The sequence below is a fragment of the Trichosurus vulpecula genome, chromosome 5 (genome assembly GCF_011100635.1).
Source record: "Trichosurus vulpecula isolate mTriVul1 chromosome 5, mTriVul1.pri, whole genome shotgun sequence".
NCBI classification, from domain to species: Eukaryota; Metazoa; Chordata; class Mammalia; order Diprotodontia; family Phalangeridae; genus Trichosurus; species Trichosurus vulpecula.
Genome location: NC_050577.1, coordinates 295,980,659 through 296,041,606, shown reverse-complemented (window position 1 = coordinate 296,041,606; position 60,948 = coordinate 295,980,659). Strand labels below are relative to the sequence as shown.

General features: G+C 46.2%; 1 protein-coding gene across 1 annotated transcript; it reads left to right on the top strand.

Moving 5' to 3' along the window:
• Positions 1–8,407: 8,407 nt before the first annotated feature.
• On the top strand, positions 8,408–30,995 carry MFNG (MFNG O-fucosylpeptide 3-beta-N-acetylglucosaminyltransferase). Its single transcript, XM_036760972.1, has 8 exons — positions 8,408–8,803; positions 16,463–16,511; positions 18,557–18,659; positions 23,245–23,398; positions 27,162–27,247; positions 28,031–28,196; positions 29,832–29,917; positions 30,852–30,995. The coding sequence occupies exons 1-8, from the start codon at positions 8,564–8,566 to the stop codon at positions 30,916–30,918; spliced, it is 951 nt and encodes a 316-aa protein (XP_036616867.1). The 5' UTR covers positions 8,408–8,563; the 3' UTR covers positions 30,919–30,995.
• The last annotated feature ends 29,953 nt before the right edge of the window (positions 30,996–60,948 follow it).

Below are 60,948 nucleotides of genomic sequence, written 5' to 3'. Positions count from 1 at the left end.
GCACAAACAAAACCAATGCAACCAAAATTATAAGGAAAGCAGAGAACTGGGATTTTTTTTTTTTGCAACAAGTATCTCTGATAAAGGCTTGCTTTCTCAAACACATAGAGAACTGAGTCAAATTTATAAAAATGTATCATCCTCCAATTGATAAATAGTCAGAGAATATGAACAGGCAGTTTTCAGACAAAGAAATCAAAGCTATCTATAGTCATATGAAAAAATGCTCTAAATCAGTATTGATCAGAGAAATGCAAATTAAAACAACTCTGAGGTATCACTTCGTACCCATCAGAGTGTCTAATATGACAAAAAAGAAAATATATATTGGAGGGGATGTGTGGAAAATGAGACATTCATCTACTGTTGGTGGAGTTGTGAATTGATCCAATCATTCTGGAAAGCAATTTGGAACTATGTCCAAAGGGCTATAGAACTGTGCATACCCTTTAATCCAGCAATACCACTGCTATGTCTATATCCAAAAGGCATCCATAAAAAGAGAAAGAACCTATTTGTACAAAATTATTTATAGTAGCTCTTTTTGTGGTGGCAAGGAATTGGAAAACAAAGAGATGCCCATAAATTGGGAATGGCTAAACAAGCTGTGGTATATAATTCTAATGGAATCCTATTGTATTGTAAGAAATGGCAAGCAGGATGGTTTCAGAGAAACTTGGAAAGGCTTACACAAACTGATGCAAAGTGAAGTGAACAGGACCAGGAGAGGTTGTACACAGTAACAGCAATATTGTACAATGATCAGCTGTGAATAACTTAGCTATTCTCAGCAATACAATGATCCAAGACAAGCCCAAAGGACTAATGATGAAGCATACTATCTGCCTTCAGATTTCTCTTTCGAACTAGTATTGACTGAATATAGACTGAAACATGGTACTTTTCCCTTTCTTTCTTTCACTCGTCTTCTTGTACAAAATGACTAATATGGAAATGTTTTACATAACTGCACATATATAACCTAGATCTAATTACTTACCATCTCAGGGAAGGGAGAGGAGAAGGAATGAAGGAGGGGTAGAATTTGGAACTCAAAACTTTAAGCAAAAATGTTTAAAAATGGGAAAAAGAAGGGATTCATGAGTTTCCCCAGAATAATGGCCAAAGGGATCCATGATAAATAAAAAAGGTTAAGAACCCTAAGGTTTAGGGAAAGGTGAGGTAAGATTGGGAGTGTAGTGGGTAGAGTAGTGAACTTGAAATCAGAGAAACTAGTTCAAATACTAATTCTTTTACACACACACACACACACACACACACACATATATATATATATATATTTGGAGGGGGGAAGGCAGGGCAATTGGGGTTAAGTGACTTACTCAGGTCCTCCTGACTCCAGGGCCTGTGCTCTACTCACTGTGCCACCTAGCTGCCTCCCTCAAATACTAATTCTGACAATTACTTCTTATGGACAAGAATTTGCTACCTAGAATAGCTAGCATTTCTATAGTGCATTAAGGTTTGCAAAGTGTTTTACAAATATTATCTCATTTGGTCCTCGAAACAACTCTGAGGGGTAGGTGTGTTCTACTCCTATTTTATTACCCCCATTTTACAGATGAGGCAGGCAGAGGTTAAGGAACTTGCCCAGGGTCATCCAGCTAGTAGATTTGAGCTGGTCTTCCTTTGGGCCACCTAGCTGACTAACACGTCGCTTGCCATTCTCAGGATCTTAGTTTCCTCATCTGTAAAATGGGAAGGTTGGATTAGATGATCTCTGAGGTCTCTTACAATTCTAGGTCTAGGATCTGATGATTCCACACATTAAAATTCTATAAAGAATTGGAAGCTTTCAGGAATGAAATTCTGAAGACAAAGAGAAATAATTCTGATCAGGAAAGAGGAGAGTTTCCCGAAGAGACAAGAGATCAAATGGGAAAATATACATAAAGCACTCTGCAAACCTTAAGTTAGTAAGCTAATGTGGATACGTATGTAATTCATTGAGTAACTTAGGCTTTAAAAAGACACTGTTCACCAAGACATGTAATACCAATGGATACAAAAGCCTGGAACACTCCTGTTTATGAGTGTTAGCAATGTGGGAGCTTAGAATGATCTGAGTCCTGAGGAATAGTAAGAATGGCATAAAGGGCTTTAAAAAATCCCATATTGTGGTGAAAAGAGGAGGCTCAAATAAAGGATAAGATCCCTGCTTGGGTGTGTGGGATGATAATAACTGATGTTGGAGAGAAGGCAGAACTACTCAACTCCTCGACAGAACACTTCTGTTTTCTCTGCCAAGGAGAACAATGTTTGGACTGGACAGGATGGACAAATGGCTAATAGGGAGTTGAAACAAGATAATTAGGGAAATATTAAGGTAGCACAGATATGCTTTCAATTCATTCAAGTCTCCAGGCTCAGACAAACTATAGCCCATAATACTGAAAGAACTGGTCAATGTGATTGCCAAGCTGTTTGAAAGATCACAGGGCACAGGAGAGGCGCCCCAGACCTCAACAAGGATTATTTGCCTCTGTTTTATTTTCTAAAAGGAGATTGGAGACTGGAAACTCTAGGCTAGAGGTGTCAAATAGCACCCTTTGGGTTTTATGTGGCCCACAAATGCAGTCAGATCCAGAGTAAAATGTAATTAGGAAATATTTAACAAAATAAATAAAAATACAATAAAATATAGATAATAATTACATTTTAAAACCAAGTTAATATACAGCTGCAGGAATCCTTTTGTATGGATCAGTGGCCACCATTTATTTTTGCATTAACACCACTTCTAGGCTATTTGAGCTTAATTTTGCTTCCAGGCAAAATTTTAGGATGGTCTATTAATAGAAGGACTGGAATTTAAGAATACCTCAAGGGTCTAAGCTGCCTCAATTGAGACAGTGCCTTTTTTTAATCTCTGAGGCAAAGAAAATAGAGATAGAGGGATGAAAAATTTTGTCTCAAAATAAAATTCTAACATCGACTTGTGATTATTTGTATTTTAAGTGTATTTGCACAGATAGAAGTTATAGAAATTATAGTAAAATTCATTTTTAAAATGTGTGCATCAATTGGCTGCTTGACCCTTAGTGAATTACTGAATCTAGAGAAGGAATCAGGGGCTGCAGAGCCCTTGTGACTTCATCATGAACACACCACATCAGATGAACTTAATCTCTTTTGACAAGTTTCCCAGAGGGTTAGATCAAGGGACGGGGAAGGTAGAGTTGACTTAGCTTTTGGCAAAGCACTTGACAAAGTTTGTTAGGTTGCTCTTGGGCCCCAGTTGGAGAGAGTGGAGACTGTTAGGAGCCTTCAAAATTGGGTGAATGATGAGACCCAGAGCAATCCTTACTGGATCAAGGTCTGCTTGGAGGGGTAGCATCACTGTAGTCCCCTACAGAGCTGTCCTTGGGCTGGGTGGCTGAACATTTGTTATCAGTGTCTGGGTAAGCTTATCATATTTCCACATGACAGAAAGCAGCCAAGGACAGCCAAACTAGATCAGGGAAAAACATCTTGAAAATCTGGAGTGATGGGAGTAAATTTAATATTATGAAATTAGTGTTATGGCACATTTATTTATTTACACAGAGCTTTAAAGCCTGCAAAATATTTTGTACTCATTATCTCACTAGAGATACAATCCTTACAACAATCCTTTGAGGTAGGCTGTATCAGGATTATTATCTCAACTTACAGAAAAGGGGACTGAGGTTGAGGGAGGTCAATGGTGGCTAGCTAGGGTGCAGTGGATAGAGTGCTGGGCCCAAAGTCAGGGAGACCTGAGTTTACACCCTGTCTCGGATGCTAGCTACGTGACCCTGGACAAGTTAAAAAAAACCCTCCCTGTCTCAGTTTTCTCAACTGTAAAATGTTGATAATAACAGCACCTACCTCACATGTGTTCACTTAGCACTGTCCCTGGTGCAAAGTAATAAATGCTAGTTCCCTTCCCCATCCCAATCACAAAATGGTGTTGCAAGTAGTAAGTGTTGGAATTGGGATTTGAATCTACATCTTCCTCATTCCAAGTTTAATGCTTAGTCCATGGCACCAGGCTAAGTAAAGCCCTATACTTGGTTCAAAAGAGCAACTGCTCAGGTATAGCACAATTGATTAAATAAAAAGGATCTGGGAGTCTTAGTGGACTGCAACAGTATTATGACTCAACAGTGTGATAGCCAAAGAAAAAAATCAAATGGAGTCTCAGGCTGTATTAATAATAAAACTAGAGGGTTGAGAATGAGGGAGGCAATTATCCCACTGCGCTCTGCCTCAGTCATTTGACATCCATAGTATTTTGTTCATTTTGCGATGAGTCATTTTAGGAAGGATATTGATATGGTGGAGCATGACCAGGTGGACAAAGGGACTCAAGGTCTTGTTGTAGGATGACTGATTGGAAGGATTTGGGATGTTTAGCCTGTAAAAAGAAGATTAGGGTGGGGGTGATAGTGGTGGGGTGGGCCTGATGACTGCCTTCCAGTGTTTCAAGGGCTGTCAAGTGGCAGAGGGATTACATTTGTTCTGCTCGCCTCTTGAGGTTGGAACTGGGAGTAAGGAATGGGTGCAAGGTGCAGACTTTGTCACAATATAAGAAGAAACATCATGATTTAAAGGAGTTTGGCAGTGGAAAGGAAAGGTCTGCTGTGGGAGGAGTGAGCTCCTCTTCACCAGAGCTCATAGGGTCTGAGATCTCAAGCCAGAGGGGGCTTCCAAGGGATCTGGTCCAACCTCCTCAATTAACAGGATACTGAGAGCTGGAAGGGCCCTAGCTGTCATCTAGTCCTGCCTTTTCTCTGTCCTTTTACATATGAAACAGCTGAGGCCCAGAGAGAGACAATGACTTACTTTAGATCATGCAGAGAATCTGTAGCAGGGTCAGGATTTGAACTTAGGTCTTCTGAGCCCAAATCCAGTGTACTGCTTCTCATTACACAAGTACTGTTATTTCTATTTTACAGTTGGGGAAATTGAGGCATGGACGGAAGTGACTTGAGGAAGACCACATGGTAAGTTGTGTAATACTCAATCCCAGGTCACCAGAGTTCCAGTCCAGGGGTTTCTTTTCAAGAAATCCTCCTGGGGACAGTGGGGAAGGAGTCTTACTTGTTGCCTCTCATGTTCCCTGTGCCTGAGTCTTTTCATTTCAAACAATTCGGTACCATGGAAAGTGCCGATTGATTCTTGATCGATCCACTAATTGGCTTTGGAGTCAGAAGCCTTGGGTTTGAATCTCAGCCCTGTCACTACCTGTAAACACCTGGGCAAGGTATGTAACATCTCTGGGCCTCATCTATAAACTCGAGGGTGGTCAGTAGTACTGGATGGCAGCTATTCCCATGAATAGCACCAGATCTAGGCCAGGGTGTGAAGCAGACCTCAGTCCAGGCCTCACTTGCTGGTACACACCTGCCCCTGTACCCCCAGTAAACATTAACCAAGGAATGTTCCTTGCCTGAGGGCTGGGGGTTCAGTGAGGGAGCCCTGGCACACGCCATGTCCAGCCCACCTCCAGCCCTCTTTGTCTCCAGGGGAGAAGGGCAGGAGGGAAGGACATGGAATGGGGAGCAGGTGGAATGTGGCAAGCCTCAGGGGGTGGCAATTACCCAGGTTAACACGTGTTGAGACATTTAGAGGTAATAATGTCTCTGTTCTAAGGCTCCTCCCAGCCCTGACATTCTCTGTCCTAAGGTCTTTCTCAGCTCTGACATTCCATGTTCTAAGGTCCCTCCCAGATCCAAATCCTATGACACCAATAAACACTACTTTCCCATCCAAGACTGAGATGCTCAAGAGCAGAAGAGGCTGCCCCAGGAGGTCATGAGTTCCCCACCCCTGGAGGATAAACAACCACAGGGGTCTGCTCAGTTGACCTTTATGAAATGTTTGTTGAAAGGAGTGTAATTTCTGTTCTGGGAGGGGTTGGCCCAGATCCCTCGAGTCTGTGACTCTGTGGCAGGCTTCTGGTGGGAGGCCAGGTAGGCAGGTGATGGCCATGAGTATGGACATCATAATAGATCCAGGGGGGTCAGGGAGGAAGGTGGGTGTTTGGGAACCATGAGCTCATTCTTTGGCCCTCAATCTTTCATTTATCCAGTTTTTTGTAATGACTCATATTTATATAGTGCATTAAGGTTTACAAAGCATGTTTTCTCACAACTTCATGAGGTCTGAAGTGCAACAATTAATAACCCCATAACTGAAGGCCAGAGAGGGCCAGAGACTTGCCCAAGGTCACACAGGCAATGGTGATCAACCTGAGGGTGACAATGATAAGGATCAGAAAAGCAGAATTCAGAGCAGAGGGAGAGAGCTTTTGGTTGAGAGGCCATGGAAAGCTTCCTGAAGGAAAGGACATTTCAGCTGGTCTTGTGAGGATGGAGAAGATGTTTATAGTTGGTAAAAAGGGTGGGGGGAGGAGATGATAGTTATTCTAGACAGAAAGGAAAGTCATATCCGGGGGAATGTTTGGGAATGGGGACCAGGTCACAGAGAGGGAGTGCAGAGTGGTAGCGGGAGGTAATGCTTGAAAGGGAGTTGGGGGATCATGGAGGGCATTGAATGCCAGGCAGAAGAGTCTGGATATCATCTCATAGGCAACAGGAAGCTAATGAAGTATCTTGAGCTAGGGTGGGGGTGTGGGGAAGACAGTCATGATATGAATTTGACTTTAAGGCAATTACTCCCAAATCACATACAGGATTGAGTGCTAATAGTGCACATGCTGCCTCTATCCTCAGATGCCTTACCACCTAGTGGAGAGAAGAGGGGATCCTCTCAATCCTGACAGCAAGGAATAAGCCTTAAAGGTAGCTAGGTGGTGAAGTGAATAGAGAACTGGAGTCAGGAAGACCTGAGTTCAAATCTAGCCTCAGCCACTTACTACCTGGCCAAGTCATTTAGCTTTTTTTTTTTTAGCTTAGTTTCCCCTTTTGGAAAATGAGGATAAGAATAGTAACTATCTCACAGGGTGGTTGTTCTAAGGTTCAAGGGGGATAATATTTGTAAAGTAAGTAGCACAGTGCTTGGCACATCATAGGTGTTTGAATGCTTCCTCCTAAAGCTGATCTTCTTAGCCCAAAGGAAAAGGATGTCAACAAAGTTAGGGGGCAGTCTGGTATTATCTGGGAGTGTGAAAGTCCTGGGGATCTTGTAAGCTGGGCCCTGGAGAATCTTAGGAGGAGCAGAGTAGGCGCCAGGATACTTTGGTCAGGGGAGGTGGCAGAGCTTTGTGGAATTCGATCTCAAGGTGGGGGGGGGGTTGGGTCTAAGATAGGAGTCTAGTGGAATCTCTTCAGAGAGCTGTTCTGCAGGGAGGTAATGTGAAAGTCTCGTACTCAACTAAGCATCCCCCTCCCCTCAATATCCTCTGGGCCCAACATTTTTCCCATGGGATAGTCATCTTAATATTGTATTTTGTCATTATCTTGTATTGTTCCCTAAATGTTTCTTGCTCCTTTAAGGGATGGACCTCTGCCCTCTCTGGGTGTGGTGGACAGGGCACTTGTTGGACCAGGAGCTAAGAGATCTAGGATCTTGTTTTGGTTCAGAAGTTACCTTTCTGTGTGATCTCAAGTCATCTCCCTCTCTCCCTGGGCCTCAGTCTCCAAGTAGATAAAATGATGTTCAGGACTAGGTAATTTCTAAAATCCCTCCAAGCTCTGACATTTCATGTTCTAAAGTCCCTTGTAGCTTTGACATTTCATGTTCTAGGTTCTCTTGCCACTCTGATCTCTGTTTTCAAGTTCTCTTCCAGCCCATGTTCCAACATTGTACATTCTAAGATCCCTTCCTGGGCCAGCATTCTGTGGACCTAGCCTTTTGCTTCAGGGCTGGGTGTGCTGTGGGTTTGAGGAAGACTTAGTAAATTTGACAGAGTTGAATTGGGAGCCCTCGGCCACTCAGGAAACCTGGAGAGCTCCCTGCTGTCTCTGGTTTCCCTTCCTCCCTCCTCCCTCTGCCTCCCCCTCCCCCTGCCCAAGGGCAGCAGCTGCCAGGGCTCCCTGGAAGGCCGAGGAACACCGCCCCAGCACATAAAAGGAGGGGGCGGGGCTCAGGCTGGCCCTGGCAGCCTCGGCTGCCCACAGATCCACGGGCTGCAGATCGAGCAGGTGGAGGTCAAGAGCTGCTGGTTGGGTGTCAGAACGAGGACCCCAGTGCTCTCTTCTCCTCTCCTTTTCTCCCCTCTCCTCTCCTTTCCTGTCCTCCCTTATCCTGTCCTCTCCCCTCCCCTCCTCTCCTCTCCTCTCCTCTCCTCTCCTCTCCTCTCCTCTCCTCTCCTCTCCTCTCCTCTCCTCTCCTCTCTTCTCTGCTTTGGAGCTGATACACATCAGGACTCTCTGGGTTGGGGGTTTTCAGGGTTCCCCATCTGTTTCTCCTTGTCTTCTCCTCTCTAACCTCCAAGCTATTTCTTCCCCCTTCTGTTTCCAGACAATTCCTTCATCAGACCCTTGGCCCTCATACCTGCTGGACTTGGGAGTCTGACTGGTTATTCATCTCTGTTCTTTTGGGAAGAGGGGGTTGATTTGGGACTTTGGGGTACACAGAGACGGAGGGGCTCCCCCATCCTTCCACCTAGCATCCGATGCGGCCTCATCTCCTGCATGGACTCTCTGGGGTCTCTGTCACCCTAATCTGTGTGGCACTCCTCTCAGTGAGACACAGGACTCCAGGGCTCAGTGGGACAGGCCCTGGGGAGAACAGCTCCAGGCCAGGGGCCCTGGCACTCACAGAGATCTACATTGCTGTCAAGACGACCCAGAGCTTCCATAGGTCCCGACTACAGCTGCTGCTGGACACTTGGATCTCAAGGGCAAGGAAGCAGGTGACTTGAGGGGGTGGAGAGGCTTGGGGCAGATCTGCCTGGGGCCTCAGGGTCTCTCCTGAGCTAGATCTCTGCACCTGAGGGGCAGCCTGATGGGGCTGCCATGGGCAGGGGCTGCAAAGGGGCAGAAACCCCTTGACAGGAATTAGAGCCATCCCAAAGTGAAATGGGCTGCCCTTCAAGAGAGAGGCCTCTCCCTGGAGGCTTTCAAGGAGATGCTGCAGAAGTGCTTGTTGGGGATGAGTGAAGGTTGAGGAGGCAGCCTGGAGCAGCCTTGGCTTGGGAATAAGAGGAGTTGACTTCCAATCCCTCTTCCGAGGCTGTCTGGGTGACCTTGGACATGTCACCTCCTCAAGAATTGACTTTCCTCATCCAGGGTTGGACTAGATGGCTTCGAGGTCCCTTCGAGCTTGGGATCTGTGGTCCTCTGAGATTCTGTGATTTTCTGGGCAAAGCTATCTCTGCCAGGGACCATCCCAGGCAAAGGTTTTCCTCCTCTAGTGCCTGGCACCAAGTGACTGAGGGGTTGGGGGGAAAGGGGAGTGAGGCCCCTGAAGGGGTTCCTATTTATCAGAGGAGACCAAGGAGGGGCAGAATCCCGAATCTCCTAGCTGGAAGAGGCCTGAGGAGTGTCCTTCTGTCCACGCTCCACATCATCCCTGATAAATATTCCTTCAGCCTCTGTTGGACACCTTGAGAATTGGGGGGTGTCCACAGCCCTCCTGAGATGACTATCCCACTCCTGGATGGCTCTAATTGTCTTGGCTAAACCCATGACAGGAATCTACCCTGAGACCCAATTGATCTTTTTTCTTTAGAAGTCAATGACTCAAAAAAAAGTCAATGACTCGGTGTCACTATCAACAATTCCACATTCAGATATGATGGCTCAGCAAGCTGGGGTAATCTGGGGTGGCGTTAATTGAGGCAAAGTTTCCAGAAATCAGGAAGTGTTGCTCTGCTTTGAGGGTCATAGGACCACAGGTCTAGAGCTGGAAAGGACCTCAGAGGCTAGCTGGTCCAATACTCTCATTTTTACAGATGGGGAAACTAAGGCACAGTGACTTGCTCAAGGTCACACAAACTGAAGAGCGCTCAGAAGAGGGCAACCAGAATGATGAAGGGTGTGAAGTTCATCTCTTCTGAGGATGGGTGGAAAGAACAGGATGTTTAGCCTGGAGGCAGCATAGTGCTGGCTCTGACCTCAGAAATCCTGGGTTCAAATCTAGGTTCTAATACTTATCATCTGTACAGCCTTGGGCAAGTCACATCAGCTCTGGGCCTCAGCTGCCTCCCTTGTTGCATGAGGTAGTTTGACAAGAGGGTTTCAAAGGGTCCTTCCAGTGTCTATCTCTGATCCTGTAAAGTCACTTCTCCTCCTCAGGTGACAGCTTCCTCATGTGTAGAAGTAATAGTAAAGCTAATATTTATAGAGCCACATGTATGCCTATTACAGATGAGGAAGCTAAGACTGAGACAGTTTAAGTGACATGACAGCAGTTATGGCCAGCCTTTGCAGGACACTCTAATGATGGCAGAATGTTTTACAAATATCTCATTTGACCCTCACAACAATCTTGGGAGGTAGGTGCTATTTTTATCGCCATCTTATAGTTGAGGAAACTGAGGCAAATGGAGGTTAAGTGACTTTCTCAGGGTCATACAGCTAGTAGATGTCTAAGGCCAGATTTGAACCCAGGTCTTCTTGACTCCAAGCTGAGGAGTTTGGGCTGCCTGGCCTCTGAGATTCCATCTTGCAGTGGGATCCTTCTTCCTCTTTGAGTCTCTCCCTGTCTCTGGCCTGAGAGCAGTTGTGCAGACCGCTGCAGGGCGGGGGAATGGTTTCTGACTTCTCATAGGCTTGGAGCTATTTCCTTCTAGGGGGTCCACCCCCATCGGGGACTCTTCCTCGGCTCCCTGCGGGCTCAGCCCTGCTCCTCCTTGTCCCTCTGTTCCCACCAAACTCCGACCTTTCTTTACTCTGTTCTTTTTTCTCCCCCTTAGGTTCTTGGTGCTTCTCTTTCTCTCTGGTTAGGTTTCTCTCTCTGTCACTTTCCTTCTCTATATATCTCTATCTTTGTCTTTCTCTCTTCCTCTCTTTCCCTCCCTCCCTCTTCCTCTCCCTCCCCCCTCTCTCTTTCCCTCCCTCCCTCTCTCTCTCACCCTCTCTCTTCCTCCCCACCCTCCCCCTTTCTCTTGCTCTGGGACGACCCCTGTCTTCCCCCATTTCTCTGGTCCCATAGCATAATAATCCTGTGAATAATTCAAAAATGCTTTCCTACACTAGTAATAACCAACCCTCACTTGGACGTTTTGTAGATCAAGAGGGAGCTGGATGGAGGGGAAAGAGGCCAGGACCTGGAATTGGGAGAATGGGCTCAAACCCTGCTTCTGAAATGTCCAGGCTGTGTGAATGTGGATCAGCCACTTAAGCTCTCCTTGCCTCAGTTTCCTCTCCTTGCCAATGGCTCTAGACAAGCCACCTGGGGTCATCTCTGGTTCCCACAGTGCTTTGCTGCATACAATCTCATCTGATCTGTGTCGAAGGCTGCCTCCCTCCCTCCATCTATTGTTCTTTGCTGGTCTCTGTCTCCATCTCCATCTCTGGTCATCCCAGGCAGTCCTAATCACCTCCCTGGCCCTGCGTGACTCTCCATCTCTCTCTGGCCCATTCTGTCGGTCTTCCTGACCCTATATTTATTTGTCTTTCCTGCTGTGCCCACTCTCAGGGCCAGGGCTCACATCACATCACTTTTGCTTGGCAAGGTCCGGCTTATTTCCTGTTCTTAGGAGCCCTAGCTTTTCCGGAGGCCCAGAACGGGCCAGGCTCCCCCCACTCCAACCCTGACCTTTCATCCCTGCATTCCCCCCTTGCCTACCCAGCTGGGCCCAAGGCCTCAGACAGTTTCCTGCAGGGACAGAGTTGGGGGCTGGGCTCCAGGCAAGGGAGTTGCTAGGGCTGGCTCACAGCTGGAGGGGGCAGGAAGGATCCAGGGGTTCTGACCATCCTGCTTCCCTGGGACCCCAACTCCTTGTCTCCCCCTTCCCCCCTCTCTGTAAGTGTTGGAGTGGGGGTAGGGAAAGCTCTGGAGGAGAATGAGCCTTGTAGGGAGGAGCCCCTCCCCCATTCCTTCCCCCTGCCCCTCCTGGTATTTCCGGATGCTGTCCCAGGGTGGACCGGAGAGAGGCATGCTGTCACCTCCGGTGTGAGCTTCCTGTGGGGGCTGTTTCCACAGGGACACTGTAGGGTAGACACTCTGTCATACTGAAAGGGGTGGGATCAGGAGGTGTCTGGCTTGTGAGTGTGGTAGGCGTGCGTGTACGTGTGTATGTAATGGCGAAGGGGCAGTGAAGACACTCCTAGATTGGGATCCAGAGGAGCTGGGTTCAGATTTGGCCTCTGATACGACCTGAGTGACCTTGGGTCACTCAGTCTTTCCCGGCTTCAGTTTAGTTTAGATGACCCCTGTGACTCCTCCTCCATCTAAAGGTCTTGATTTTAAGTATGTGCATCAATGGATGAGGGGGCAGAGGATGAGGCTTACTAAGGAAGGAGCTGGAAGGATAATGGCATCATAATAGGATTAGGAAGTCTGAGCTGGAGGAGGCTCATGAGCTTCTCCTGGCTCATTTTACAGATGAAGAAACTGAGACTCAAGTCACACCGCCCATTTCACAGAGGAGGCCTCAGAGGTTGAGTGAGAGGGGGGATTTAAACTCATGTCCTCCAGCTCCAGAGCTAGGGCTCCTTCCACTATACCAAGCACCAAGATAATGCATGTAAAATGTTCTGCAAACTTGGAAATGCCCTAAAAGTGTTAGCTATTAAGGTTGGCCTCAATACTCTTTGAGGGCCCTTCAAACCCTGAGTTTCTGTGATCTTTGGGGCATGGTAAGCATTTGACAAATACTTTCTAATTCCTTAATTCATCAATCTTGTGGTCTCCTGGCTCAGGAGAAGTGGCCCCCGGGACATCCTGGACCCTGGAAGCCTCTTGAGTCTGGCCTGTATGAGCATTTGGCCCCTTCCAGCCCATTCCCTGGGCAGGGTTGGGAGGAGGAGGCGTCGGGGGAGGGGAAGAGGGGATGTTGTGGTTAATTCCTCTAAGCTGGTCCTCCCCCGGCCCTAGTCTTGTGTGTTAAGTGGGCAGAGCAGCAGGTGGGGCCATTGTGTGGCAGCCTCTCCATTGTGGCTGGGGGACGGGGGTGGCTCCCATCCCTGGTTATTTGCCCTGCTGATCCCATCCCCCTCCTCTCCCTTGTGGTGGTGGATAGAGTTGGGCGGGGGGGGGGGGGGCAGCCCCAGTGGGCGGGGAGCCCCACGATCCCTTTCTTTGGAACAGATGTGCTTCTTTTCAATCTATTGAACCATGGGTGGCAGCTTTCCACTCACTATTCCGGCGGCCGTTGGGCATTTTTACAAAGTCTCGTCTGGCCCGGCCCCTCCTCACCCAGAGACAAGGAGAACTCACAAAGATCACACAAGTGAGGGGCTTGAAGGGACCCCAGAGGGCATCGAGCCCAATCATAAGCTGTTTTGAGTTAGAGTCTGCAGAATGCTTTCCTCATGGCAACCCTCGGAAGCGTGTGCCTCTGGTAGATAAAGAAATTGAGATTCACTAAGGGGCAGGGGCAGTGTCAGAACTCAGGTCCCCTGTCCCCAGCTCCTGGGTTCTCTCCCAGGCATTACTGGTTATAGGTTTAGAGCAGGAAGAGACCTTAGGGGCCCTTTCTCATTTTACAAATGGGGACACTGAGGCCCAGAGAGATTAAGTGCCTTGCCCCTGGTCACAGAGCCAGGATTCCAGGTTCTCCTACTCTATATCCAACTCTTTCTATCAGTTTATAGATTTAAAGTGGGAAGGGGCCTTGGGGGTCATGTAACCCAAGGCCTTTATTACACAAATCTTTCTGTCCGGAAAGATAGAAGGATTTGCAGTCCATGGTTGCCCCAATAATAAGCATCAGAGATAGGACTGGAACCCAGGTCCAATGGCTCTCCTCCAAAGTCTCCCTTCCTAATTCAGCCCACTTGGGGGTGGAAGCTGGCAGTGCTGCCCCTGTGCCCACGGCTGAGCATTAGGCAGCTTTCAGGGCTTAGGATGATGGGAGTTAGATCTGGAAGGGAAGAAAAGGCTAATCCCATTTCCAGAAGATAGACCTTCAAATACTTGAACACGGTAGTCTGCCTCTCCACAGAATGAGATAACGTATGTAAAGTGCTTGGAATGCCTTAAAGTCTTTCATGAATGGGAGCTATTATGGTTAAGTGTATGATTCTATGATCCTGCACCCCGGGGGAAAATGAGGCACAGGGTGGATGAGCTGCTGTTCCAAGGGTTACAGAGACCCTCAAGAAAGGAGAGAACAAAGGACTGAAGGGGTGGGCAACATGCTTCTTTGTGTGATAGTGGGGAGGGGGCTGAGGCAGAGTGGAGTGTGAGTGTGTGTGTGTGTGTGTGTGTGTGTGTCTGTTCGTGTGTGCATGAAACTGGAGCCAAATCCATTTCCCAGGGGGCCAGACTCACACAGAATGAATTAACCAGGAAATCAGCAGGAAGGAGGAGAAATGGGGTGGGGGGATCAAATGCAAAGCTGTGGAAGAGAAAAGGAGAGGAGACGATCCTACTGGAAAGCAGCCTGCTGAGAACCCTCAAAGCCCAGCTGGATGGCCCTGAAGGATGCAGGGAGCTGGGCTTAGGTGTCTGCACCTGTGTGTCAGGGGATGTGTGTGATACTGAGAAAGTTGTGACTGTAAAGGGTGTGTCTGCATGGGAGACTGGACACAAAATGTGTGTGTGTGTGTGACAGAGAGAGAGGAGAGAGACGGAGAAGGAAAGAGGGACAGAGACAGAGACAGACAGAGATAGACAGAGACAGACAGAGACACGCAATGGGGGGGGGAAGACAGAGAGACAGAGAGAGACAGAGAGACAGAGACAGACCGAGACAGAGAAACAGAGACAGAGAGACAGAAAGACACACACAGGGGGAGAAACAGAGAGAAAGACAGACAGAGAGAGAGGCAGAGAGAGGCAGAGAGAGAGAGACAGAGAAACAGAGAAAGACAGAGAGAGACAGACAGACAGACAGAGAGACAGAAACAGAGACAGAAACAGAGACATAGAGGGAGACAGAGAGAGACACAGAGACAGAGAGAGAGAGACACAGAGACAGAGAGAGGGAGGGAGGGGGGAGAGAGGAGAAAAAGGGGGTGGAGGGATACAGAGACAGAGAGACAGAGACACACAGAGAGGCAGAGACAGAAAGACAGGGAGAGACAGAGAGAGAGAAAGGGAAGGAAGGAGAGGGAGGGATAAGGGAGGGAGGGAGAGAGAGGGAGTGAGAGAGACAGAGAGAGATGGGGGAGAGGAGGAGGAAGGGACTTCTGGGGCTACATCTCTCCGTAAGGGTAGCAGGGTGCTGTAGCTGACAGAGAACTAAGAAGACTTGGCTTCAAGTGCTGTTCTGACCCATATGAAATATGGGCAATAGGTAATACCCATATGTGATAACACTTAGCACTTGTTATGATGCTTCACGGTTTTCAAAGCACTTTATAAATAACATCTCATTTGATTCTCACAACAAGCTATTATTACCCCCAAGTTAGAAATGAGGAAACTGAGACAAACAGGGTTAAGTGACTTGCCCAGGGTCACACAGCCAGTGCGTGTCTGAGGCAGGGTTTGAACTCAGATCTTCCTGATTCCAGTCCAGTGCTGTTTTTGCTCCACCGGCTGTGTGACTCTGGGCCCAGGCACAGCCTCTCTGTGCTAGATGGCTCTCTAAATCTATTGATTGCGGATAAGATCCTAGCCTTCATTGACAGAGGGAGTTCGTTCACCTGGACATTATCTGTTTCAAGAAAACCACAGGTCCAGTTCCTGTTTTTCTGTAAAGTGTGAGTGTGTTAACGTAAATAACAGCTGTCTGAGGCAGCTAGGTGGTATAGGGGGTAGGGTGCTGGCCCTGGAGTCAGGAAGACCTGGGTTGAAACCCAGTCTTAGATACTGTGTGACCCTGGGCAAGTCAGTTATTTGGTTTTTGCCTCAGTTTCCTCAACTGAAAATGGGGATCATACAGTTCTCAAGGACTTATGATCAAAAATGCTCCCTCCCTCCAGAGAAGGAACTGATGGAGTCTGAATGCAGAGGGAAACTGACTATTTTCACTTTATTTTTTCGTGTTTTTTTTCTTTTGGTCTGTTTCTTCTTTCACAACATGACTAATATGGAAATATGTTTTACATGATTGTACATATATAACCTATATCAAATTGCTCACTGTCTTAGGGAGGGATGATGTGAGGGAAAGGGGGAGAAAATTTGAAACTCAAAATAAAAAAATAATGTTAACATTTGTCTTTACATGTAATTGGAGAAAACTGAAAAGAAAATGAGGATCATAACATCCCCTACCTCCTGGAGCTGTTGAGAGGATCACATGAGACAATGTCTGTAAAGCCCTTAGCGCACAGTAGGCACTATCTAAATGCTTACCCCTTTTCTTTCTTCTGTCTCTGTGTAAAAGAACATAGAAGTATTTAGCTAGAGAAGCTGCAATGAGTCTGTAATGGTCATGCTGGCCCCTCACTTGGGGAAGGGTCTGTGACCAGCTCCCAGTAACCCCTTGGTTCTCTCTGGTTTTATCCTATAGACTTACATCTTCACGGATGGAGAAGACCAGGGCCTCCAGGAGAAACTAGGTAACACATCCCCTTTCCTTCCCAGGGCTGGGTCACCCCTACCATGGGACTGAGAGCTGCAATGGCACTGTAGTTTATCTAGTGCAATGATGAGGGAGACCTAAGGACCCACGCTGTGTAGGTAATAAGTAGCAGAGTCAGGATTGGAATCCAGGACTTTAGATGAGCTGACTGCTTCTTCCTCTCTGTTTTGCTGCCTCCTGGCCCTGGGGTCCCTGAGATAGATACGTGTGAATTCTTGAAGTGATCTGAGATGCAGTACTTGGGGAAGAGCAGGTGGTGGGATGTCTCCTTTCCTCCCCTGACTCAGTTTCCTCAACTGTAAAATGGGATCATAATAACACCTGCTTCCCTGAGTTGTGAGGATCAAATGAGATAATATTTTAGAGCCCTGAGTGCCGTGACTAGCACATAGTAGGTGCGGTGTAAATATTTATCGTTTTCCCTTTCCCCGTCTCCATGTAAAAGGACATAGATTTATGTAGAAAGCAGGTCAGGATGTGCCTTTAATGGTCATAAGTGAGGAGATGTCACTTGGGAGATCTCCTTTTCTCCCTGAAGTCAGAGTCATTAGCTTCTGCCCTGGGACTGTTCTGAGGGGTGGATGCCCACTGAAGGAAAGAGGATGACTTTCCTTTGGTACCTGAATTTCCCTTCAACACAGGAGGGGGCCGACCTTTCTGAGGGGCAGCTTCAAGTAGGAAGGATGATGACCTAGGGAGCAGAGGGGTAGTGGGCAGAGGCAGCGGGGGTGGGGGGGTATAAAGATGAAAATATCAATCAGAAAGTCTGGAAGTGAGTCTCAGCTCTGTTACCTAATAAGACAGAGGATCTGGGGAAAGTCAATTTCTAAGCCTCAGTCCTGCTGATGTGGAAAAGGAGAGAATTGCACTAGACAATTTCTAATGTCCCTCCCAGCTCTGACCTCTGTTCTAAGGCTCCTCCCAGCTCTGACATCCCCTGTTCTGAAGCTTCTCCTAGGTTTTACATTCCCTGTTCTAATGTTCCTCCCAGCTCAGACATTCCCCGTTCTAAAGTCCCTCCCAGCTCTGACATCTCTTGTTCTAATGTCCCTCCCACTCTGATGTCCTCTGTTCAAAAGCTTCTTCTAGATTTTACATTCCCTGTTCTAAAGTCTGTCCCAGCTCTGACATCTCTTGTTCTAAGGTCCGTCCCGCTCTGACATTCCCTGTTCTAAAATCCCTCTCTAAGGCTGCTCCCAACCCTGACATTCCATGTTCTAAGCTCTCCCCCAGCTCTGACATCCCCTTGTTTTTTTTTTGGCAGGGCAATTGGGGTTAAGTGACTTGTCCAAGGTCACACAGCTAGTACATGTGTCAAGTGTCTGAGGCTGGATTTGAATTCGGGTCCTCCTGACTCCAGGGCTGGTGCTCTACTCACTGCACCACCTAGCTGCCCTGACATCCCCTGTTTTAAGGCCCCTCCTAGCTCTGATATTCCCTGCTCTAAGACCCCTCCCAGCCCTAACATCCCCTGTTCTAAAGTCCCTCTCTAAGGCTCCTCCCAGCCCTATATTCCATGTTCTAAAGACCACCCAGTTCTGACATTCCGTATTCTGTGGTCCTCCTATTTCTGACATTCCATATTTTAAGGCCCTACATATCTTCGATGTTCCCTGTTCTAAAGCCCCTTCCTTAAAAGACTGGCCTTGGAGTCAAGAAGACCTTGGTTCGTATTTTTCTGCCTTAAACTGTCTGGCCAGAGAAAAGTCACCTTACTTCTTGGTATCCCAGTAAAATAGAAGTTGTTGAGCTCCACAGGTGGAGGGAGTTTTCCCACCAGGAGTTCCCCAGGCTGATGAATTCATGGATCCCAGCCTCAGACCAAGCTCCCTCTACATTCTGTCTTTCTCTGAGTCAGAATATTATTCCACCCCCTGATCAGAGGAGTGAACCCCATTCTCTTAGCCCCTGAGCTCTAAATTTCGAGGGAGGCTAGACTGTTGAAACACAGACCTGGCAAAGGGGAAGAGAGCAAAAGGATGGCGAGCCCCCATTTCACTGATTCTCCTGTCTTCTCTCCAGGGCCTCACCTCGTGGTCACAAACTGCTCTGCTGAGCACAGTCATCCAGCCTTGTCCTGTAAGATGGCAGCAGAGTTTGACGCTTTCCTGGCCAGTGGACTGAGGTCAGTGGGTTTGAGTGGTATCAGGCAGGGCGTTGCTCCAAGTGAGGTGGGTATGGTCATGGACCCAGACTAAGAACCCTAGGGATGCTTAGAAGATAGTAGTCATAGCTATGGCTGAATGGTTTTAGCTTCCATCGGAAAAATGGGAGCTTCTTGAGATTAGGGACCCTATATATCCTCACTCTTGTCTCTTAGCCAGTGTGAGTACATGGATGGATGCATGGTAGATAGCTTACTATCAATCAACAAGCATTTATTAGATCCCAATGTGTACCAGGCATTGGGCTACCAAGACAAAGAATGAAACAGACCTTGCCCTTAAGAAGCTTACATTTTGTTAGGGGAGAAAACCTGCAAATAAATAAACACATACAACATGTGGATGAGATGCAAACACAGTGCTTCTGAGGGGTAGAGTAAAGGCATGAGCTGTTGGGAGGGGATCAAGAAAGGCTTCTCTTTGAAGGAGAAGATGGTACTGGACCAGTTTTGAGGGACACAAGGGCTTCTAGGAGGTGAATGTGAGCTGAGAGTGTAGAGAAGTCTCCGTGAATTGGTCTTTGGTGCTCCCCCTCCTCAGTCTTTGAGCCCTTCTTCATCTGCCTTTGTGTCACTCCTCCCCTGATGACACAGGTCACCTTTTCTTGGTGTTATATTTCTTTGTGGACACTTAGATAATTGGATTGTAGATTTAGATCCAGAACGGATGTTAGAGGCCATCAGATCCAACCCCCTCTTTTTTATAAGTTAAATTTTATTTTTTTCAATGAACAAAGATTTATTGTCTCTCCACCTCCCCTTTCCTGAAAAAAAGAAAAAGAAAAAAACAAAACCCTTGTGATAAATATTCCCAGTCAAGCGAAACAAAGTCTCATGTTGTTGTTGTTGTTCAGTTGTGTCCAACTCTTCGTGACTTTGTTTGGGGTTTTTGGGCAGAAATATTGGAGTGGTTTGGCATTTCTTCCTCCAGTTCATTTTACAGGTAAGGACACTGAGGCAAACAGGGTGAAGTGACTTGCCCAGGGTCACACAACTACTAAGTGTCTGAGGCTGGATTTGAACTCAGGAAGATGAGTCTTCCTAACTCCAGGGCCTGCACTCTATCCACTATACCCCCTACTTGGCCCCACATTGGCTATGCCCCAAATGTGTCTCATTGTATATCTGGAGTCCATTACCTCTCTGTCAGAAGATGGGTCGAAGGCTTTGTTCTTGGTCCTCTGGAATCATAGTTGGTCATTGAGTTGATCAGAGCTCTTAAGGCTTTGAGAGCTGTTCATCCTGACCATAAGATTTGTAGGAACTGATGGAAAGTGAAGTGAGCAGAAACAGAAGAACAATTTAGCCAACAGCAGCAATATTATAAAGATAATCAACTTTGAAAGACTCAACACCTCTGATTGACAGAATGACCCACCACAATTCCAAAGGACTCATGATGAAATATGGTTTTCACCTCCAGATGGAAAGTTGATAGATTTAGAGATTCAGAGTTCAGACTGAAGCATATATTCTTCTTCTCTCTCTCTTCCTTTCTTTCTTCCTTTCTTCCTTTCTTCCTCCCTCCCTCCCTTCCTTCCTTCCTTCCTTTCTTTCTTTCTTTCTTTCTTTCTTTCTTTCTTTCTTTCTTTCTTTCTTTCTTTCTTTCTTTCTTTCTTTCTTTCTTTCTTTCTTCCTTTCTTTCCTTCCTTCCTTCCTTCCCTTCTTCCCTTCCTTTCCTCCCTCCCTCTCTTACTCCTCCTCCTCCTTCTACTCTTCTCTCTCTCTCTCTCTCTCTCTCTCTCTCTCTCTCTCTCTCTCTCTCTCTCTCTCTTTCTCTCTCTCTCTCTCTCTCTCTCTCTCTCTCTCTCTCTCATTCCATGCTTAATCCAGGCATTTATTTTGCATGACTACACATATTTTTAATGGGTTTGTTTTTCTTCCCTTCTCAATGGGTGGGGAAGGAGAAGGAAGAAGGGAGATAATTTGGAATTGAAAATAAAATAAAACCGAATTTAAAAAAAATGTAGTTCCACCCCCCCCCCCCATTTTATAGATGAGGAAATTGAGACTGAGAATGGTCAAATGACTTGCCCAGGGTTATATAGTTAGTAACTGCCATTTCAACTCAGGTCTTCCTGACTCCCAGCTTTGCACTCTATCCACTGATTAGAAGCTTCTCAAGCTCTGTGGAAGCTATGTCCTTGGATTCTGAGGGGGAAGATTTGAAATTTTGGCCCTGGCTTGCTGGGGAAGCAGTTAAGTAGTGCAGTGGCTGGAATTCTGGACTTAGAGTCAGGAAGATCTGAGTTTGAATCCTGCCTCAGACATTTACTAGCTGTATAACCCTGAGCGAGTCACTTAATCACTATTTGCCTCAGTTTCCTCAACTGTAAAATAAGGATAATAACAGCACCTGTGTCTCAGGGTCATTGTGAGGATCAAATGAGATGATGTTTGTAAAGTGTTTAGCACAATACCTGACACGTAGTAGGTGCTTGATGAATGAATGCTGGCTAATTCTTACTAAGACACATGACCTCCTCTCTGGGCTACACTTCCTTCATCTATAACCTGTTGGGTTAACGACTAGGTTGCCTGGATGCTTCCTTTCTGCTTGGACATTCCAGCATTCTGTGCTTCTGGTCTGATAAGCAAAATGGACCATACATACATTAGCATTCCATACAAAGGGGAAATCCAAGTGGATTGGGGTGGTCAGGGAGGGCTTCTCCGGGGAGGGGGCTCCTAAGCTGGGTCACCAAGGATGAATAGAATTTCTTTTAAAAGGAAGATGGTCTTGGGGAGGGAAGACTCCTTCTTCTATTTCTAATTTCTAGCTGTTATCCATTGTTCACAGCTTAGTGTGAACTCACTTAATTACATGGATTTCCCCTTGACTGTTGGCTGGGAGCCTCCACACTGAAGGAATGGAATGAATTAGCATGGAAAAGCATTTATGAGGTCCTTACCTTGTGCCAAGCCCTGTGTGAAGTGACAGGACTATGAATAAGAAAGGGAGACAGCCCCTGATCTCAGAGAGCTTATACTCTAATTAGGAGAAATGACACACTCACGACAGGGAGATTTGGGAAAGGTAATATTGCTGATTCACTTTAAAAATAGTACTTTCCTTGAAACAGCCCTGGGGTACAGTTAATGCCATTACTTCCATTTGGCCTGGGGGGAACTGAGGCAGAGTGCAGTCACTTTCCTAAGTTCGCAACCAAAAAGTATCAGATGCTGAATTCAAACCCAGATCTTCTCATACCTCAGCCCTCCCCTTTGCCTTCCTATTTGCCGAGATCTTCTAGAATTCTCCCTTGCTTCCCACCCCTTCTCTGTCTTTTTGGTCAAAACCCTCAAGTTTATTTCTCTCATCACATCCTAGTTAGGTCTCAAAGCCAATCTAATCCTAGCCAATAAACATGATTTGGCTCCTATTGTTTGCTAATCTATTGGAGATACAATTAGTTAAAAGAAAGTCAGTCCCTGCTCTCAAGGAATTTACAATCTAATCTTGGAAGACAACTCACAAAAGGAAGCAGGAAAGCTGGGAAGAGGAGAGACCAGAGGGTACCCGGCATGAGGACATCTTGTTGAAACCAGGCAAAGCAGCAAATGGAGTGGAGAGCCCCAAAGTCCAGCTTCCCCCCCTATAAAGGAAGGCATTGGGAGGAATTTGATACCCTACCCTCAGAAGGGACAGGCTTAAGTTAGCAGCTCGATGAGGAGATCAGAGGTGAGGACCTTAACCTGGGAGGAGTATCTTGTTCCTGGTGGAGTTGAAACCAGACACAGAAACTGAGGCAGAGTGGAAAGGCTTCTCCAGAAAGTCAGAAAGGAGGATGCTCACACAGAAATCGCCAAACCCAGAACTCAGAGCCTAGCTAGTCCAGCCCTTATCTGAAAAGAAAGTCCCTCTAAGATATCATTAAACCTCTTCTTGAAAGCAGAACCCACTGCCTCCAGAAGGCTAGTCTCCCCAACTAAAGCACTCTTAGCACGTTCAAGTCTTTCTAACACACAGGGAGGCTGAATTTGCTTGTCTGTGTGATCTCTCCTAATTTAGAACGGGAATACCTTGAAAGCTGGGACTATCTCATTGCACACAGTAAGTGCTAAATAAAGGCTTTTCCATTCATTTGAGATGCCCCTCACCATTCTGGTTGCCTCCTTTGTGACTCTTCAGTTTATCAGTGAGGACTGACCATCATCCTCCAGATGTAGCTTGACAGGGGCAGAGACTGGTGGGATTCATACCTCTCTAGTCCTTCACACAAAGCCTCACTTAGTGCAGATCCAAATCAAATTAGCTTTTACTTTCTTTCTTTTTCTTTTTTTTTGCTACCACATCACCCTGCTGGCTCATGTGAAGCTTTTGGTCCACTAAGTTGCCCAGCTCTTTTTCAGATAAACTGCTGTCTAGCCAGTTAACACCTTCCCTGAATTTTCAATTATCATCCCCTCTATCTCATCTAAGAGGTTCTATCACTACCCTGGTGGCTTTTCCTGTTGTGTTTCTGTGAGGCTAGAGGGATGTGGGACTCCAGATTCTGCCCCAAGAGGCTGCCTGAGAGATTACTGTATCTGTCTGTTTCCCTAGTTGGTTCTGCCACTTGGATGATGACAATTACCTGAACCCAGAGGCCCTGCTGACGCTCCTGTCCTCCTTCTCACCCACCTGGGATGTATACGTTGGGAAACCTAGTCTGAACAGGCCCATCAAGGCTTCAGAGCCAATGCCCAACAACCAGATGGTTAGTGCTGCCTCCCTACTGGCTTTGTTGTCTGGGAGTTCTCAGGGGAAGGGAGAGGGAGGAGAGGGAGACAGAGATGACTTTGAATGGGGACTTAGAGACCATAAGCATTGTACAGTAGAATGAGCATTGTCTCTGGGATTGGGGACCTGAGTTCAAATGTTGCTTCTGGTCCATGTTGCCTTGTGACTTTGGGCAAGTCACTTAACCTCTGTGGACTTCAGTTTCTTATTCGTATCTATACACTGAAGAGGATCTCCATTTTAGCTTCAGAGCTCTGATCCCTCATATTACACATGAAGAAGAAAGAGGAAGTGATTTACTCACCATGGAACAACGAGTGGAATGACAGATCTGACCCAGGGAAAGTCCCTTTCCAGGGCAGCTGGTAGTAAGGTGGATAGAATGCTGGGCCTGGAGTCCGTAAGTCCTGAGTTCAGATCTGGCCGCAGAGACCTACTAGCTGTATGACCCTGGGCAAGTCACTTAACCTCTGTTTGCCTCAGTTTTCTCATCTGTAAAATGGGGATAATAATAGGACCTACCTCAAAGGTTGTTGTGAGGAGTAAATGAGACGTTCGTAAAGTGCTTAGCACAGAGCAGGCGCTGCTGTTGCCTTGTTGGTCAGTCATGTCCAGCTCTTCACGACCCCATTCGGGGTTTTCTTGGCAGACATACTGGAGTGGTTTTGCCATTTCCTTCTCCACATCATTTGACAGATGAGGAAACTGAGGCAAACAGGGTTAAGTCACCTACTCCAGGGCATGGAGCTCGTAAGTGTCTGAGGTCAGATTTGAGCTCAAGCCCTCTTGATTCCAGGGCTAACCCTTTATCCACTTCGACACCTAGCTGTCCAGAAGATGCTATATAAATGCCTATTCCTTTCCCTTGCCTTAACTATGCCTTCCTTCTCTGAGTCTCAGTTTCCTCACCTGTAAAAGGTGAGGACTACATCACATGGTTATTGTGAAGATTAAATGAGGCAGTGTGTGTATGCGTGTGTGCATATGTGTGTAGGTGTATGTTTGCATGTGTGTGCCTATGTGTATGTTTGTATGTGTGTATGTACGTGTGCGCATGTGTGCATGTGTATATATGCATGTGCATGCACGTGTATGTTTGTATGTATGTGAGTGTATGTGTGCATGTGTGCATGTGTGTATATGTGTATGCATGTGTATACGTGTGTATGTGTGCATGTATGTGAGTGCATGTGTATGTGTGTGAGCATGTGTGTGTATGTGAGCGTATGTGTTTGTATGTGTGTATGTGTATATGTGTATGTGTGTGCATGCGTGTGTATGTGAGTGTATATGTGTGTGTATGTGCATGTGTGTGTATGTGTGTATGTGTGTGTGTGAGTGTGTGCATGTAAAAGGCTTTGTAAACATCAAAATGTTATAATCATGCAGGCTACTCCCATTATTATCACCTCATTCTCATGTTTTTGATGAAGTTCAAGTACAAATTATCTTGGGACAAGCTGATACCCTCCTCTGTTTAATGTTTAATGCAGCCTGGTAGATAAAGAGCTGACTGAGAAGCCAGGAAGATCTAGGTTTCAGTTTCATCTCTGATTCATGGTGGTTGTGTAACCCTGGGCAAATCACTTAGCCACTGAGTGCTCTAAGACTTTAGGTGGCAGAGAAGGTGCCAACCTGCATTGGTAGAGAGATTTTCCTCATCTGGGAGTTCCCCATATCATTGAAATCACAGGTTCAGTTTCTATCCCCATTAAATATTTTGTGGATGCTGGTAGAGAAAATGGTTGATTTTTATAAATGTGTTCAAGTGTTGGTGTGTAAGCTTATCTTTTGTTGGCTCCCTATGGGACATCCTTGGGACAGCTCTGCTCCCAGATACTTAAGATTTCTCTACTAGGTCTCTATATTTTGAAAGCTTTTCATTCCATGTAGGCTGGAGACTGTGAGTCTTTGGTATGTGACATCTATGAAAATCATTGTTCTTAAAGTTTTATGAATCACTGTTATTTCTGGGCAACTGGGGCCAACAGTTCTGTCCATCATGATGCTCTGGGTTCAGTGTAGTTTAGACTTGAATTCTCAAGGATAGGTAGGGGGAGAAGTGTATCTGCTATTATTATTATCCAAGGTCTTATAGCAATGTAGAGCCAAAGTGGCAAGGCTAAAAGGCAAAGAAAATAGAATCAGAAGAAGAGTTTGGCAAATGGAGTGTCAAGAAACCAAGAGAGAAGAGATCGAGAGCGTCAGATGCCTTAGGCAAATCATGTGAGGTCAAGGCAGATGAAAAGGGTCATTAGATTTGTCAGTAAGGAAGTCACCACTGATTTTGGAGAAAGCAGTTGCAGTTGATTGGTGGGGATGGAAGCCAGATTGTGAAGATTTGAGGAATGAGTGGGTGGTGGGGAAGGCAATGGAAGCAGCTCGTGTTGACGGCTCTTTCTAGGATTTTGGCAAGGAAGGGGAGGAGAGAATGAAGGAATGACAAAGCATTTATTAAGCAGATGGTCAAGGTCAAGGAAGCTTAATTTTTTTCTTTTTTTTTTTTAAGTTTGGGGAAGCCCTGAATATATTTATAGGCTTTGGGGAATGGAGCCAAGAAGAAGAAGAGATTAAAGAAGCCTGAGAGGAGGAGATGATTGATGGAGGCAGGGCAAGGAGGAGAATTGGAGCAGATGATTAGAGAGTCAGAGCTGGAAGAGACTTTGAAGGTCTTCTAGGCTAACTCTCTCATTTTACAGAACAGGAAACTGAGACTCAGAGATGTTGAGTAACCTGCCTCAAATCGCAAAGGTGGTTAGTGTCAGAACCAGGATTTGAGATGGCAGGTTGGAGGGTCCAAGTGGAATCATTAGCCTTGGCCAAAGGGATGGTCACCTCATTTTCTTAAAACTTGTGGGAAGGAGGAAAGGATGAATGAGAAGAGGGAGAGTTTTAGGGACCTTGAGGGGAGAGTTAGATCAATTTCCCACCAGATGGCCACAGTCTTCTCAGCAAAAAGGTAGATGAGGTCATCTGTTATGAGGGAATGGGGTCAGTGTATATAGCAAGGGCTTGTTGGGGAAGGCAATAGAAGACTGGGAAGAATTATTGTGGGAAATGTAATAGGGAATCACCAAGAAATGTCTAAAAGGAAGGCTATATTAGCAATGGTGGCCCAGTTGAGATGAGAGTACGCGACTTGGTGGTGTCCATCCTCTTTTGGCCAATCTGGAGGAGAAAGGGTAGATTGCAGAAAATGGAAGTTGCCCACTGATGGGAGTTTCTTGGGTGGAGAAACATAGGAAGCCCAAAGGGGCAAGGGATTCAAGGGTGAAGGGAAGGGCATCTACATACAGTGACTGGGTAGGGAAGCTGGAGGTGTCAGGAAAGGCTTCATGGAGGAGAAGGGACTTCATAGAAGCTGAGTTCTCAGAGCTGGAAAAGACCTTCCTAGGCTCATAGAATATCTGAGCTGGAAGATACCTTTGAGATCATCTAGTTAAATCCTGTTATGCACAGATGAGGAAACTGAGGCCCAGAGAGGGGCAGTAATTTGCCCAAGGTCACACACAGTTAGTATCAGAGGTGAGATTTGAATCCAAGGCATCTGATACCAGATCCAATGTTCTTTCCACTGTATCATCCCACCATTTTGGGGGAGACTGGGATCCTGGCCATCAGGATACTTCTCATGTTGAGCCACACTCCTTCTCTGGTTGGGGGGATTTGAAGGATCTGGCAATTTCCTAGTGCCCAGAGGGTCCCCAGCCAACCCCAGTCTTTGCTCTTCTCTCCCTCAGAGGCCAGTACAATTCTGGTTTGCTACAGGTGGAGCTGGCTTCTGTATCAACCGAAAGTTGGCCAGGAAGATGGTACCATGGGCCAGGTGAGCAGGACTCCGAGGGGGTGGTGGGTGGCCTGAGAGTGCTCAGATAGCTGCGATCTTTGGACCCTGGGGCCATGGGGAAGTTTCTTCTGCAGCAGGAGGTGTTTGAGAGGGAACTCTCATAGTATCTGGGTTCAAATTCCACTTCTAACACATTGTGGCTGTGTGACCCTGGGAAAGTAACTTTTTCTAGTTTTCTCATCTGTAAAATGAAGCTATTGGATATAAAATGAAGCTATATGGATGACTTCCAAATGACCTTCCAACTCTGGATCTATGAGCCTACCTGTATGACCTTGTGTTTCATCTCTCTGGGCCTCAATTTTCTCTTCTCAAAATGGAGCAAGACAACAAGTTCTTTCAATTTGTTTTTTATTATTCCAGTGTTTAGCACATAGCCTGACACATAGTAAGCACTTTATAAATGCTTGTTGCCTTGCCTATTATTATGAGACTTCCTACTAATGAATGTTGGGGATTGTCATATTGGACCATGGAAGGAAAGGTAGGATAGTACAATGGAGAGTCTTGGACCTGGAATCAGGAAACTCCATGCCTTCTATCTGAGTGACCTCGGACAAGTCACAACCTTCCCAGGTCTCAGTCTATTGATGCTGTGAAGATTAAATGGGATAAGGGATGCCTGATGTGAAGGAGTGGAGGTGACCAGGGAAGACTTCAAGAAGGAGGTGGTTTTGGAAGGACAGTAATGAGCCAAGGCTAGTTAAGCCTACTTTGGGTCTTGTCCCAAGTGGCTCAGCAAGAGGCTTCTTCTTCTCCCAGTGGCCCCAATTTCCTGAGCACCTCCACCAGGATCCGACTACCTGATGACTGCACTGTGGGTTACATCGTTGAGTGCAAGCTGGGGCGCCGCCTGCTCCCCAGCCCTCTATTCCACTCCCATCTGGAGAACCTGCAGATTCTTGGGGCTTCCCAGCTCCCAAATCAGGTGAGTTGGGAGAGGTGGGGAATAAAAAATGGGCTGGCAGTTGGTTGGAATTACAGGTGGGCCAAGAACTATCCCTGCGGTGGGGGTATCAAATCTTCTTATTCCTCTGTCCCATTGGGGAGCCTCTTCTTCTAACTCACTGTATGACTTTGAGCAAGTCACTTCTGTCTCAGCCTCAGTTTCTAGTTCTATAAAAAGAGAGTTCTGGAATAGAAGAGCTCTAAGGTTCCTCCCAGCTTTAACGTTTGATGTTCTGAGGTCTTAGACTCTTCGAAGTAGAGCTGGAAGGAACCTCAGAGGCCATCTAGTCCAGCCTCTCATTTTACAAAGGATGACATTGATGCACTGAGTCACAAAGGTAGGAAGTGGAAGATCTGACCCCAGCTCCTCTTTCTAATGAATTAGTCTTTCCCAGCTCTGATATTCCACGTTCCAAGATGGTCCCTCATTTGTGTGGGTGTTTCATCCTTCCTCATGAGCTGCTTTTCCCACATCTTTCAATAGTCGCATAAAGAGGAGCCACTCAGTATCCAGGGAGTCTATTGCTGATTCTTTTGATACTCCAGAATATAAATATATTGAGTGTAGAGATGGTTTCATTCTTTGTGTATCCACAGCTCCTAGTATATGGTAGGCACTTAATAAATGTTCATGAATTTCTTGATTGATATGTACATGTCTCGCCCAAGAGAACATAAGTTCCTTGAGGGCAGGGATTGACTCATTTTTGTCCTTTTATCCCTCATCTCTGGCAGATAGTGGGCTTTTAATGTGTGCCAGTTGGCTGATGTACTGAAGCTGTCCATCTTTTGCTTCTCATTTTCACTGTAAAACCAGCTCACCTCAAGCCCATCATACATTTCTTCCACAAAGTTTTTTAACTTAGAGAGTTACCACGGGTCTTATGATATGGCCTATTCCCACTATACATCAATTTGTTGTTCTTTGGGTTACTTGTCTTCGTGATTTTCCAAAGATCGTGTTTACAGTTCATACCCCAAGATCCCATGTTGTATGATAAAGAACCTTACTTGTCCTATTGACATGGGACCTTTGAATCACATCATGGGGTGAGTAAATGAAAAACCATTTGCTAAGCACTTACTTGGTGCCAGGCGCTGTGCTAGATGCTTGGGATATAAGCAGAGAAAGCAAGACCGTGGCTCCTCCACAGAAGCTCAACCTCTCCCAGAGGGAGACAACACGTATAGTAGATTCCTGCTGCACGTCACGTGGAAAGGCCCCAGAATCCTTAGGATGCATGTACAGAGGTGCTCAGGGTATGAGGCAGAGGGAAATGCATCTTCTTTAGTGTCATTTCTGTGGAATAAAATCCTGTGAGTTTTCCGTGTCGAACCCTTTGACAGCCCTGGGGCTTCAGCAGCTATCGCCATGTGATCAGAGACTTAGACCTGTACCTCCCTGGTCATCTAGCCAAACCCTCTCACTTTACAGATGAGGAGACTGTGGCCTGGAGAGATTCAGCAGCTTGTTCAGGGTTGTACAGGCTGTAATTGAGAAAGGCAAGATTTGAACCCATGACCTTTGAGTCCATTGTTCTTTGCACTTATCTCTGACCCTACTCCCATGTCCCTCCCCTCCCCCAAACCCTTCTCTCTGATTCTGTCCACCCAGGTCACTCTCAGTTATGGAGTCTTTGAGAAGAAACTCAATGCCATTGACCTGGAGGGTCCCTTCTCTCCACAAGAAGATCCCTCCAGGTGTGTCCTCCTCTGATGGATCCAGAGGGAATGAGATTGTGGTTGGGGGGGGTGGGGCAGAGATGAGAAGGGTAGATGTATGGGCAGGGCTGGGATTGTCTTACTCTTAGTGGATTCTGGTCTGTTACCTAGCCACCAAGGTGCTAAAGGGTAGGGATTATATTTTTAGAGGGGAGGAATGATCGGGAAAAGAGATTTAAGTCAGAGGACTTCTCCAGATTGATCAGTAGAGCTTACAGTGGAGATAACCTAGAGTAGTAACCAGGACTGGGAGAATGGGAACCTCAGGATCAAAGAGTTGGAAGGGACCTTTGGGGTTATCCTGGGAAGCTCTTAGAGTAGCAATGACACCCCCCCCCCACCCAATATGCCCTACATACAAGTGGCCATCCCATTTCCACTCAAACACCTCCAGTGACAGAGAACCCAATACCTATCAAGGTAGGCCCTTTGATTGTTGGCCAGCTCTGATGACTAGAATGTTTGTCATATTGAAACCTGAATTCTCCCCTCTCTGCCTTAAACACAGTGTTCCTTATTCTTCCCCTTGGGGCCTTATGGAAGATGATGTGGAAGAAGTTTACATGGCTGTGTGCGTTGATTTTTGGTGCCTCTAACATCATATTTCCGTCTATTCCAAGGGTGGATAGAAACACCATTCCTGCTTCCTCTTTCCCCTCAATTTCAATAGGATATGACAGTCCCTCAGTCTGCCACCCTTGAACCATAGGAATTTACCCCCCTGCCATTCCTGCCCGCCCCCCCAGCAGTGTGGTTCCCCTGGCGCAGGTCATCCAAGGGAGTGTCTCAGGCATTCAGCTAGTAGAGGGAGGAGTGAGGGCCTGGGCTTTGGGCAGTTGGACAGTGACTCAGAGAGGAAGTTGGAGGATGGGACAGAGTTTCATTCTTTTCTTTTGTTGGTTTCTCTTGGCAGATTCCGATCCCTCCATTGTCTCCTCTATCCCGACACCACCTGGTGCCCACAGCAGGCCACTCAGTGACTCGTGACACCTCCTTCTTGGGACAAAGGCCAAGAGAGGCCTTTGGTTACTGTCACTTACAGAGTATCCGAGGGTCGCCTCCAACCCAAGCTTTCCTTCTGCAGTAGACCTCACAGGGAAGAGCAAGGGTATTGCCAATGGTGGAATATCGGTTTCCTGACCTCCTTCAGGATGAGGTCTGGGTTTGGACGGTGGTTATCATCCAAGGGATCTACTTATTTCTCCCATTCATGGGACTCCATCTGTCTCAGGTGACCTAGTAAAGTGTTGGGTAGCTAAGGAAGCTGAGAAGACTGAGTTGGGAGGGGGAAAGGACTGAGCTCTAAGCAGGCCTAGGAAAGATGAGTCAAACAGAGGGTTAGGGATGGTCCTTTGGGAAAAAGGGGCCCGGAAGTTTCTCTACCTTCCTGGGGTGGGAGGTCCTGTCTACAAAGGGCAAAGCAAAATTCCCAGGTAGATCTTGGGGCAGGATTGTCCTTGTTTGGACCTCAGTTTCCTTACCTAAAAAATGAAGGAGTCAGATTTGATGGTTTCTAAAGTGTCATCCCATGTTCTAAGAGCTCTTAGCTCTGACTATATTTTCGAGTCCCTCCCACTTCTGTTTTCTAAGTGCCCTCCAGTTGCTGACATCCCATATTTTGAGGTCCCTTCTAGCTTTGACGTTCTATAACTCCCTCCCTACTGACCCAGATTCTTGTTGGGGCTCTATCCTACTGAGGCTGGCTGGAAATACCTATGAACTGGGCACATCTCCAGTAGAGTAAAGTCAGACATCAGGACTCAGTCACAGACTGGATTCTTTTCTAAAAGCCAATGTATATGTACTGGGGCCCATCTTGGAGTACTTGTACTGATCCCCCTAAGACTCTTAAGTGACAGAGGAGTTGCTAATTTGTATTAGTAAATGGAGTTTCCTCATTTGGGAGTTCCTTACACCAATGAAACCACAAGTCCCCTGCCCCCAAATCACCTTGCTACAGGGCCATAGAGCAGGAGAGCCCATTGGGGAGCATTCCTGCTACTTTAGCCTTTCGACTTGCCCTAGACATCCTTCTCCAGTGATCAGTCCTAGAATTTTGAGCCAGCAAAGGACCTTAGAGATGATATGACTTAAGTCTCCTAGTTTGCAGAGGAGAAGGCTTAGGGAAATGAATTTGCCCAGATCACACAGGTAGATCATATCAGGCACATCATCTGACTCCAAATCCAAAGCCCTTTCCACCTGGACTTCAAGCCTCCTCCTGGCTGCCGCATGGTGTGATGATTGCAACAAAGTATGTGGTCTGGTGGTAAGGGAAGAGCAGAGTGTCAAGAGGCAGGGACCCTTTGGTCCAAAAGATGGGAATGGGTTTGAATTAGGATGTGAGAGAAATAGGATATTGTATGGTTAAAACTGAGCTAAGTAACCGGAAATACAGTAGAGTAAGGGAGGTCCCCAAGGATGAGGGATCCAGGCCCTGGCACATAGTAGGCACTTGATAAATTGATTAATTGATGAGTGTCTGGGGAGATGCTGGATGGGTTGAGGGGGAGATGAAAACATTCTTATTTTATTGATGGTGTGTTTTCTTTTACATTGCTGACATTTCCCAATGCACCATCTCCTCCCCCACCACGAAATTCTGTAGCATCCTTTCTGGTCCAAAAAAGGACAGCTAAGCCAAACAAATCAATACACTGTCCTTGTCTGATGACATATGGTTCATTTTCACCTGTAGTTCCCCATGGCAGAAGCAAAACAAACCAGTACTTTGATGGTGCCTCATTGCTAGCCTGTAGCTCTACTTCTCAGGGTTTTTTTTCTGTTAACAAGGCATTTATTTTCTCTCCCCTTCCCTGTAATTTGAAAGAAAGAGGAAAAAATAAAACCTTTGTAACAAATATGCCTATACAAGCAAACAAATTCCCATGTTATTCACATCCAAAAATGTGTGTCTCATTGTGTGTTGCGCCCATCACTTCTGTGGCAGGAGATGGGCAGCTGGCTTCATTGAGAGTCCTCTGCAATGGTGGTGGTGGTGGGTCATTGTGTTTATCAGAGCTCCTGAGACTTTCAAAATTGTTTATCATTACAATGTTATTGTATAAATTGTTTTCCTGGTTTTGATCAATTCGCTCTACGTAAATTCATACAAATCTTCTCAGGTTTCTTTGAAACCATCTCCATTATTTCTTACAACATAATAGTATTTCATAATATAGCCATCTGCCACAACTTGTTCAACCATTCTCCAATGGATGTTTCTACCCTCTCATATAACAAACCATTACATTAGTAGTGCCTGACTATGTATGTCTCATTCTTTACCTTGGTCTCTAACCCAGGAGTGGGGAACCTGTGGCCTCAAGGTCACATGTGGCCCTCTAGGTCCTCAAGTCTGGCCCTGACTGAATCCAAACAGGTTCCTCACCCCTGCTCTAACCTCTCTCAAGGAGTGGGGAGAAGGGAAATAGATTTCACTGTCAAGGTAAGGAGGGAGATTAGTCTATCCCCAATGATGTGAACACCCACGTTAGGAAGAGAGAGGGATTCCATATCCAACTCACCCCTCACAGGTGAGCAGCAGACACTGGGAACACTCTCTTACTACTGGTTTTCTTTTGGGAGTGGGTAATTCATTCAGTTCCATACACTTCAGTCAACATCTATTTAAAGAAAGAGATCTTGGTAGCTAGATAGTACAGTGAATAGAGTTTGGGACTTGACGTCACAAAGACTTGGGTTCAAATCTAGCTTTGGAGACTTACTGACTGTGTGACCCTGGGCAGGTCATGCAATTTCTCTGTGCCTCACTTTCCTCATCTGTAAAATTAGAGTAATAATAGCACCGACCTCCAAGAGTTGTGAGGATCAAATGAGATGAGACTTATAAAATCACTTTGAAAACCTTAAAATGCTATATAAGTACTGGTTATCATCATCATCATCATCATCATCATCATCATCATCATCATCTCCTCCTCCTCCTCCTCCTCTTCCTCCTCCTCCTCCTCCTCCTTCTCCTCCTCCTCCTCCTCCTCCTCCTCCTCCTCCTCCTCCTCCTCCTCCTCCTCCTCCTCCTCCTTCTTCTTCTTCTTCTTCTTCTTCTTCTTCTTCTTCTTCTTCTTCTTCTTCTTCTTCTTCTTCTTCTTCTTCTTCTTCTTCTTCTTCTTCTTCTTCTTCTTCTCCTTCTTCTTCTTCTTCTTCTTCTTCTTCTTCTTCTTCTTCTTCTTCTTCTTCTTCTTCTTCTTCTTCTTCTTCTTCTTCTTCTTCTTCTTCTCCTTCTTCTTCTTCTTCTCCTTCTCCTTCTCCTTCTCCTTCTTCTTCTTCTTAGGGCTGCACCCGGGACAGGTGTGGGTTTGTAAGCAAATCATAGTGAATAGGAGTCAGGTTTTAATGCTTCTGTGTAAACCTTAAAGCACTATACAAATGTTAGTTATTCCTATTACTTACTACTTGTGTGATCTTGGGCTGGATGATCACCTGTCAGGTAGACTGTTAAGGGGATTCTTGTTCAGGAACAGATTGGACTAAGTGGTCCCTTCCAACTCTGAGATTCTGTGTGACCTTGGTCAAGTCATTTACCCGGTGCTTGTTTCTCTATCTGTAAAATGAAGAGGTTTGACTAGATGCCCTCTAAAATCTCTTCCAGCTCCAGATAGTAATATTTAAACTTTGGACTCTCAGTTACCTCTGAGGTTCAGAGGGGAGGATACCAGCTTTTAAGGCACTGGAAGAATACACTAGAAGAAGTCCATTGAATGGTTGCTCAGTGGGGAGGCAGGACTGGGGATCATCATGACGGTCGAGCCAAGCTGTGACTCTCTCTTCTGTGACCCTCTCTTCAGGCTCTTGTGGGTAGAGGGAAGGCATTTAGGGTGAGGGCAAAAGACATTATCTAAGCATTGTAATTTTTTTGTCCCATCACATGCTTAGGTCACCTCTGAGGTCCCTTCTAGCTTGGAGATTCTATAAAATTCTCTGAAAAATTTTCAGCTTGCCAGCTCCTAGACTGGAAGCTCCATGTGGGCAGAGACTTTCTATCTCCCTCATTGCTGGGCACAGTTCTCTACACACAGTAGGCTCATGGGGACAGGAGCCCAAAAAAATCTTGGACAGATTAGAAAAAATGAGCCAAGCTAAATAAGATGAAATTGAATATAGATAAATGCCATGTTTTATAAAACAATGGATTCAACACAAAATAGAGGCAGTATGAAAATCAGACAGCATGAAAAAGACCTAAAGGTCCGAGTGGATTTCAAGCTCAGTGTGAGGCAACAATGTGATGCAGCAACCAAGAAATCTAATGAGATCTGGAGCCAGATTAAGAGAGCCTCGAGCTCAGGACTAGGGCGATAGTGACTAGGTGCAGCCTTATTCTACCCCGGGTAGGCCATTTCTGGAAAATTGTATCTCACTCAGAGTACCCCTTTTTAGGAAAGATGCTGTTGAGCTAGGATGCATCCAGAAGGGCATGCAGTCTGGGGAAGGGACTACAGGTTGTGTCATAGGAGGATAGGTAGCTGGAACTAAGCTTGGAGGAGAGAGAAATATTGAAGATATAAAGAGGGGCCATGTGTGAGGCGGGGTGGGGGCGTCAGTTTGTTCTGTTTGGCCTCAGAGGGAAGAGTAGGAATGAATGGTAGCAGTAACAAAGAGAGATTTAGGCTTGATAAGAAAATGGGAGTTATCTGACAAGGGAATGAGTTATCCCAGGAGATAGTGGGTTCCCCTCACTGGGAGTCTTCCAAGGGAGCCTGGAAGAGCACTTGGAGCTGCAGTACAGGGAATTCCTATTCAGGCATGGGTTGGATGAGATACTCTCTAAGCCTCTTTCCAGCTGTTGAGTCTCTCAGCCTCACGAACACCATGAATGCAGAGATTCTGGGATTCTGTGGATGTCACTCTCGTGTCTGTTTTTAGAAACATCAACAGATTTGATAGCCTCTGATAGTGGGTTGCTGAGTTTCCAGAGGGATGGAGAAATTCAGAGTCCTGCCATCTGGCTCCATTGTCCAGGAATTGTGGAGGCGGAAGGGGAAACTGAGAGGACAAAGCAGAGGGATGGAAAAGGGAGGAGGAGGAGGAAGAGAAAGAGGAGGAGGAAACAATAGAGAAAGGCCTGGGAAGCATGGATTTTTTACAATAAGAGGATCTAGGTTCTAGCCCTGTCTTTACTACTAACTTGCCAAATGTCCTTGGTAAACCAGGTTCGCCTCTCTGGGCCTCAGTTTCCTTATCTGTAAAATGAATCATCTGGACTTGATGATTTGTGAGTTCCCTCTTAGCTTTGACATTTTTTGATAGTAAAGAAAGGGATCCTTTCCTCTACAATGCCCAGGCATCATTAAGGGTGCAGAACTGCCATTTGCCTTGAAATATTTGCATAACCTCTCTCCTTCCTATTCATATGGATCCCTTTCATTTCCCTACTCCCAACAAATCCCCAGGCTTAAGAAGCTATTTCAGCAAACACACCTTCACCTACCTCCTCCCTCAACAAAAAGATTGATTCCCTTTTCATCCAAATGTGGAATGGAAGGGGAGAAGGGCAAAGAAGGAAAAACTCTACTAGACTACTTTTAGGCCACCTGCCCGATTCCTTGTTTGCTTTATCTCTCCCATCAATTTCTTCTGCACTCATGGGATCATAGATCCCATGGGATCAGATTTGGGAAGTTGATTGTTTGCCTCTTTGTTTTCTCCATAGTGGGAAGCACAGGCTTCTCCATGGGAGGTTGGAGAGATCACAGGTTCTGTAGTGAGAATACTTAAGTGTGATCCCTTGGGTGAATCACATCACCTTTCTGAAAAGCCTCAGTTTCCTCCACTGCAAACTGGGGATAACATGCTAGAGAAATTGAATGACGGAACCATGGAGACTCAGCCCTTGAATGTGGAGGGTGAGTTCAGCACCATGGACAAAGACATTTCTTCACAAGCTTAGTTTGGAAGGAGTTGGGGGTCTCTAGCTAAGGAGTAATATGACTGAAATCCAAAGTTCCCCTTCTCCCATTAGGGGGCAGGAAATCCTTGCACATGGAAGTTGGCTGGAGGAACTGGGGATATTTGAAGAGAAGCCTTAAAGGATACAAGATAGCTATCCACAAGTAAATGAAGGGCTGTCACGTGTAAGTGAAAATAGTCTTGTTTTGTCTGCTCCCACAGGGCAGATCTAAGAGTTCTAATTTCAGAAAGGTAGATTTGGGCTCAATAGAGTGAAAGCCTTCTTAACAATGAGAGCTGTCTCAAAATAAAATGCTACCCATCTAAGGTATCAAGTTGCTCATGACTGGAGCTCTTCAGGCTGGATGGCCTCCTGTTGGGGATGTGGTAGAAGAGACACTTGTTCAGGTCTGGCTTGGGCCAGATGGCCTCTGAGGTTCTTCTGGTGGGACATTCTGTGATTCTGTGCCTCATGCTTTTTATGTCATGGCTATGATGCTTTTGGGGTCTGTATTTGGAAGGATGAGATTAGCCCGGAGGAGCATGTAATTGATTTGATATGGAGGGAGCTGCATGATTAATATTCTCTCTAACTTTAAAAAAATGGGATTAGTCAGTCATGCTCCATGGGCCATGAATTTTGAAGCCTTGAGTACAGGTTAATGATTCAAGCCAGCCAAGATTTATTGGGTATCTGAAATTGGGGTCTGACCCCAAAATTTAGGAATAGTGAGCACTGGATTTAAAGTCAGGACATCAGAGGTTGAGTTGTTTATAGTCTTTATAATTTATAATCTGTGTGACCTTGAGTAAGCAACCTCTGTGGGTCTTTATTTCCTTGTCTATAAAACGGGTATAATGGTAACACCTACCTTGAAGGTTTTGGAGGTTGCTGCATAAATGCACATTGTTCCTATAATTACCATCTATCTTTGGCGATCTCTAAAGTCACTCTGCACTGTAAATTCCATTACCCTATCTTCTTATTTCAGATTTCAGATTAAAAGAGAACCCAACAACATGGAAATTCAGTTTATTTACTGGGTCTGACAGGATGTTATTTATATGGTATCTTCCCCACACCCTCCCACTGTAAGTACTGGTACTTGAATAGAAACGTGGCACACACTCTTCCGTCCTTTGTGCATGTAGCTAACCTGCTTCAACACAAAACAAAGAAGAGGGCCTGGGATAGAATACATAGCTCAATCAGTTCACAGCCAAAACAGCTGTGACTACAAGACCTAGTGAGGGACAGAGAGGGAGATGTTTGCAAAGCCAGGCAGGAAGAGGGAGAAATCAATGCACGTGAGGTCAATGGGCTGGGAGAGAATGAGAACCTAGGCTCCCTCACCTCTGCCATGCAAAAACAGTGGCTCACCTGAGGAGGGCACATCTGGATGTTTGATAGTGTGAAAAAGGCAGGCCTGGGAACTGCTTTTGACCTTGGCTAACTCAGGGCCGTGATTGGAGGGATTTGATCATAAAGAAGCCTGATAAATACTGGAGAATCTCAGGATGGAGTTTGTTTTATCAGCTGGAAGATTGGGATCATAATCCCTGCTCTCTCAGGGCTGCTATGAGGATGAAAGAGAGATGAGAGTGAGAGTGTTGTCTTCTGTAAACTGTCTGGCTCTGGAGGTAGATAAGGGCTTAGGGTCAGCTTTAGTTAGAAGGAACCTTAGTCCAACTGCCTTATTTTATAGAAGAGGATGCAGGTCCAGAGAAGGAGGACTTACCCAAAGTAACACAAGGTATCCATTTATTATTAGTTAGGACCTACGGTCTTTTTGGGGAGCTAAAGGAATGAATTTCTAATGGTGAAATTTGGGGACAACATGACAGACAATGGGGGACAACAAATTTGAAGGGGGGGTTCTGGCATGTAGTCAGTCAGGGCCCCTAGGCAGCTGCATAGTCTGCCTATTACTGAGGCCAGCAGGCCCTGTGCCCAGGGACAAGCTGGCCCTACTGAAGGCTTGGAAGCTTCAGCTGCTGCCCATCCCTGGCTCAGGCTTGGGATATGTTTGGCATATTAGGTTGCTCTGATTGGAACTGGCTGCTGTTCCCCTGTGCTCCATCCTCCCCCAGTAACCTCTTGGATTCTGTTCCCTGCCTGCCTCTTGTTTTCCATCCTGTTCTTTGTTTATAGGCATCTCCAGCAGAAAGAGAGAACCCTGGGTTTGGAGTCAGAAGACCTGGATATGAATCCTGGCTCTGCATTTTATATGACCCTAGGCATGTCATATCAGTAAGGTTAATTCTCTAAGCCTCAGTTTTCTTATCTGTAGAATGGGGGGTGATAAAATTTGCCTGAGCTTACTCACAGGATTGCCATGAGGGGCTCATAATATTCCAGGGAATCTGTGATCTCCTACATGTGGACCCTCCCTCCCGTCTTGAATGTTACAGCCTATACCCCCCCTGCCCCGTCCCCATCCTGTGCCACTCTGATTCGGGGAGTGAGTGGCAAACAAAAGAACCACAGGAAGGTGAGACATTATTGTGATTATCCTGCAGGGTTGGTTTCACCCATAGGCAGATTGGGTGGTTGCCTTCAGAATGTAATTTGAGATGTGCTGGAAAGAACTCCCTAACCACAAAAATGCCTAGAATCATAACAGTGTGTAGGGTTATGTCCTATCATGGTAGATTTGGAGATCATAGAGACAGTAGAGGCATTGTCTCTGAGTACAGGGCCTGCTGGCCTCAGTAATAGGCAGAGTATGCAGCTGCCTAGGGGCCCTGACTTACTATGTGATGCCAGGAAAGTCCCCTCCCCTCTCTAAACATACCTTCTGTCATTGTTGGTCATGTTGGACCCAAATTACACCATTAGAGATTCATTCTTTTAGCTCCCAAAAGAGCTGTACATCCTAATCTACATCCAACACCCCGATTTTATAGATGAGGAGACAAAGACGTTAATTAGCTCGCCCAATGCCATTATGTTAGTAAGCGGCTGAAGTGGGATTTAAACCTGAAGACCTTAATCACTGTACCATATCATGGCACCATTCAAAATGTGCTGGGTTTGAAGTCAGAGGACCCGGGTTCAAATCTTGGCTCTTTCAATTGATGACTGTGCTACGTTGGGCAAACCACTTAACCCCATTCAGCTTCAATGTCCTTTTCTACAAAAAGAGAGAGTTGAAATAGATAGTATCTAGCATATACATAATATATAAATATCACACACAATATGTCATATATTATACATAATGCATAAATATCACATAATATACATCGTGCATAATGTAGAACATATCATACATTATATATAATATAGAATATATCATAGGGCAGCTAGGTGGTGAAGTGGATAGATGCCAAGCCTGGAGTCAGGAAAATTCTTCTCCTTGAATTGAAATATGGCCTCAGATACCTACTCGCTATGTGACCCTGGGCAAGTCACTTAACCCTGTTTGCCTCAGTTTCCTCATCTGTAAAAAGATCCAGAGAAGGGAATGGCAAACCACTCCAGTATCTTTGCCAAGAAAACTTCAAATGGGGTCATGAAGAGTCAGACAGGACTGAACAACCACAAAATAATATATCATGCATTATACATAATATAGAATATAGCACACATAATTCATGCTATAGATTACATGCATTATATATATATATATATATATATATATATATATATATATATATATATATTCTCTCTCTCTCCCACCTCTCTCTCTTTCTCTCTCTCCTCTATCTCTCTTCTCTCCCATTCTCTCCCTCTTCTTGTCTCTCTCTCTGTCTCTGTCTTTCTGTCTCTGTCTCTCTCATGCCTCCCAGCCTTAAATCCAGGACTCCATGCAATTTTGGGTAGGTCACAGCTGGCAGAGAGAATCACCAGGAGCCATGGCTAATGTGTTGAACTTCGAGTTGGTAAAACCTGTATTCAAATCTCACTTCAGACAGTTAGAAGCTATGTTACTTTGGTTGGATTAGTTAGCCTCTGAGCCTTAGTGGGGCTGGATAAGATGACCTTTAAGGTCCCAGTTCTGAATCTAGATTTTGATGATTCTATGTACAACGTATTTAACAAGTTTTTAAATGGCACTAAGACTTTGAAATACTTCATATAATGGAAGATTCCATTCAACCCAGGCCTATGGAGGAAAGTTTAGCAAGGATTATAAAGGCAGCAGTGGAGAGAGCACTGAGCCCAGAGTCAGGAAAACCTGAGTTCAAATCCAGCCTCAGACACTTACTAGCTGTGTGGCCCTGGGCAAGCCACTTACCCTTCGTTTGCTGCAGTTATCTTATCTGTCAAATGGGGATCATAATTGTGCCTACCTCCTAGGTTGTTATGAGGACCAAAGGACAGCATTTAGTTCAGTATAAACGTTGTATTAGAAAAGCAGCCATCAGTGCTAGGTGCTACGTTCAGAGCTGGGAGGACAAAGACAAAAATGAAACAATGCCTGCCCTCATGGAGCTTCTATTTTATTGGGAGGAGATTTGTAAATACAAACTAGGTAGTGATAGGAGTGAGGGAAAGATAAGAGAAAATGTTCTAGAAATGTCTGAAGGGAGAAGAAACCTCAACCACTGGGGGTTGGAGCAGTGAGGAGGAAGATCTGGAGTGGAGAAATTCAACACTATTTTTTCCCTCCTTTCCATGTTGTTTCCATCTGTCCACCGGGGCTCATATCCTTTCCCTACCCTTGTGTTTTCTCTGGTATAAAAATAATAAATAAATAACAATTTATATAATAATAAATAATACAATTAACTTCATAATAAAGTTGATCATGGTTGGAAATACAATATGTTATAATATGGAGCTAAGAGTTGAAGGATCTGGGTTCAAATCATGACTTTGCTGTTTGGTGCTGTGTAACTTTGGGCCTCAGTTTCCTCACTTGTAAGATGAGAGTGTTGGACAAGATGGCCTCTGAGCTCCCTTCAAGTCTTTTCTTTTTTTTTTTTTTTTTTTGAGGCAGTTGGAGTGAAGTGATTTGCCCAGGGTCATACAGCTAGTAAGTGTCTGAAGTTGAATTTGAACTCAGGTCTTCCTGACTCCAGGACCAGTGCTCTATCCAGTGCACCACTGAGCTGAATCCCACTTCAAGTCTTACATCTATGACTACTATGAAACAAAACCTCCTCTTTGGGTGATAGAATTAGATGGAAAGTGATAGGCATCAAAAATGGATAAGTTGGAGCCACAATTGGAGGAAGAGTGGGCTGGATTGTATTTGAGGAATTACACAGTGGGTTTTTTTTTTTAACACTCTCAAGCAGCTAACAAATTCCCATCTATTTAATGTCAATGTTCTCCTGCTGAAGGTCTTGGGTTTCAAACCTTGGAATATCATAATCCCTGAAGAAGCAAAGCCATGCTCAATCCCTACAAAGGCAATCAATAGAAAATGTGTGTGTGTGTGTGTGTGCGCGCGCACATGCGCGTGCACGTATGCTAGGTTGACTATAACTGGTTTCCAACTGTGACTCTCTGTAAGGAGCAACCTAAGAGACAGAATTTAGGAAATCTGAGATCAGAGCAGAAAGTGTACATCAGGTCGGGAGAGCAAGGGACCCACTGGTGGAAAGCCCAGTGCCAAACCCATACAAGGACTGACACTTTGTGTCTTGAACCCTTTGGGTGATCAGTCTGGTAAAACCTGCCTTCTTAGAATCATGTTTTTATAGGCATAAAAGAAAATGCCTATTATAGAGGAAATGAATTATATTGAAATAAAGATTTAATTTTTCCCCACGAGTTCATGGACCCTATGAAATCCACCCATAGCACCCTGTCCCCGTGGCTCTACTCACTAGATTGCTCTATCTGCCATAAGGTCTATGATATGGGAGGCTTTCTCTACTTGTCTCCAGAGGACCCTTTGGTCTTCCAAGGGTGCAAGATTCCAGGAGCTAGAGTTTGGCTTAATAAAAATTGAGCTATACCATATTAGAACAGGTTTCCTTGGGAAGAAGGAAGCTTCCCTTCACTGGAGGTCTCAGGCAGCAGCTGGGTGTCTGCTTTTCAGGGATGTCTCAGAAGCAATTGCTGTTCTTGTAACAGATGACCTCAGAGGTCCTTTCCAGTTCTGAGATTTGGTGATGCTATAATCAGAGAATCAGCGAGGCTGTAATCACAGAGGCATCAAGCTGAAGGGTCACTATCCTTGGGTCACTGGATCACAGGATTTAGAGTGAATCACCCAGCCCAACTTGCTCATTTGTGTGTGAGTACTGGGTCTGGGACCTTAGGACTCCTGGTTGCTGTCTAGTCAGTGGTCCGGCTACAGGGCCTGGAGGCTCATTCCCTGAGGCCAGGCCTTCTCCTCTTCCTCTATATACTGTACACACCGGTTGATCTTGGTCTGAGACAGCTCTGTATGAGGGAGAGGGGCAGAGAAAAGGGACTTTGCTGTCCAGGTGAATGGGAAGGGGGCTGGAATGGACCTCCTGGTATATCTGTGTTACAGGAGGGTTGGGGATGGAGCCAGAGAGAGGAGAAAATGTGGGCGGAGGGAGAGAAGGGAAAAGGGAGAGGGAGGACATTTCACTTGAGACTGTGATGGGTTTTGAAAGAACAGAATGGCTGCTCAGGTGTGTGGGGAATAATTGTACACAAATAACACCAGCAGAGGGCGATCTTGCTTCACAACTCACCTGATAGACTCCAGAATGTCAAAGCTGGGAGGGAACTTAGAATAAGGAATGTCAGAGCTGGGATGGTTTTTAGGACAGGGAATGTCAGAGCTGGGAGGGGCCTTAATGATCAACTAAACCAATGCCTCCATTGTTATGAAAGAGAAATAAGAGGTCCAGAAAAGAGAAGTCACTTGTTTAAGGTCACACAGTAATTCAGCGGCAAGTCAGAAGTTGAACCCAGAGCTGAGCATTAGGAGCTGACAAGAAGAGACAGAGCAGCTTATTTAGTTCCTGGGACAGCCCAAGGTATTTGAAAGTGATATAGGTGAATTAAGACTGCCCTGCTCTGGGTGGGTCTCATAGGAAGTGAGGGCTGGTCTACACTAACTACAATCCAGGGATGGGGAACCTGCAGCCTCGAGAGCACATGTGTCCTTCTAAGTCCTTGGGTGTGGCCTTTTGACTGAGTCCAAGCTTTACAGAACAAATCCTTTTATAAAGAGGATTTGTACTGTGAAGTTTGGATTCAGCCAAAGGACTGCACCTGAGGACCTAGAGGGTCACATGTGGCCTTGAGGCCACAAGCTCCCCACCCCTGAATTCTACACCATCTACCAGTCACCTGTTCTAAAGTGGAATGAGCAACCTCAGAACATAGCGAGCTCCCCATCATTAGAGGTCTTCCTTCAAGAAGAAGACTTGATAGCCCTTGTTGGCCATGGTTTTAGTTGGGATTCCTGACTGGATAGGGGTATCCATCTCTGTGGTCTGAGTTTCTAGGTTTCTGAATTGGCCTGTGTATGACTGAACCACCCTGGAGATCTCTACCTCTCCTCTCTGGAGCTCAGGTGCTGAGGCTCATCATGCCCTACGAAGACAGAGGCTGTCATTACAGCCTCTTTGGGCTGTATTTCCTCACCTCTCAGATGGGGACAACAGTGCCCAAAGATGAGGATGGGTATGAGTGGCCTCATTATCATTAATACCTGGCATCTCCAGAGGCATCCAAAGGGCTGGCTTCGTACCAACCCTGTCTGCAAGGGGAGGCAAGGCTGATTGAATCCCGTTTCCTTGGGGTCTGGACTTGAGATCATCAGGCTAGAGAACTTCCTGTACAAGGCCAATCCACAAGTAGTCTGTGCCTTGAAGTCTTAAAGATCTTCCGCAGGACATTGAGAGTCTGTGATGCCACCTGACCGGAATGCTTCAGAAGCAGGACTCCAATTGTATTGAAATGCAGTTATGAAAATATATGAAAAAAGTTCCCAGACTCCAAATTGAGAATCTCAGTTTTCCTGAACGAGAAAGCAGCCCTTTATCCAGGGACTAGGTTGCTTCTCACGATCCCATTTCGTGGAGCAGCAGAGTGAGGCCCAGAGGTTTTTGAGGACTGGTTACACAGCAGCAGAATCAGGACATGGGCTCACATCTACTGATTCTGAAGCTTGAGTGCTCATGAGAGGAGTATTGGTGATGTTGATTTTAAAATGATCCTTTCCCCCTCTTCTGGATCCTTCATGGGAGTTGGGGCTAATTTATAATCTGAAAAAGTCCCACATAATTGTGCCTTGATTAAGCTGGTATAATTAGGGGCTCCGGATTCCTCTCCCCTTTTCCCTCCGATTATTTCTGCCTAATTGCTTTAATCTGTGTTTCCAGCACCCGGTAGGAAATCAGAGGCGGCTGTCCCAGGGGAGGCCTGGCTGGTGAAAGCTCATTAACAGAGATAGGAGCTGGCTGGGTGTCCTCCCCAAACCAAGAGGCTATGCTTAGTGGAGAACCAGGGCCAGGGGGCGGCGGGGGGGGGGGGGGGGGGGGGGAGGGGGGGAAGGAGGAAGGGAGGAAGGAGGAAGGAGAGAGGAACTGGAGCTAGAAGCCAGAGGCTTTGGACTCACTCAGGTTCCAGTTCATTAGAGAAGGATCCTAGAGGTCTCAGAAAGGGCCAGGACAGGGTGTTTGTTCCCCTCCAGGAGGGTTCTGGAGGTGGAGAGAGAAGAGCTCTAGCCCACCTCCTCTTTTTTTCGAGGCAATTGGGGTTAAGTGACTTGCTCAGGGTCACACAGCTAGTAAGTGTCTGAGGTTGTATTTGAACTCAGGCCTTCGTGACTCCAGGGTCAGTGCTCTATCCACCACACTACCCAGCTGTCCCTTGGCCTACTTCCTCTTAAGGATATTATATCCTGTTGGGGAAGTGAAGACAGTCACTTCCCCACTCAGGACCTCAGTTTCCTCGTCTGTAAAATGGGCAGTTTGGATTAAGTGCCCTCTAAGGTACCTTCAGGCTCTCTAATAGGCAAAATTTTTCTTTTCTTTTTAATTGGGAGGGGGTACTGAGAACTGGGAGAACAAGGAAAGATACTGAAATGCAGGTGGCCCTGAAGCTAAGCCTTGAAGAGAGCTACCAGGTGGGGGTGAAGGGAGGACACTATTCCACGTAGGAGGTACAGCTGGTACAATGGCATGGAGGTGGGAGATGGTATGCCAGTTACAGAGAACTTCATGAAGGCCAGTTTGGCTGGATCATAGAGTCCACCAAGGGTGGTTAGGTGCTCAGTCTGCAAGGACAGGTTGGACCAGGACACCGAAGGGCTTTAAATGCCAGCCAGAAAACTCGGCATGTCATCTTAGAGAAACTGAGAACCATACGAACATTTGAGAAGGGGAGGGACTCAGGATACTTTCAATGACCAACTTTGGACCCGTAGAAGAGGGGAGAAAACAGCCTTTGGGCCTCTTGGTGAAGAAGTGAGGGATGGATAGCCAGTGCTGAATGCAGCCTTCACTGACAAATAGATCAGTCACTGCCTCTCTGCCTCATTTGTAAGATGGGGATCATAATAGCACCTGTTTCCTGGAATTGATGTGAAGAGCAAATGACATAATATTTGTAAATGACTTCGAAAACCTTGAAGCTCCAGAGATTTATGATTATTTCATGTTCTGAGGCCCCTCCGAGCTCTGATATCCCCTGTTCTAAAGCCCTTCACAGCTCTGATATTCCCTGTTCTAAGGCCCCTCCCTCTCAGCTCTGACATTCCCTGTTCTAAGGCCCCTCTCAGCCCTGACATCCCCTGTTCTAAAGCCCTTCACAGCTCTGACATTCCCTGTTCTAAGGCCCTTCCCTCCCAGCTCTGACATTCCCTGTTCTAAGGCCCCTCCCTCCCAGCTCTGACATTCCCTGTTCTAAGGCCCCTCCCTCCCTCCCAGCTCTGACATTCCCTGTTCTAAGGCCCTTCCCTCCCAGCTCTGACATTCCCTGTTCTAAGGCCCTTCCCTCCCAGCTCTGACATTCCCTGTTCTAAGGCCCTTCCCTCCCAGCTCTGATATTCCCTGTTCTAAGGCCCCTCCCTCTCAGCCCTGACATCCCCTGTTCTAAAGCCCTTCACAGCTCTGACATTCCCTGTTCTAAGGCCCTTCCCTCCCAGCTCTGACATTCCCTGTTCTAAGGCCCCTCCCTCCCAGCTCTGACATTCCCTGTTCTAAGGCCCTTCCCTCCCTCCCAGCTCCGACATTCCCTGTTCTAAGGCCCCTCCCTCCCTCCCAGCTCTGACATTCCCTGTTCTAAGGCCCTTCCCTCCCAGCTCTGATATTCCCTGTTCTAAGGCCCCTCCCTCTCAGCCCTGACATCCCCTGTTCTAAAGCCCTTCACAGCTCTGACATTCCCTGTTCTAAGGCCCCTCCCTCCCAGCTCTGACATTCCCTGTTCTAAGGCCCCTCCCTCTCAGCTCTGACATTCCCTGTTCTAAGGCCCCTCTCAGCCCTGACATTCCCTGTTCTAAGGCCCTTCCCTCCCAGCTCTGACATTCCCTGTTCTAAGGCCCTTCCCTCCCAGCTCTGACATTCCCTGTTCTAAGGCCCCTCCCTCCCTCCCAGCTCTGACATTCCCTGTTCTAAGGCCCTTCCCTCCCAGCTCTGACATTCCCTGTTCTAAGGCCCTTCCCTCCCAGCTCTGACATTCCCTGTTCTAAGGCCCTTCCCTCCCAGCTCTGATATTCCCTGTTCTAAGGCCCCTCCCTCTCAGCCCTGACATCCCCTGTTCTAAAGCCCTTCACAGCTCTGACATTCCCTGTTCTAAGGCCCTTCCCTCCCAGCTCTGACATTCCCTGTTCTAAGGCCCCTCCCTCCCAGCTCTGACATTCCCTGTTCTAAGGCCCTTCCCTCCCTCCCAGCTCCGACATTCCCTGTTCTAAGGCCCCTCCCTCCCTCCCAGCTCTGACATTCCCTGTTCTAAGGCCCTTCCCTCCCAGCTCTGATATTCCCTGTTCTAAGGCCCCTCCCTCTCAGCCCTGACATCCCCTGTTCTAAAGCCCTTCACAGCTCTGACATTCCCTGTTCTAAGGCCCTTCCCTCCCAGCTCTGACATTCCCTGTTCTAAGGCCCCTGCCTCTCAGCTCTGACATTCCCTGTTCTAAGGCCCCTCTCAGCCCTGACATTCCCTGTTCTAAGGCCCTTCCCTCCCAGCTCTGACATTCCCTGTTCTAAGGCCCTTCCCTCCCTCCCAGCTCTGACATTCCCTGTTCTAAGGCCCCTCCCTCCCTCCCAGCTCCGACATTCCCTGTTCTAAGGCCCCTCCCTCCCTCCCAGCTCTGACATTCCCTGTTCTAAAGCCCTTCACAGCTCTGACATTCCCTGTTCTAAGGCCCTTCCCTCCCAGCTCTGACATTCCCTGTTCTAAGGCCCCTCCCTCTCAGCTCTGACATTCCCTGTTCTAAGGCCCCTCTCAGCCCTGACATTCCCTGTTCTAAGGCCCTTCCCTCCCAGCTCTGACATTCCCTGTTCTAAGGCCCTTCCCTCCCTCCCAGCTCCGACATTCCCTGTTCTAAGGCCCCTCCCTCCCTCCCAGCTCCGACATTCCCTGTTCTAAGGCCCTCCCTCCCTCCCAGCTCTGACATTCCCTGTTCTAAGGCCCTTCCCTCCCTCCCAGCTCCGACATTCCCTGTTCTAAGGCCCCTCCCTCCCTCCCAGCTCTGACATTCCCTGTTCTAAGGCCCCTCCCTCTCAGCTCTGACATTCCCTGTTCTAAGGCCCCTCTCAGCCCTGACATTCCCTGTTCTAAGGCCCTTCCCTCCCAGCTCTGACATTCCCTGTTCTAAGGCCCTTCCCTCCCTCCCAGCTCCGACATTCCCTGTTCTAAGGCCCCTCCCTCCCTCCCAGCTCCGACATTCCCTGTTCTAAGGCCCCTCCCTCCCTCCCAGCTCTGACATTCCCTGTTCTAAGGCCCTTCCCTCCCTCCCAGCTCCGACATTCCCTGTTCTAAGGCCCCTCCCTCCCTCCCAGCTCCGACATTCCCTGTTCTAAGGCCCTTCCCTCCCTCCCAGCTCCGACATTCCCTGTTCTAAGGCCCCTCCCTCCCTCCCAGCTCTGACATTCCCTGTTCTAAGGCCCTTCCCTCCCAGCTCTGATATTCCCTGTTCTAAGGCCCCTCCCTCTCAGCCCTGACATCCCCTGTTCTAAAGCCCTTCACAGCTCTGACATTCCCTGTTCTAAGGCCCTTCCCTCCCAGCTCTGACATTCCCTGTTCTAAGGCCCCTCCCTCTCAGCTCTGACATTCCCTGTTCTAAGGCCCCTCTCAGCCCTGACATTCCCTGTTCTAAGGCCCTTCCCTCCCAGCTCTGACATTCCCTGTTCTAAGGCCCTTCCCTCCCTCCCAGCTCTGACATTCCCTGTTCTAAGGCCCCTCCCTCCCTCCCAGCTCCGACATTCCCTGTTCTAAGGCCCCTCCCTCCCTCCCAGCTCTGACATTCCCTGTTCTAAAGCCCTTCACAGCTCTGACATTCCCTGTTCTAAGGCCCTTCCCTCCCAGCTCTGACATTCCCTGTTCTAAGGCCCCTCCCTCTCAGCTCTGACATTCCCTGTTCTAAGGCCCCTCTCAGCCCTGACATTCCCTGTTCTAAGGCCCTTCCCTCCCAGCTCTGACATTCCCTGTTCTAAGGCCCCTCCCTCCCTCCCAGCTCTGACATTCCCTGTTCTAAGGCCCCTCCCTCCCTCCCAGCTCCGACATTCCCTGTTCTAAGGCCCCTCCCTCTCAGCTCTGACATTCCCTGTTCTAAGGCCCCTCTCAGCCCTGACATTCCCTGTTCTAAGGCCCTTCCCTCCCAGCTCTGACATTCCCTGTTCTAAGGCCCCTCCCTCTCAGCTCTGACATTCCCTGTTCTAAGGCCCCTCTCAGCCCTGACATTCCCTGTTCTAAGGCCCTTCCCTCCAGCTCTGACATTCCCTGTTCTAAGGCCCCTCCCTCCCTCCCAGCTCTGACATTCCCTGTTCTAAGGCCCTTCCCTCCCTCCCAGCTCCGACATTCCCTGTTCTAAGGCCCCTCCCTCTCAGCTCTGACATTCCCTGTTCTAAGGCCCCTCTCAGCCCTGACATTCCCTGTTCTAAGGCCCTTCCCTCCCAGCTCTGACATTCCCTGTTCTAAGGCCCCTCCCTCCCTCCCAGCTCTGACATTCCCTGTTCTAAGGCCCCTCCCTCCCTCCCAGCTCCGACATTCCCTGTTCTAAGGTCCCTCCCTCCCTCCCAGCTCTGACATTCCCTGTTCTAAGGCCCCTCCCTCCCAGCTCTGACATTCCCTGTTCTAAGGCCCTTCCCTCCCTCCCAGCTCTGACATTCCCTGTTCTAAGGCCCCTCCCTCCCAGCTCTGACATTCCCTGTTCTAAGGCCCTTCCCTCCCTCCCAGCCCTGACATTCTCTGGCTCTCAACATGTGCCTGCTGTCAGATCAATTCCCTCCCACTCACCTGCATAAATTGAATTGAATCACTCTGGGGTGAGTGTGTGGGTGGCCGTTTCTTTGGGCTGCTGAGAGCAGCAGGACAGGATGTGGATTCTTGAGTTACTTTGGGATCTGGTATCACAATTGTGACTTTCACTTTGCTTCAGTTTTGTTCCTTGAAACTAAAAACCTGGTCAGGGTGAAGCAGCGCTTTGTGCTTTTTAACACAACATTTTTTGATTGAACAAATTTGATTCAGTAAGAAGACCTCAGTTACCCAATCTGAAAAGTGAGGAGATGGGGCTAGGTGTTCTTCCCAGCTTGGAATCTCATGCTGTAGAAAGCAGCCTGGACCTTAAGTCAGAGAACCCAAGGCTTCTCCTGGCTCTGGGGCAAATCACGTTAGGTCTCTGGGGTTCAGTTTTCTCACCTGTAAAATAAGGGATTGATGGCTTCTGAGCTTATGACTCACTATACATCCACTGAAGGCAGAGCCTTGACTCGGGATCTTGGGGAAAGACGATGTTTCAATAAGATGCCATCCCTGCCCTCACGCGGCTTATTCTCCATTAGTTTTTCGATCTGTTATTTTGTCTGACTTCCCCAGTATCCCTGTGAAGGGCAGCAAAGCAGGACTAATTATTCCCGCTTGATAGATAAGAATGGAAGGCTCAGTCGGAAGCAGCCCTTACATGGCCATACATAGCGCTAGAATCAGGATAAGAATCAACAGTGACGGCTTGGAATAGGCTGCTTCAGGAGGAAGGGAATCCCCCATTGCTGGAGGTCTTCAGGCAGAGGTTTGTGGGAATGTTGTAGAGGGAGGGCATTCTTAGAGTTGAGGGCGGCCACCAGCTCTGAGGTTCTAGAATTCTTTGGTCCTCCTGATTCTGCCCATGGCCCTTACTCCTCTCAAGAGAAGCCTTGGAAGTGGAGAGAGGGCTGGGACAGTGAGTGGCCAGCAGTCATTAAGGGCTGTAAAGAAACAAGGGGCTAAATTTCATCCCCACCTCACCCCCCAACACCCCAAACCTTTGGTATGATCCCTCCTTTCCCTCAATTTTTCTTTCCAAATGTTGGTTTCTTTTCTAGCATTGATTTGTTTTTAATCCTGCCTGAAAGATTAAAGCCAAAGAGATTAATAGATTAGGATGGGCAGGGAGGAGGTGGGATCTGCTTTCTCTTTCTCTCTCTGGGAGGTGGAGTAGGAGGGGGAGGCTCTGGGTCCCTCATTCTCTGAGCCCTCTGGCCCTCAGCATCTGTCTGCTGCAGACAGAGTGGGAATAGTGATGTAGAGGGACAGGCTGGCTCTCAGGAGACCTGGATTCCTGTCCTAGCTGTTATTTCCTCTGAGACTTTGGACCAATAATGTCCCCTTTCTGGGCCTTCATTTCCTCCTCCGTTACCTGGGTAGGTTGGATGAGAACAGCGGTTCTTAGCTTGGAGTCAGTGAGCTTGGATGAGAGAAACTACATCCTCTTTTTCCAGTATAATTTCATTATTTATATTTCAGTATAGTTTCTGTTATGATCCTACGTATTTTATTGTATACATTTTAAAACTCTAGTCTAAGAAGGGGTCCATAGGTCTCTTCAGACCCTCAAAAGGTTAAGAACCCTGAATTAGGTCTCTTTCAGTTCTGACATCCCCTGTTCTAAAGCCCCTCCCAGCCCTGACATTCCCTGTTCTAAGGCTCCTCTTAGCTCTGACATCCCATATTTTAGAGCCCCTTCCAAAAAGTGAGGGTATTAAGGTCCCTTCACCCTCTGATATGTTAGGAGTGTAAGGTCAGATCAGCTTCCCCAACTGCCCTCTGGTCATTCCTTATTCCCTCCTATTTCCTTTTTTAGAAAGCGCTGGGCCTCGCTTCTACGTTCAGGTCCCTTGGCCCTGTGGTATGCTTTCCTCCAAGGGACCTGGACCAATCTCTGGGTCCTAATCCTGTGTGAGGTCAAGCCAGAATGTCCCAGCTCAGTATGTTTAAAGATGATCTAGCCCTACTGCCTTCACTTTACAGATGGAGAAAGTGAGGCAGGGAAATGGGCAGTCACTTATCTAAGGTCATATATAAAGCCAATGGCAGATTTAGGCTTTAAACCCTGGTCCCTCCGAGAGACCAGGCTCTTTCTGCTGCCTCCCCAGCCTTAGGCTTTTGATAGTTCTGAGCTCTTTCCCCTTACATTTTAGCTAATCTCCAGCCAACCAATAAACAACTCTTCAGAAATAATTTTTAAATTAATAAGTATCTATTTTCTTCCCACTCCCCCACAGGCGTAAAGGAAGGAAGGACACAATCATTTATTACCATGTGCCAGGCACTGTGCTAAGTGCTCTTTAAAATTAAATAAATATAAATATAAACAAACAAAAATAGATATTTTATACTGGAAGGTAGGTGTTCCTATTAACTGTATTTTACATTTGGGGAAATGGAGACAAACAGAAGTGAAATGCTTGTCCAAAGTCACACAGTTGGTAAGTTTCTGGAGCTAGATTTGAACTCAGGTCTTCTTGACTCCTGGCTCAGCCCTGTGTTTGCTTAGCTTAGCTTTGCTTAGCTTCCTAGAAAAGTGCGACAAGACCCTTATAAGAAATACGCATAAGGAAGCAGAGCAGTTCCAGAATCAGTCAGGTCTAAAAAAGTAGGTGTCATTTTTTATCCTGGGTCCCTTGCCTCTCTGTCAGGAGATGGCTTTGGGCTTTGATCCTTCTCATCTACAATCACATTTGGGCTTTGTTTTGATCAGAAGGTTTTTTATTCCATACTTTATTGTTTAATATTTTTTAGTTTTCAGCATTGATTTCCACAAGATTTTGAGTTACAAATTTTCTCTCCATTTCTTCCCCCCCCCACTCCAAGATGGCATATTTTCTGATTGCCACTTTCAACAGTCAGCCCTCTCTTCTGTCATCCCCTTCTTCCTCCCCACCCCATCCCTTTCCTCTCTACTTTCTTGTAGGGCAAGATAGATTTCTATGCCCCATTGCCTATATATCTTATTTCCCAGTTGCATGCAAAAAAAACCCCAACTTTTTTTGAGCATCTTCTTTTAAAACTTTGAATTCCAAATTCTCTCCCCTCTTCCCTCCCCACTCACTCTCCCTAAGAAGGCAAGCAATTCAACATAGGTCACACATGTATCATTATGCAAAATACTCCCATAAATAGTCATGTTGTGAAAGACTAACTATATTTCCCTCCATCCTATCCTGTCCCCCCTTTATTCAATTTTCTCCCTTGACCCTATCCCTTTTCAAAAGTGTTTGCTTTTGATCACTTCTTCTCCCTATCTTCCCTCCCTTCTATTGTCCCCCCTTTCTTATCCCCTTCCCCCTACTTTCATGTGGGGTAAGATAACCAATTGAGTGTGTATGTTATTCCCTCCTCAAGTCAAATCCAATGAGAGTAAGATTCATTCATTCCCCCTCACCTGTCCCCTCTTCCCTTCCAGTGAACTGCTTTCTCTTGCCACTTTTAAGTGAGATAATTTACCCCATTCTATCTCTCCCTTTCTCCCTCTCTCAATATATTCCTCTCTCATCCCTTAATTTAATTTTATTTTTTTAGATATCATTCCTTTATATTGAACTCACCCTGTGTCTTCTGTCTATATATATATGTATATATGTATATCTATCTATCTATCTATGTATATTCCCTTCAACTACCCTAATACTGAGAAAGGTCTCCTGAATTACACACATCATCTTTCCATGTAGGAATGTATACAAAACAGTTCAACTTTAGTAAGTGCCTTATGATTTCTCTTTCTTGACTACCTCTTCATGCTTCTCTTGATTTTTGTGTTTAAAAGTCAAATTTTCTATTCAGCTCTGGTCTTTTCATTGAGAAAGCTTGAAAGTCCTCCATTTTATTGAAAATCCATATTTTGCCTTGGAGCATTATGCTCAGTTTTGCTGGATAGGTGATTCTTGGTTTTAATCCTAACTCCTTTGACCTCCAGAATATCATATTCCAAGCTCTTCGATTCCTTAATGTGGAAGCTGCTAGATCTTGTGTTATCCTGATTATGTTTCCATAATACTCAAATTGTTTCCTTCTGGCTGCTTGCAGTATTTTCTCCTTGACCTGGGAACTCTGGAATTTGGTTACAATATTCCTAGGAGTTTTCTTTTTGGGATCTTTTTCAAGAGGCAATCGGTGGATTCTTTCAATTTCTATTTTACCCTCTGGCTCTAGAATATCAGGGCAATTTTCCTTGGTAATTTCTTGAAAGATGATGTCTAGGCTCTTTTTTTGATCATGGCTTTCAGGTAGTCCAATAATTTTTAAATTATCTCTCCTGGATCTATTTTCCAGGTCAGTGGTTTTTTCCAATGAGGTATTTCACATTGTCTTCCATTTTTTCATTCCTTTGGTTCTGTTTTATAATATCTTGATTTCTCATAAAGTCACTAGCTTCCACTTGCTTCAATCTAATTTTTAAGGTAGTATTCAGTGGTCTTTTGGACCTCCTTTTCCATTTGGCTAATTCTGCCTTTCAGGGTATTCTTCTCCTCATTGGCTTTTTGGATCTCTTTTGCCATTTGAGTTAGTCTATTTTTTAAGGTGTTATTTTCTTCAGTATTTTTGGGGTCTCCTTTAGCAAGTCATTGACTTGTTTTTCATGATTTTCTTGCATCACTCTCATTTCTCTTCCCAATTTTTCCTTTACTTCTCTTACTTGCTTTTCCAAATCCTTTTTGAGCTCTTCCGTGGCCTGAAACCAGTTCATGTTTTTCTTGGAGGCTTTTGATGTAGGCTCTTTGACTTTGTTGACTTCTTCTTTGTCACCAAAAAAGGAATCTGGAGTTTGAGTCTGAGTTCATTTTCACTGCCTGTTCATGTTCCCAGCCAACTACTTGACCCCTGAGCTTTTTGTCAGCATATGACTGCTTGTAGAGTAGAGAGTACTTTGTCCCAATCTTAAGGGGCTGTGCTGCTGTTTTCAGAGCTACTTCTACACAGCAAGCTCTGCCACAGCAGCACTCCTCCTCCCCCAAGAACCACCAACCTGGATCCCAACCCAGATCCAAGCAGGCTCTGCACTCCCGCTCTGATCTGCCACTTAATTCCTCCCACAGGGTGGGCCTGGGGCCAGAAGCAAGTGCAGCTGGAGCTCTGGAAGCAGCCGTAGAGCTGCACCACTTCCGAGCCCAGGGGGCTAGGGCTGACAGCACCCTCCTTTCACTCTATCAGTTTTTCCACTAACCTTCTCTGTTGTCTTTGGTGTTTGTGGGTTGAGAAGTCTGATAACTGCCACAGCTCAATGATTCAGGGCCCTGCCACCTGTTCTGCCTGGATCCTGGTCTGGTTGGTCCTAGCACAGCCCAGCATGTTCCGATCCCAGCTCCATGCGAAAACCCTTCCCAGTGACCATCCAGGCTTTCCCGGGCTGGAGCCCTGCTTCCCTCTGCTATTTTGTGGGTTCTGCAGTGCTAGAATTTGTTCAGAGCCATTTTTACAGGTGTTTGAAGGGACCTGGGTAGAGCTTAAGCAAGTCCCTGTTTTCCAGCTGCCATCTTGGCTCCATCCACCTTGATCAGAATTTTTAAGCCTTTTGAAGTGATTTGTCTTCACAATGAATCAACAAATATTTACCAAGTATCTATTATGTGTCAGGCACCGGGATAGAAATATAAGTGAGATATTCCTTGTTCTCAAGGGATGCAATATGGTTCTCAGATAAATAAAACACATTTGCAAAATAAATTAGGTAATAATTAAGAAAATCTGGACTACCCCTCATGAAGGGGGTAGTACTTGAGCGGAGCCTTGAAAGAACTCAGAATTCCAAGAGGGGGAGAGGAGGATAGTGAGTATTCCAGGGATGAGAGGCAGTCTGGACAATGAGTGAAATAGAAATGGAAGAGAGAAAGGAATGTACAGGGAACAGTAACAGGCAGATTGGCTGGAGTGTGGAATAGGAGTAATTTATGATCAACCTGAAAAGCAGGGTTGAAATCAGACGGTGAAAGGTTTAAGATGCCAACCAGAAGAATTTGTGTTTTATGCTAAAGTCAATAGAGAGTCGCAGAAACTTTGGGGCAGGAGAATGATATGGCTCAATGTGTGCTTTAGGAATATGGATTTTTCAGCTGTGTGGAGGATAGATTGAAGTGGGGAGACACCAGATTGAGGGAGACCTGTTAAGGAGCTATTGCAGTAGCCCAAGCAAGAGGTGAGAATCTGAATTAGGAAGGATGCACCATGAATTGAGAAAAGGGGTCAGATGGGAAGGGTGGTTGTTGTAAAAGTGGGATCAAAAAAGCCTGGATAAAGGATTAGATATGGGGCTGGAGGAGGCTACAGTGTCAAGGATGACTCTTAGGATGAAAACACGGGTGGGTGAAAGAATGGTACCTTTGACAGAAAGACAGGAATTGTCAGAAAAGATGGTTTTAAGGTGGGGGGGGGGGATAATGAGTCTGACATGCCTATAGGACATCCAAGTGGAGATGGAAAGCTGGCAGTTGGAGATGTGAGCCTGGGGCTCAGGTGGGAGATGAGGGCTGAGTATGGAGATTTGGGAGTCATCTGCATAGAGATAATGATCCAACCAGTGGGAGCTGCTGAGATCAGCAAGGCAGAGAGTGTAGGGGAGGAAGAGAGGAGATGAGAAGGTCCATGACAGAGCCCAAGGGCACACCCATGAATGGGGGGCAAGACATGGATGGGGATCCTGCAAAGGAGCCTGAGAAGGATTGGTCAGACAAGTAGGAAGTGAACAGAGGCAAGAACAGAGAAAAGCGAGTGAGGAGAGTGTTTCCTAAAGGAGGGGATGGTCAACATCAAAGACTGCCAGGAAGTCAAGAAGGATGAGGATTAGGAAAAACCTACTGGATTTTGAAATAAGATTGTTGGAGACTTCAGAAAACAGTTTAAGTTCAGTGGTAGGGACGAAGGCAGATTCTGAGGAACTGAGAAGTGAATTTTAGGGGAGAAAAAGGAGGCAATGAACCAGCTCTCCCCCAAACTAGGAGTGGTCTACCTCAGCCTCTTCGAGTCCCTAAGTTCCTTCAAAGCTCAGCTTAAACTCCTACAAGAAACCTTTCCAGATTTTCCTCCCCTCCACCCCCAGCAGTGGGATTGGCTGCTAGAACATTGGACCTCCTGAGTTTGAATCCTGTCTTGGCCACTCACCAGCTGTGTGACCTGGGTAAATCACTTGACATCTCTGTGCCTCAGTTTCTTCAACTGTAAAATGGAGATAAAAATAGCACCTACCCTCCACGGTTGTTGTGAAGGTCAAATAAGGTAACATATTTAAAGGGGTCTGCAAACCTTAAAGCTCTATATAAATTCTTGCTATTACTGAGTCAGCTAGGTGGTATGCTGGGCAAGTCACTTGACCTCAATTTTCTTCAACTTTAATTTGGGGATAATAATAGTGCTTACCTTGAAGGGCTGTTGTATGGATCAAATGAGATAACATTTGTAAAAGCATTTAGTAGTAGGTGCTTATTGAAGTCTAGTTCCTTCCTTTTGTAGCCATTATTATTGTATATTTTGTATATTCCCTTATCTATGTGAGTGTTGTTTTTCTCAATAGAACATTTCAATTTTTTTTGTATTTATGTCCTTAGCACCCATCACAGTGACTGGAACATAGTAGTTAATTAATAATTTGTTGTTTATTGATATATTTTCACATATTGATATAGTTTATTGATTGATTGCTTGGACCATCCATACACATTTTACATTTATGTACACTGTGGGAACAAAGAAAAGTGAAAGGAGTCCCTGCCCTCAGGAGCTCTTTTTCTAGAAGTTTGATTATGAAAGAAAGAAGAGATATGGGGCTATAGTAGAGAAGATGGTAGGACTGAATGAAGATTTTTTTGGTTTTTAGGATGGGAGAGAACTGGACATTTTAAAAGGCAGCAGCTATTGGGAAAAGGGGGCAGCTAGGGGGCACCATAGTGCACAGAGTGTCAAGCTTGGACTCAGGAGGACTCATCTCCCCAAGTTCAAATCCAACTTCAGACAGTTACTTGGCTGTGTGACCCTAGGCAAGTCACTTAACCTTGTTTGCTTCAGTTTCCTCATCTGTAAAATGAGCTGGAGTAGAAAATGGCAAACTACTTTAATATCTTTGCCAAGAAAACCCCAAATGGGGTAACAAAGAGTTGGATACAAGTGAATATGACTGAACAACAACAACTTGGAAAAAAGAAAGTTTAAAAATTCAACAGAGAGAGGGAGTTATTGAAGTCATAATTCCCCTTTCACATCTGTCCCACTTTTTCAGAGACCTTTCCCACCCATTATTTATTTCATTTCATCTTTGTGAGGTGGGCAGGGTAGGTATTCTAATGTCTCTTTTTACAGATGAGGGAACTGAAGCTCTCATGGGTTAAGAAACTCACCTAAGGCCATTGCAAAGAGTGGTTGGATCTGTGGTATGGGGGTTATAATTTAGGTCTCCTGACTCCTAGTCTAGTGGTTCTCTCATCTCCTCTAAACTGTGTGCCCTGATAGACTCTCAATGGCCTATGATGGGCACCCATGGTGGTGAGATAGCCCCTGACATATGGCCCTTTATGTCAACGGTATAGGCCCCTGATCTCTAGTAAGGTCTTAAGCCCTCCTTGGGTAGGTGGGAAGAAGTTTGATGAACATAGTAATGCCTTTCAGGAATGGGTTAAATTTATTGTTCAATTTAAATCCTGTTTTCCCACTGTGCCCATCTGACTGGAGGGTGGTGGTGGTGGTAAATCTGTCCTCAGTTTACGTATTTGTGAAATGGGGCAAATACTTCCTGATGCATGCTCTCCTGGACTTTCTTGGGAGAAGGGAGGGGATCAATGAAGCCTAGAACTATAGAGGGTCAGTTATCACCTGTCTCTTCCCAGAGCTCTTTTGAAGAAACTGTTTTATTAACTTGAAGGGCCAGGGAAATGGGTGATATCTTTACAAAAGACTGCTGTTGAGGGTAATCCCTCTTTTTGTCTCCTTAAAGAGGTGTTAATCCCTTGATGAGATTAGCTCTTGGATAAAGTGCATACTGGCTTGGCCCCTGGGTATTCACTTGCTCTTTTAATACTGAAGGGAAGGTAATTGGCTGATTCACTGCCAATTCAGGCACCTGGACTTGGCCTATTCCTGAAGGGCTGGGGAGAATGAGAGCTGAGAGATGCAAAGGGGAAAGGGGCTATATACAGATACTTGGACTCTGTTCTCCAGAAGGGAAGCCTGTGTATCTGTCAGTCAATACGCATTTATTAGGCGCCTACTATGTGCCAGGCACTGTGCCAAGCTCTGGAAATACCAAGAAAGGCAAAAATAAGATCATTCCAAGAAACCAGGGAATCCTAGAGGTGGCAGAGGATTAGGGTGGTGATAGAGCCCTGAGGAATTCTTAGCCCAGGCTAGGAGCTACAGGAATCAATTAACCAATAGGTAAGCATTTATTAAATGCTTGTTATATGCTTAGGCACTGTGCAGGATGATGGGGATGCAAAGATAAAAATGAAACAGTCCCTGTATAGGATCATAAACTCCACTGAGGGAAGCAGACACACACAATATGCACAGGCATAACACACTCATGTATATCTATCTCTTCACACTGTTCTTTTTAATTAGACCTGTAATCTCTTTGGTGAGCTCTTGCAGAGAAATCAATCCCAGGGAGATACATTCTCTGAAAGTTATGTTATTAGAGAGCTGCTTGAAGAACTGATTGGTTAAATGACTTGTCCAGGGTCACACAGCCAGTATGTGTCTGAGGCTGCCCTGAGGACCTATCTCATTCTCAGTACTTATAGTACCCAAGTCTTCTTAACTCTAAGGCCAGATGTCTATGTTCTACACCATGTCGGATCTCACATATATAAATGTATACCACATAATGAAAAAGTAATTTTCAGGAGTGGAGAGGCAACAGAGGATTGGCTGAGGAGTTTTTGAATCAGTAGAGGAACACCTCCATCAAGTATAAGATGGAGCAATAGGAGCAGCAAGGGACAGGGCCATGCTGGGTGAGCTGACTTGGACCTTTTCCTTTCCTGGTGCTGTGAGCTATGTGGATTGCGCAGCTGTGTAAGTAGATGGGAAATGGTTAATTCAAGCTTTAGTGAGTGCATTCCCCTAGTTAGGTGGTGTGGTGGGAGGATATCTTAAACTCTAGGATGGTACTATAAGTACCGAGAACTAGATAGGTCCTCAGGGCAGAATGGGCTCAATGGAAGAGAAAGTTTCTTTCTTGCAATCCCAAGTCTTTTTCCCTTATGGGGAGATGGGGAGAGTTCACAAGATGGTACTTTAGGTCTGAAGGACGATATAGGTCTCTGGAGAGGTGGGGGACATTGGAGAGGGAAGGAGAGTTGTCTTGGGCTTAAGAGTCCTTCATTTGTTTCTTAGATTAAACAAAGCCCATTTGTTAATTAATGCTTTATTAGCCTGAGTGCTTGCATAGGAAATGAGAGTTTTTTCTTTTGTTTTGGAGACCCAGACATAAACCAAATTCTGATGTTCCTAGGGGGAACCATGGATGGGGGGCATGAGTCAAACAAGTAAGCTTGTGTGAGAAAACTCCAGGACTGGATTTTATTGTTTAAATCCAGAGCTTTGGCTCTGGGAAAAGGGGACGGAGAGGGAAGACAGAGAAAAAAAAAAGAAAGTGCTCAATACAGTACATATTTGTTGAATGAATGAACTAGAACTAGAGAAAGAGAAATCTTTCCATTAATTTTTCGGATATCTCTGTCCATCAATCTTCAGCTTCTGGAGAGGGAGGGAGGGAGAGAGAACAAAACCCCAAATGAAAACAGCAAAAGCC

Coding starts and splice junctions, on each gene's coding strand:
- MFNG (XM_036760972.1), top strand. CDS start 8,564: ATGCGGCCTCATCTCCTGCATGGACTCTCTGGGGTCTCTGTCACCCTA. Junction 8,804..16,462: donor TCTCAAGGGCAAGGAAGCAG/GTGACTTGAGGG, acceptor TTTATCCTATAG/ACTTACATCTTCACGGATGG. Junction 23,399..27,161: donor CAATGCCCAACAACCAGATG/GTTAGTGCTGCC, acceptor TCTCTCCCTCAG/AGGCCAGTACAATTCTGGTT.